The 72089-nt window shown below is 41.3% G+C and overlaps 2 protein-coding genes across 2 annotated transcripts; one reads left to right on the plus strand and one right to left on the minus strand.

Annotated features, from left to right (window-relative positions):
• Positions 1-748: 748 nt before the first annotated feature.
• LOC124270646 lies at positions 749-28067 on the minus strand. The gene is made up of 5 exons (XM_046705684.1): positions 27896-28067; positions 27255-27436; positions 23567-23678; positions 3720-3940; positions 749-2555 (listed from the first exon to the last, which is right to left on the minus strand). Exons 1-5 carry the CDS (start codon positions 28065-28067, stop codon positions 2061-2063), a joined length of 1182 nt encoding a protein of 393 aa, XP_046561640.1. The 3' UTR covers positions 749-2060.
• A 32731-nt stretch (positions 28068-60798) lies between these two features.
• LOC124270649 lies at positions 60799-63441 on the plus strand. Its single transcript, XM_046705687.1, has 2 exons — positions 60799-61048; positions 61142-63441. Exon 2 carries the CDS (start codon positions 61420-61422, stop codon positions 62371-62373), a length of 954 nt encoding a protein of 317 aa, XP_046561643.1. The 5' UTR covers positions 60799-61048; positions 61142-61419; the 3' UTR covers positions 62374-63441.
• The last annotated feature ends 8648 nt before the right edge of the window (positions 63442-72089 follow it).

Below are 72089 nucleotides of genomic sequence, written 5' to 3' on the forward strand. Positions count from 1 at the left end.
GCTTTGAATAATGTTACAAATTTTAACCCATGTAGGGAATCAAACCCAGGCCTTTGGCATGAAGAGAAAATGATTTTGGCACTATACTACCCTACTCTTAGTCTTAAGGCAGAGAGCTGATGCCGCATTAAGTGTCCTCTAAAACAAAACTTTCTGACAAAGTTTAGCTTTGGGTCCACATTTAGCATTGGCATAAGTCCACAACATGGACAAAATGCCATTCATGTCATCATATCAGACAACTTTCACAACCATTTCTAAATAGTTTGTGGTTCTTTCTTAAATTCTGCAGATCCAGTTGGCCTGAGAGATACAAAGAACCTATTCAAGACCATGCAGACTGATTGACTGAGTTTGGTTTTACGCCGCTTTTAGCAATATTCCAGCAACATCACGGCAGGGGACACCGGAAATGGGCTTCACACATTGTACCCATATGGGGCACGACCATGCAGAAAAACCTGACACCTACAGCTGATATTGTGAGACGGCAAGTGAAATATGGTGTTGCTTTCAGGTCAAACCCTAATGCATGGCACAGATAAGCAAGAGATGTAACTAGATTGGTGTGGATCTGAAAAAAACAAAGCTACCACCAACATGATCGATACAACTTGACTAGTAAACTTGGTAACCTGTAATATTCACCAATATCTTCTTTAGTGACCTGGTTTGACATATTCGGTATTGCTGTCTCTTGTATCAACATAGCGTGATATGTTACACTGAGATCAATGTTTCTATGACATTTGTGTAATGTATGACAACACCTGATTTAATTGCTCTATAAGAAATAGCAGTTTAAAAAGTATTTTATCCAGAGAAAAGGTTAAAATACACACTTTCTACACTGTAAAACTTTTTACAATATGGTAGCTCTTGGCCTATTGCATATATTTTGGAGCTTACTTTAAAAGAAATTGATTATCTTGCAAAAGTTGGGAATGACAGCAATAATAATAAGATACCAAATATATATAAATATTATTCATAAACGCATGCGTGCGTTTGTTGTTTACTGCTGCTTACTCAGCTATATTTTAGCCACATGTATATATGATAGTGGCCAGGGAATATAAGAGTCCGGACTATACAATGCACAGTTTTACGTGACACGATAAATGTGGGTCCAGTATGCACAAATGTAGAGAATGGATGCAGGAAAACAATTCACAAATATCATTCACTGTACCCATTAACACATCTGTGACTTTGCTTAGTGTTTGGTTGTTTCTCTTTCAGAGCGTTTACATGCATCAGTTCACCCATCAGTTCACATGATCAATGATTCACTCCAGGCTCTAAAGAAAACATAGAGTTCTCTATTAACAAGCATTTCCACAGGACCCCCTCATATATTGGCTGCAAGGACCCTTAAAACTAATAATTAGGGGCCCCGAGCAGTGTGTGCTAAATAACCACTGGCCCGCTTAGCCTATGGCTAGTAGAAATCCAGTTGGGCTAATAAATCTCCACAGTCACTGGGTCCGACTGGCTAGTGAATTTCCATGGGGTCATTTTGTAGTCGAGGTAAACGCTGCTGCAATGGTTATTGATGTGGTATGTAATGGTCCATACTGTCAGGTCACCATGACCTACAATCAACAACATCGCTCGAAGTTGGACCACCCAATCCATTAAGTCCCTCTTGACCAGTCTAACATACTGAGGAGCTATATTAATACATTACCCCCTGTCATTAAAATTCTATTTCATATTTACCAGTAAGATTCATAGTTGAAAACATTTCAATATCTGTCATAATAAATACAATAATCTTTACAATATAAAAATATTTCTACAGACACAGACCACGTACTACACTACCAAGGCCAGGTTATCAATAGCCTAATCTATCACGATATGTTTAATAAATGCATTCATACATGTTCAACAGCAAGCTAGTTGTTATGCACCATTGGATAATAGTATTACACGTCAACAGAGCACACATCAATCACAGAGTGCACCCACACAAGTAAAAAGATGGACACCTTAATAGCATTAATCTTTACACGGTCATGTTCTGCTTGTTCAGCTCCTCGCAACAAAATCAGCAACTATTCCTTACTCTCCACTTGTTGATTCATTTCTTTAATTAGTTCCTCGGTTTCACCTTTTATATCTTCGAAAGGCGATCCTGAGCTGCCCTCTGACCCTGTGTCAGCAGGGTCCTCCACCTGAAGAGAGCCGGAAAGAGGGGAGGGAACTGCATCGGAAGAAAACCCAGAGTCGGCTAAATTTTTTGCCTCTCCTGCACCAGCTTGCACGGCAGCCATTTTGATTACCTCCCCTTCCTTATCTTCAGTGCTGACTGTGAGATCTGTGGACAGACTTTGGCTAATTTCGCTGAAAGAAGGTTCGCTGTAGGAGATGCTGTCATCTGGGAGGCTTTCAGCTAGACTTGGGTCTTCCAGTTCCGAGGCATCATCCTCAGGACTCGGTTGGTTGTATTCAGCCACATAGAACTCGTCCTGTTTAGCCAAGGGAGCCATGAAGTGGATGTTCTTCCCATCATAAATCTCCAAACATGGATGGGCACATAGTTTGTGTTCCTGAAATATCAAAATGGTTATATGAATCATTTATGACTTAAGAGTCTGTCTCTGAGTAAAATCGAAAGCACAAAAGTGAGTGAGTCTAGTTTTACACTGCTTTTAGCAATATTCCACTAATATCATAGCAGGGGACAGCAGAAATGGGCTTCACATATTGTACCCATGTAGGGAATCGAAACCAGGTCTTCGCGAGACGAGTGAACGACTTAACCACTTAGTTACCCACTGCCCAACTACCACAAGAAGATCAATGGGATCAAGTCTGAGTCACCAATGAATTAGGAATAGTTGAATTTGAAATAGACTTCTTCTTATTTTTATGAACTGTTATGAATAGTAGTGAATTTGAAATACACTTAAATGCTTCACATATGATGTCATCAGTAACTATGTCAGCAACACATGATATCACTCTCTTCCACTGAAGCTGGCTATTCTTGAGTACTTTATATGAAAATGTCAGGAATTTTTAATCATCCATAGTAAATATTTTTTTGGGCTTGTTTGGATTGACTGTTGGCTGTAGCAGTGTTTAGTATATTATGGAGAATAAAACCCAGGTCTTAGGTGTGATGAGTAAATGTTTTAACCACTGGGCCCCCAACAGCCCACATCTGTCAAGTAATTTTCTCAGGTTATTTCAGAAACCATGTTGGTAAACATAAATGATCTCCCAAAGAGCTACAAATTATATCTCTTACAAGTGGTTTTCCATTTTCAAAATAATTCCAGCCCTGGGAAACTCAAACTAAGATTTTAGGACTTTTACAGGATTTATTAACCAGCAGGGACCCAATAATAAATATACTAAATAGAAGGTTGGTTTGTTGTATTAACGCTGCACTCAGCAATATTCCAGCTATATGGCGGGGGTCTGTAAATATTCAAGTTTGGACACAAGATAATGCGTGCATGTGATCACACATCATGTGCATCGATCTACATTTACATTTGGGATAAAAACGTTAGTCGACATGTACATCAAGCCAACTCAGCATGCCAGATTCCACCCGATCCGTTATAGTAAGGCCTCTTATGACAAGCATGGGTTACTCCGAAGACCATTATTTTCTACCCTGGATCTTCATGGGTATAATATAGAGAAGGACTGACATCAGCATGCTTAAAAGCCAATACTGAAACATGGTGAGTATCTGTTACCTGCACATACTCGGCAACCCTGGGATACACCTTGGACATAGCGATGAAGATGGACAGAAGACTGATGTAAGGGAAACTAGTCTTCACAACGTTGGTAACAAATGGCAGGTTGTGAATCTTGTAGCCCTCGTCAGTAAACTTCTTTCGCGATCTCCTCGCTAATGGGAGCTCCTCCTTCGGCCATGGATGGAAGCGACAAAGCCGGAGTTTCCTGAAGCCACCTGCAACACACAACAATATCATCCATAGTGTATTTCTCAAAGAAACTGTTTGTCATGACCTTAAGATTACTGCAGACAAACCTAGAAACAAACTCTTTGTGAATCATGGATTAAGTGAGTGAGTGAGTTGAGTTTTATGAGCACTCAGCAATATTCCAGCTATAGAATCATGGATCACAACCATATGATTATGATCATATACCAAGGAATGCCTCTCTACACAAGATATTGTAGATATGAAGACAAATTGACAATTGTGACTCTTAAAGAGGTTTACAGCTGTTTCATCCAAAAGACACCTGATGGGGTAAAGAGTATAATCCCAAAAGACTTTCTCAACAGTTTCTAATTATTTAACCAAAAATCTAAACAAAAGAAAATAATACCAAGGTCAAGAATTTATGATGTCATTGTCAACTTCATTATTTTGATGGACACAAACATACCATTAAAGCGTGTCCATTAAAATATAAATAAAGAAATTGACATTCATAAATTCTTGCCTTCATGTGTATCACTTCTAAATGCTGTTCAAAGACTCCATTCTCCCTAATATCATGATTATGCCTTTGATGATTAACTATGAGCGGTTTATTATTTTCATCATTATCAATATCAGTACCATCTGTGAAAAGGTCAAAACCGTTTGAGTCTACAGGCCCTAATGCAGATCTTAGCATATTTTTAGTATATCTTTTGTGTTACCATTACAATGGACTATTGTTAGCAAAGCTTACTGGATAAAACTTAACTATAATGGACTTAAGTCACTGGGACTAATGGCTAAAGTCACAGCAAGCGACCGCCTCCGTGGTGTAGTGGTTAGACTTAGAGCCGCTCTGCCCGAGAGCGGAAGGTCGCTGGTTCGATCCCCTGACGGCGTCATACCAAAAGACATTAAAATATGGTACTTGTTGGTCCCTGCCTGGCTTTCGGCATTAATGGGTACAACAAGGACTGGTCGGCTCGGAGTCAGTATAATGTGTCTGAGTGGGGTATTCATGCTTCACTGCGGCATGGTATCTCAGTGGGCTAGCACTATAAAACCAGCTTCAGTCTGGGCTAGTACAAGCAGCCGCTTATAAACAACATGCATATGCGCCGTCATATGAGCTGAAATATTCTCAAGCTACCCACGTAAAACCCAATTTCAACTCAACACAGCAAGCAGTAACTATGGAAACAATGAACTCAAAATAATGGTATTCTTTTATGTTTGGTCATTAAGCTTCAACATTTGTATGTTTGTTTATTGCCCTTTGACCTCCATGTTTCAAAACACAACAATGGTACAATGATAATGACAGTTCATGTTCTGGGAACTCACTGACCTTCACAGCTGACTGCAGTAGATATGACCAATATCAATACATTTACTTTCCACATGTGTCACCTGAGTAGCTACAACAATTGTACAAACGGCAGCTGCTGTCAACAGTGTTGCTATTTATAATCATCATAACAATAGGTACTGGTACATAGTGATGCAGGGCATCAGTATATAATGATAATAATGATTAGTGTTGGGAATTGGTTGAAATCTCACAATTGATAATTTACCAACAAGCAATCATTGAAAAAAAATGGATAGCGCCATTTTTCTACTTCTTTCCTATTTCAGGTTGATATTGCAGATAAGTATGTATATGTAAGTGGTTCTCTGTTGTCTTTTGCTTTATTTCGAAACTGTGCAAATTGCATTTGCAAATTCAAATCCCAATGTAAAATAAAGCAACTTGCTACTTTAAAGTGAAAACTAATATATCATGAACATAAACTTCCTGGAGTCTTCTAAGAAATATTCAGTCATGACTGTGAGTGAGTTTTCTAAGAATTAAACACGTTTTCAGGCCCAGACAGTTTCTAAGATATATTCCACCGTCAAGAGTTTCAAACACTTAAACAGTAGTTCCAAAATCGTTTGTGTTCGATTATGAGAAAATGTGATGGATTGCACACAAAGTCATCCATCTAACTCACTCAGCTGCCACAGTTTCCACATAAAATGAAGTCTGACAACTGGTAGTGTAGATCACATACTTTGAGTACCCCTCTGATGAGTTTACATTGGAACGGTTCCCCTGGTCAAAGGCTATGAATACACTGTGCCATTTAGAATGTCAATGGGAGTTCCAATCTTGGCTAGGACTGAAAACAGTACTACAATCTGTACTTTACTGAGAAAGAGTACTTCCAAATATAACTGATGTTACATATTTGAAAGTACCTTAAAGTTAATATTGCACTGTTATTTTCTAGTAGGTTCATAAATATCCAACTCAAATATCTGTTTAAAGTGAACATTGTGAAAGTTAATGAAATGTATTGGCTAATATCACTCTAACAAAATGCAAAATGCATTCTACAAGTATAGCTTGCAGATTTGTTCAAATCTTCCTTAAGCAATACAGAAAGATCTGTTTAAGCCCAGTTCTCAAGAAAAGTGACTGATCTTATAATGTTTATGAGAGCAATACAGAAAGCGTTAAAATAGAAGTTTGCCACCAGAGATGCTTTGATGCAAACCTTTTTTCAGTTAATACTTCTGTGAAAGTAAAACTAAAAAATGTAAAATTATTGAATATCAAAGGAGCCACCACTTGCTGGTGTGTATACAACAGGACTCCCCATTATGTATACAGGTGGCCATCCAAGACTGACAGATGGCCTGACCCTGGACATGTCACATGTAAATGTGTCTACAAGTATGAAAAATGTGACAAGGTCTGGTTATCAAAATAGATCATAGATTCCCCAGATAACACAAAATCTAAACATTACTAATCTAAACATTTATAGAACAAAATGACACCCATTTCATAGTTTATCACTAAAAGAGATATGATGAACTGGTCTTGAAATAACATGCATATAAAATGTAAAGAGGTACATTACATTACAGTGAAGTTATAAAACTAGAAAACTAAAGAGTCTTTTCAGCCAAGCATGACAGGCCAAAACAAAGGAAACAAACTGTGAGAAGCAAATAAAGGGAACACAGGAAAATCTAACCATTCCTTTAATATTTTCTAAGTTTGCATCGTATAACCGAACTCACTCACGCGACTCCGTTTTTCATCACCAACTTTGAATGGCTGTAGAAGGAAATCTGAGAATAAATAAAGGAACAATGCCATGAAGTGAATTGATTCCCATATTTGTTTCCCTCAGTATATTTCCCCACATGTAAGTACAATGTGTGAAGCCCATTTCTGGAGTGTCCCCGCTTGTGATGTTGCTGGAATATTGGTAAAACTAAAAGCGCGTGAAACAATGCTCAGTCGGTCCCGGTCAGTCAGTATATTTCCAATAACAAGCTACAGGTACATCACATTGACAATTAACTTCAAATCGGTTTTGCTACATGACACTCTTCATATAGCTGGTAGGTTCATATAGTTACGGTGTGTAGATATTCGTGCCAAATGACTCCAATAATGTCGTCAAGTAAGTATTCAGATCTGCTTTGTTTATATGGAGTCATACAGTATACAGCTGATGTATTATTTGGATAATCATAATGCCAATTTCAAGAACGTGAGGTATATGCACTTTACGCTTGGGTCATATATTACTACAACAGAATCTTAATAAAACATAAGCTGCTAGGCCAAAGGTATTTTCCGGATATTCACCATCAATAATTCAATGACGCAGCAGATGTAAACACCATGGGCATAATGCATTTGTGATGTGGCTCGAATGCAAGCACTCATTGCAGCTTTGCAGACCCTAATCCGCTGTCTTCACTGTGAACACGCCATTTTGAAAAAGTCGCTTCCCGATAGTGATGTCATACGGACGTCAACATCGTTATACATACATTTGTATTTGGTATTTTCATTGAGGCGAGGTTATGAATGAAAATACACACGATCAATCCGTCATGCTGCTTACATTTTCTGTTCTTATGCTTCTTCGTATTTTCACAATTTTTTTTCACGTGATTAATATCAGTATTATTATCTTTGGATTTGGGACTAGACAGGAGACCAGTTTAAAATCAAGTGGCACCAATTACGTCATAATCAAAGGGCGGTAACTCTGGCCTGTTTACCTCGGCAAACAAATACCTCATATTGGCATAACATTTCAGCACTTATTTTGAGGGTTATACTTACATTGTATGAAACATGAGTGTATATTTTCAAACATTGGCATTAACTAATTAAAACAGTTCACTTTGATTCACATAAGAATAAATGTGATTTATTCGTGTACACTTCCCCTTTAAGCTGTTTACACATTTGAAAAACACAGGTTGGTTTAATGACTTTGGATGATAATATCAGAATGTCACCCTCGTCTCTTCTAAACTCGGCTAACCTCAGCTATTTCTAACCTTTATCAACTCTTGATATATTTGATCTTGTAAGACACTCGTGTCAGCTTCTATATACATTTCGTACTGAATATAGATGGTCTTTCCATTGACATGCTCGACGGTTTCCTGATCTTTTTGAAACTTTGACCTGATAATTATGATGCAAGTTTATAGTTTCGGTTAACTGTCAATGCATTTTTCAGAGTAAGTTAGAAAGTTGGTATTTTTCTGAGTATAAAATACCATGTCAACAGAAAAAAGTAAAACAAAAATATTGTTCAAACAGTAGGAAATTGATAGCACTGTGGATCTTGTTTTAAAAAAATGGAATATAAAATAATCTCTACATACTCAAAGGCTGTTTGGACAATGAATACACAGTCCCACAGTGTAACTATGTTACTTTTTATAAGGAATATTTTCTTAAAGTCATCTTGTAATCATGTAAGAATATATTGTTTGTTTACATACAGATGTATCACAATATCTGTTTGAATTTAGTAAGTGTGGATGCGTTTCATATCTGATAATATAAGATTGTATGTATGAAAAAACGTAAGAAATGTATCTTTTGTACAGGACACTTGTGCAAAAATTCAAGCAACTGTCAGAATACTCTTCAAAGTAAGAATGTTGATCACAGACGAAAACCCTTGACACATGTTCCAAATACGGTGGTGGCGACCCTCTCGCCAAACACGATCTGCCTTGGGAAGGATCGAATAACTCTTAGCGTATGTAGAAGTACGTTGTAAACCCTATGGCGCACATTGGCCGACCTTTCTTATGGATTATACAGGTAGGTCCCCATATTGACAAACAAGCACGCACGCAAACATTCGTCTCCTCTCGCAGCTTTTATTTGCAAAACCCGTCCCGCATCGCTGGATATTATGAGCGAAAATAACGACAAACCAATCACAATGAGCATAAGGTTTGAGGTGCTGTGATAAATATAACTCAGAGTAATTAAACCTGTTATGGCAGTATGTGAAGAATATATATTGTTATTTTGACATTACAAAGTACATAGATAACTGTATTGTGTTGCATGAATTGAAGTTGTCACTAGAGACAGGATCACGGTGAGACAATCACCAACGACTCTCAACGAACTCGGCGCTGCGCTGCAGGAAGAATGGGATGGAATGAACCAAATTGACAAAGGACGTTTGATTAGGAGCATGCATCTAACAAATCTATGTTCATCTGACATTCAATCCCTTCTGCAAATCTCAGCCAGATGTCCCTGATACAATGTTAAATATTTATCTCATTAAATATATAAAATGTCAATAGCTCTGACAGCTTTTTCTTGAATATTCCCTACTTTTTAAGTTGCCTAGACCAGACAATCCTGTGACAAAAGTATCAATCCACGCAATGGGGATACGATGACATACATCAACGAGGTCAACGAACATGACCACCCGGTACCCTTAGACGCCTCTTTTGACAAGCATGGGTTCCTGGAGACCAGTTCTAACTTGGATCTTCACGGTTCTAGCTGCATCTATATGATTGGTGCATGAATATATGCGATATGGATGTAAGGGATATTGTGTATGAAGAATAATGATACCTTAGCGTATCAATGTTCATGTAATATACATAAATACGTCGGCATATGTAAGTACATCTGTCTATTTGTTTGTCTAACCTAATATCAAACAGCTTTTTGGAGGGCCACAATTTGTATCTTTGGAGAAAAAATATTAGGTTTAAAACAGCCAACAGGGGGAAAATAGTTGTAAGTTAGCAAAAAAAGGATCAAACTGGCACCAAGATATATATTGACTCTGACGGGGCCTCTGACGTTTTACAAAAGGATTCTTTTATATAGTGTTAAGACTCCGTCAGTGACAATAGGTACATTGGTGCCAGTTTTTTTGCGTTACAAGCCCTCTGGGCAGATGGAGGAAGCTCATGCATTTTATCCATTTGTCGCTAATCACTTTAAAGGCATTTTAAGTGAGAAAGTCGGTTTTTAATAATACTCATTTATCTACCCCTCTCGGCTTTATCTTGCAGATGCTGGAGTGAACTGTCCAATAACCAAATAAAATCAAGAATATTGTAATGACTTCACTGGAAGCAGGCTCCAGGATGAAGTGAGGAATGAAGCGTTCATAAAATCTCCCCTGCGCGACTATCGGACAAGTCAAGCGTCGCCAGTCATATACACAGGCTCTTATGTCGTTGCTAAAATGTTTGCAGGTCATTTATATCACAAGTGTCAGAAATGTTATATAGCTTTACACAAGGCCAGAGAGGATGTCATTTGACTGATATTCTCTCTGCTTACCTCACAGTCTGAAGTTTCCAAGTGAAACGATAACCTTCACTTAAAAAAAGCACTGTGACTATGTGTCCCAGTCCACGCAGCTGTGAATAGGTACCTCGAAAGGATGGGAAAGTCACATAAACTTGGTGCGCCTTGTGGCTGCACGAGTTGTATGATCCCCAGGGAGTTGAAATTGAAAAAAATCGATGTGCCGTTGAGATTGACATCCAATGATCGAGGGAAAAACAAAGCGCTTTGAGCATGCATGTACATGGGATGGACTATGGCGCTATATAAAGAGCCATATAATATATATAATAAAAGAAAACCAACTGAAAACCCATCTGGAAGTTATCGACCAATCAGAGAGCTGCTTTCCAACACTCTCCCATTTGGCGCGAGTCTGGACAATCCGGTGATTGGTACCGCGAGCAACAACCCACGCTGGCACGCAATCAGCCAAGTCACCGAACTTGGCCATCGATCTATTCCGTGTCCACTTACAACCCGCTTAGGTTGCCGGGGATGTATTCTAACCCGAAATAGCCACTAGGTGTTGATATCAGAACTAGATCAGACAGACCACTTCCCGAAAGCCTGAGAGATGATCTTCGTCAGGGAAGAATCGGTGGCTGTGTGACAGTAATAAGTGCCATCACGAGCAATACATACTGTTTTCACCGAAATTATTGAGAAAATATTTTGTCAATACTGATAATAGAATTTTAAAATAGGTGTTACATTATGTAGTAAGGTACTCAATATGGGGGGCAACTCTTGTAGGCTTAAGTATGAACCTATTGAGAATGTGTGGGGACTAATGAAGGACAGAATATACCGAAAAGGACTTAGAAATATTGAGGATATGAAGAAAGAAGTGGTCGAATATTGGGATACGCTGTCACACGATTTCCTACAAAATTTTCTCGGTAGTATACCTAGGTCAATTCAGTCGTGTATGCTCAATAATTTCTGGGAATACTATACACACCTGGGTTATCTCCCATTTGACAGACACTGAACTAGAAAGTTAATTAGGATAACACCTATGGGTATAATGGAACAGTCCACTGTCTAGTGAGTAGAGTAGGGTGATCCTGAAACAGGTTCGTTACTGAGAAGTTTGATTGTGTTTATTGATTGCAACATATTTTATTCATTCAAGAATGGACATTCAAGGAAGTAACAAAAATAGTCTCACATCCATGGCCACATTGACATGATGCGTCATTTTAAAAATATTTATTCTAAATAAATCATAATTAAGTGTACTCGTCATATATCTTAAGCTTGTGTGCAAAACATTTAACTTCTTTATTCCATATGAATGACATTTAGGTGCACATTTTCTTTCACGTGAATAGAAGATTTAAATGATGCAACAGAGTTGCAATTCCTAATAGCTGAGGGAATATATTGTTCCACATTTTAACTGCTGATGGAATAAAAGATGATGTTGAGTACCTCAGTCTTGTACATGGTTGGCTAAAATTATCAGAGTTTCTTAACTCATAGATTATTCGGTTGGCTACTTCAGGTGGGAGTAAATCCTGTAGAACAACTGCTGTTCTGTTAAGTAGGAACTTCTAAAAATGTCTGAAATGCTCCAATATTTTAGATGTCTTTTTGACAATGTTTTCAACATGATGATGCCAACTCCCGTTAGACGAGAAGGTTAAACCGAAATGTTTATGAAAATCAACTGTTATTAAATATTACAGCAATCAAAATTCAAATTAATGTCTTTTCGGCCGTCTTTCAAAGTAAATGTTATAGTTTCGGTATATTTCTTGTGTTTTTATTTGGACTATTCCACTATGATGTGTAGGTAACAGGTAGTAGCTAATCTGTTCGCTGAACCGTAAATGTTGTTGTTTTAAAGCGTCTGCGAACTGCCTGTAGCGTTATGGGAGGACACCTACACCTGACAATACTACTCCAACAACAGCAGCAACAACTATACACACTACACTTATCCCTGCTGAATATCGTCCCCAAGCGCAGACAATTAGTTTGAGTTTCTCAGCACCCTGTGAAATATATAACCCACGCTACATGCGAGACGGTAGATGGCTATACATTACCATCTCATATGCACAATTGAGAACAGACAACAAGACATAGTATATACACATCAGCCTGGTTCCCTGGGTCTGTTGCGGCTGCGCTACTCAGTGTCGGAGCGTAGCGCAGGCGCAACAGACCCAGGGAACCAGGCTGTATACACATTTGCTACAGTACTGTAAGACACCATCAGTGGACAAAGTTGTCATTGTACAGTACGCATACCAACAGGCGCATGCCAGAACAAACAACACAGGACATGCACAAGCAACGCACATCATCTGTTGCACGTCAGTACAACATACAGTCCAAGAAATGCACACGAATTGTTGCATGCCTGAACAACAGACAACACAACCTTATACAAGTAGCGGCCACACTATGAGCTTTATGAAGATTAATATGAGATTGCGAGCATGTTGACATGTATTATGCAAATACTTCCAGTGACAACCACCCCCAGTCTCCCCGTGACATCAGTATTCATGGTGACAGTGAAGCCGACAACACAGCATATAGTATTACAGATGCCCTCTTCAACGTAAACAATGTCCCTACAATACAGTGCACCATAACTCACGAAGATGACACGCCCGAGCCTGTCAGCAAACTCAACATATGAACATTCGCATAAAGTAACAAAGCAATCGTTACAAAGACATGCTTTTCTTATCTACGAAACGTAATACCTGTTCAAGTTTTCAAAGGCAGGATTAAGCGATTACCGGACTGCTTTTCAACTACACACGTTTCGTTTTCCTTCTGAGCGTCTCAAGTAGACACGATTTGACCCAATCCGACTTTTTAGATACACCGGAATACCGGGAAGTTGGTATAGATGTTTTTCAGTGTCGTGTTTCATTTCGAAAGTATAATTCAAGCGCGCAGCTCGCCAATTTTTTCGTGTAAGCCCGATAGGTTGCAAAGCTTTCTATTTAGATAGTATTGAAGGTTTGCTCAACCCTTTTAGCAGCAATCATGTGTAAGTCCGGGCTTTTTTTATAATGGAAGCTATGCCCCTGTAATTTCAAACGTGTGTTTTAGTTTTGCATGAGACACATATTGTGACTCAAAGATTTCAAAGGTGGCGTCACACAACCAAGATTGCAAGCTTCATTTAGTTTTACGCCGCATTTAGCAATATTCCAGCAATACCACGACGGGATCACTGGGGATAGGGAGTATTCTGCGTGTATAAATGTGGTCATGTAGATAGTGAAGGACACGTGAATACCGACACACAGTGACTAGCAGTTCTATGATCAGTGGACAACACACGTACACAATCTACTTTGTTCAGACTACGACATTTCAAGGTGCATAATAGCACGACGTTCCGTTTGAAACAACGGTGAGAAATACGACATGGTAGGTCACAACGTCGCCGAGTTCAACCACCTTGGCCTTGCTCTGATAAAATGGCGGACGCAGCTCTGTAAGTTTGAGCAAGGTTGTGTTGAGAACCACAGAGGTGCATCTGCTCATAGCGATATACATTTAGTCGATTATATCACGATAATAATAATAATAAGTGCATTTATAATGCACTGAAATCCATTCACTAGGTGAATGCGCATAGCGTTAACAATCAAAGCGACAGGTGAAGGTCCGGGTTAGAATGACTTTTACTGTCGGGTTAGAATGACAGTAACGAGTCAATTCATATCCATGTAAAGCATGGCACTTTATTTCAATATATATCACTGCACCCGTTATATGGGTTGAAAACCCGAAAAGGGACATGGACGTTTGCAACTTGTGGAAGGTAACATTCAGCTAAGGGACATAACTCTGCACGATGCGTTACAGCGCATGGGATAACTGTACATCTGAATCACTGACGATAGAACACAATAAACAAATGACATGTCATATTTCACATAGTTCATATTATTGCAGGTGTCCGCTATGACGTCACGTGACAGTTCCATACTGAAGGATATGGATCACTTTCACGTGCGAGGCAGCTCCGGGGGTCGTCTCAAACTTAAGATCTCATATGAAGTCCTATTTTGGCAGAAAGTACCCAGCAAATACTGCACGTATTACGATAAAGGCACAAACAACCATGTCTGTATAGCAGTGTAACGAACAATACTGAGCCAAGGTTTACTGGCTTGTCGTAAGAGGCGACTAACGGGATCGGGTGGTCAGGCTCGCTGGCTTGGTTGACACATGTCATCGGTTCCCAATTGCGCAAATCGATGCTCATGCTGTTGATCACTGAATTGTCTGGCCCAGACTCGATTATTTACAGACCGCCGCCATATAGCTGGAATATTGCTGAGTGCGGCGTTAAACTAAACTCCCCTATTCACTCACAACAATCAAAGCACAGCACATGATTATTACCCCGAATAACCCAAGCTGCCTGTGAAGGTGCAAGAAGGTTAATAGTCACATGACTTATCCCATCGGGTATCCATTTTCTGCTGGCTGACCAGAGGCAATTGTGAACAAACCCACCTGCTTATGGAGCAGGACTGAATCCAAGAAACTCTCAGGAGTCAATGATGAATGCTGACCCTGAACGGTCAGTTTCCTGACAGGCCACAGACCAACCACTCACTATTCTGGTTGTGGGAGTGGGGGGAGACTTTGGGGACCAAATAATAATGGGGTAAACATTCATCATGTCGAGTTGGTTGAATTGGAAGATAAATTAGTATTTACTTATAATAACAATCACCAGTTTGTCTGCCACAGATTCGATTGTTAGCTGAAACATGTCTGAGTGAGACAACGTTGACTGATGCTAAGTAAGTAAATATACTACTTCGATAGAAATATGTAACAGTTTAAACCGAAAAGGAGCTCCATTTAGATAGGCGGTAACCTGAGGAAAAGACTAGCCTTCTTATTTAGAACTTTAGCTTACATTACATAACAAGCGGGCAGCAGGGAAACATTGCACGGTTCAGGAGCTGTGAGACAATCAACAACGATAAGAATCAGTTTCAAATTCCGAAAAGAATTTTTGTGATATCTCAACTTAAACTGACGGACAAAAGAAACTATACACCCAAAGATGTCTGAGGGTGGCTGGAGAAGACAGTTGAAATGGTTATTCGATAGTGACATATTTGTTACGGGAATCATTATTGCGTTTTCAACATTAGTTTTGCGGTCAATTAAATCTGATACCGTTTGTAGGGTTTTGGTCAAATCCAATTTTCAAATGTAATCGTTCTTTTATAACTGAGTAAGTGAGTGTAGAAGGAATTTCTGCTCAGTGTTGTAATGTAACGAGTCAATTCATATCCATGTAAAGCATGGCACTTTATTTCAATATATATCACTGCACCCGTTATATGGGTTGAAAACCCGAAAAGGGACATGGACGTTTGCAACTTGTGGAAGGTAACATTCAGCTAAGGGACATAACTCTGCACGATGCGTTACAGCGCATGGGATAACTGTACATCTGAATCACTGACGATAGAACACAATAAACAAATGACATGTCATATTTCACATAGTTCACATTATTGCAGGTGTCCGCTATGACGTCACGTGACAGTTCCATACTGAAGGATATGGATCACTTTCACGTGCGAGGCAGCTCCGGGGGTCGTCTCAAACTTAAGATCTCATATGAAGTCCTATTTTGGCAGAAAGTACCCAGCAAATACTGCACGTATTACGATAAAGGCACAAACAACCATTAGTAGGCTTGAAAGCTATAGTTAAACTTACAATACTATTTTGTGCAACCTTAATGTTAAAAGTCGACTTTGATTTTCAGGCAACCCAGACCTTTACCATTCCGACACGAAATCCCCCACATTGTGAAGTGTTAACTCCGCGTTTCTTTTTCGCCACATTAACATTTAATTCTAATTAAGGTGATATATATGATGTATTTAATATATACGAGGTAATAAAAACGTCGCGCATTCCTCTAGTTTTTGACGGAATATGCAAAGTTGTGTCGTTTTTTTTGCCTTTTCTCTTTATCACTGTTAAATATCTCAGCCCTTCTTTTCAGTCACGGGCCGCATGGTGTGCCACGGTTATTCAAATGCATACTCGAGGGCAGATAAATAATTATTACTGTCACGTTCATAACTAAAACGTGGACTCACGCCTTCTTTAAGTACACCTAATGTCACAAGTGGAACGAGGAGTGTGATATAAATGAAGTTCACCTGTTGAGATTCCAGGTGAGAGACTGACCCAGGTGACGTCGAGCTAGTGGGCGCCGAGAGTCACTGTGTCACGTAGCGGACGAGAGTTCTAGAGCCAACGGTCAAGCCGTGGTCAGGGTTGGGAATGTGGTTGTGTGCAGGTGTTTTAGCGGTGCCCTGTCACTAGTTGACCCCATGTGTCCTATGAGTGCAATATTTTCCCTCTCCCCTATTTTGTAAAGTGTATCTGTCGCTGGAGTGAAGTTGTCCCACCCCACAGATTAAAGTGTATCCGTCCCTATATTCGTAGTTCTCCTGCCTCTATATGGTGCAGCTCCCACCCAAAGAACTCATATACATATTGTCGTTTGTGGATACCCTGTAGTCACATTAAGCATCTGATTATTGGTACTTTGTTCGTCAAATACTGAAGCAGGTATCTCGGATAATATCTGTAGTTTTGTTCATATCTTACGCAGGACAACATGCTCAAAAAAGAACTGACACTAAGTCAGTCAATATATACAATTTAGATAGAAAGAAATGATTCTTTTTAAATTGAAAAGGATCCCTAGTGAAATAGGAGATTCAGAACCCGAGGAAAATGTATACTTGTTTTATTTAGGGCTTTCGCTTTACTGAAAGGGCTGGGCAGAAGGGGAAACTATGTGGTTTAGTGACTGTAAGGCAAAAACATACATAAACATAAACATACTTTAACGGCGTTAAGAATGTACCAACTTTCATTGAGACCATCATCATGACTTTACAGCTTTCCATACTCTGATGGAAGAACGTAGTAAATAGAATATCGTGGAATATTGAACATGGACATCGAGGCAGCAGCACCCTAGATTATTGTCTTCTCTTAGATTGTTTCTCGATATTGGTATTTTTCACGATGCCAATGTTGCTGGTGTTAGTCATTTCGCATTCTGAACATTTATTTTACTTCCGCATGACTAAAGCTAACATTATGTAGTTCTGAAAGATATTTGGAATTTCCGAGTCATCAACTTCTCTAAAGCAGCTTTGTCATGCCCAGGCAGACCGGGAGATGCTAATGGCTGATCAACATGCAAAACACCTAGGTTAGACCTCAGCTGGAAAGTATCAAATTATATACTCTTAAAAAGAGTAGGGGAACCTGAACTTTCAATTTGAATAGGAAGTATAAGCGTTAACAAAGTTTTCGAAGACAGACATCTTATGAACACACCACCATTTCTCTTGATCACCACCCCTAAACACAACACATACACGTGCACAACGCAGTAGCCCCATACACGTGCATGGGGTGTCATTATTGATTTTGACGGTTTTCAGGAAGGTCGATCAATCACTGTAGACCATTAATTTTGACAATCATCTTGCATCACACAGTTGTTAGTGTTTGTTTCCAGCCGTTTTTTTGTTTGAAAATGAAAATCGTACACATGCACATTTCACGTCATACACCGATCATCTTTCAAGAGTGATTACTGTACAAACAACTATGGCCATAAGGAAGTGCAAGTGGTGATGCGCTATCAAAACATTCATTATTATCATATCAACATTGATTGACTCCGATATATCTCCCAATGTTTTCAATCGTAAAGAAAAATAAAGATCCTACTTTCTTTTAAGAGTATATCTAAGACACAAAAAGTTCGATTGTCTCCCCTTGTTTGAGTCGCCATCCAGAATTGCCATATGATCCTTACAAAACTAAATAGTTGTTTGAAAGACAACCCTTCCACGCATACTTGCTGCTGAACACGGCTATCAGATGTTCCCAGGTGCCATGTGGGGTCTGTAACTGGAGCTGACTCCCTAACAGGACACACGTAACACTCGAGTCTTTCATAGAGTCTTTGATAGGCAGTAAGACGTTGGAAGTTGTTTTTTTTTCAAATTCTTTTTATTGTTGCCATCAATACAAATTTCGAGTATATGTGTAGTTATATGCGAGCATACATTGCTGATACGTCAAATATATGTATATATTGCACATGGAATTTCAGCGGTTAACAATGGTCATTCTGGATCAAATAATGGGAATAGAGGAAACCATTATTTTTAGAATTTATCAAAAACATTGTTTCTTTTGGATATAAATTTTTCAACCATGAATATGTCTTTTAAAGTCTAAGACGTTGGAAGTTCCCGAAGACATCAAACGTTTATTGATAAGAACGTCTTTGTTGTGGATAACAACGTTTTACTGTTACTTCTTGCCCGCTTCGGATGAATACAAAGTAAGCGTGTTGAGTTGATATACTCAGACGGGTATTGTTTACGGTCTCAACGCTGTACAAAATAAAACATTAAACAGGAATTTATACATAACAACTGCACAGCGCCACTCATATAAAGTTATGAGACACGATACAAAACTATGTTGTTTATGTCACTAAAACTTTGCTACATGTAAAGTTCAATAAAAATATATCTATTATGAAATTACAAAAATGCTTATTGAGACTTTTCGTTGATCAATGTTAAGGTTACGTTCATGCACGGAGCACAATTTACATTTTTGTGTGTTTATTGGAAGGAAGATACTCACGCGTGTTTTTTAAAATATGAACAGCACACAATGGATGTTTTGATTCAGAAGGTCTGAAAGAGAATGTTGTTTAACCTTGAAAAACGCTTACGCAAGGAAAAATGAAATTTAGCGTACATCTTGTGTATGGTGCGAACAGAAATGACGCGTCGAAACACAAAACCCTCTCTTTGGATGTATTATCTATAACAGGGCAACACAGCTGAAATGCGACGGGCCATCCACTCGTGACCAACAAAGCAATTATATTTGATACCAAAAGCTGCTACATACACAACGCAGCTTCTGCGTTGAGACAAACAAGTGTCAAGACAGTACGTATAACACGGTTAAGGGAGAAGAACATCCAGCACCGACGTCCAAAGATACTCTCAATTTTGCCTCCACGAAAACCGCCACAGAACCAGCAACTCCTGCATCAGATGGAGCCCAGAGAAGAGGCTGTTCCTTCTCAGACACGTGGAGGAAGATTCAAAAACCTAGAAGGATGATATTCTAAAACAATACCATGACTTCAGTAAACACTGGATTGTGATTGGTTAATTAAAGTCATTCAGAGGTATATAATCACGTTATACAGGTCTCTGTTTCTTTGCGCAATCATACATGGTTTACGGTAATGCACTATTTTTGTCTGCCCACCAACATGGCGGACACCAAACAACCTTCCGATGCATCGATAAATTACGGCGATTTTGCTGTCGGAAATTACACATGTCTTTAAAGATGGATTTAGCGATGACGGGCTCGACTCACTACTTGCGTAAATCACAGCAATAGGTGTTTATACATACAAAAGTACTTCGAAAGCATGGAAACAAATATTCAGTCGAACAAGATCAAAACATCGTCTGCTTTCCGAATAAAAATTCAGCAAAAAACAAATATGTTTACGTGGATTCTATGTTATGTCAGACTGCTAATTTCCGTGTTAAATTAATTATCAGCTTTCATCAACGATATCGCCACTGATCTTGATCCGGTACCGGAGGATGCATTAACATCCAACGCCGAAGAAAATTTAATGCTTTCCGTCCACATAAATAAACAGTTGGGTTATCAATTCAAACAAAATGATATTTTGAAATTTGTACTGTTTCAAATTTAGCGGTAGTAAAACACAATTACAGAATCTGCAAACCGTTCTGTTTAGCCCAACATATTTTTTTTCTGAAAGTATAATATCGTTGAAAAAGTTATTTAGCTTAGTCATGATCCCTCTTATCCATTACACTGCTTGATCCAAAGTAGTCTATTAAAGTATAATTAATTACCTTACCGTGTGTTTGCCAGAGGTACACCCTCATGTCCTGATCCATCCTTTCGGAAATATCACCACAAATCTGGCTCTTTGTCAACAGACTCGCGAACATGCCAGCGAATCCGATTCAATTTGAATTCACTACACTTTGAAGCCACTAGGTCACAAAACACTTTCCAAAATGTAGAAAATAATATCCGTAGAATCGAATTTGAGCACAAAGTACACACATGAGTGTAAGAGTCACCACAGCTGTCGCACGCAGACGTAGAGGTGCGTGAAATCGTCAAGTTGACTGGGCGCAAAATTCAACAGTATCTAAATTCGGTACAACACGGACTTCTCGTTACAGCAAAAGCGCCTCTACTCTTAAATTTTGTACCAGTACCAGTAATTAGATATCAAAGACTATCTCAGTCATACAATCAGGTTAACCTTGCGCAAACTGTCAGAGGCTCTCCTGTAGCATCTTTCCAAATTTGCCCGTAAATGTAAACAATGACTTCCGAGAAAAAGGTCAAGGCCATGAGGTTGCTGCCATTATTCTGGTGGGGAAAGGGTCTACGGTGGAATTTTCAAATGTGAACCAAGCTGTTTAAACTTATTTGATATATGTTTTCCAACTTATCAGTTAATGATTGGTGATTGATGCATTGAAAAACAAAACGTGATCTGTTATTACTGAATCTGGAGTTTGTTAGTCATTGACGGTTTGCCGCCAATCACCCCGTTTCGGGCGATGCTACTTGAGATTGGAATGTGAGGCCGCTTCACGCATTGACTCGTAACCAAAGAAAGAGCTCCACCTGAAATTGTTCATAAAATTGCCATGGTAGAATGGAGATAAACCCACTGTGTGGGAAAATCAGAGGTATATAACGAAATTATAATAGCTCTAAATTGTTCATTTAAAACCTCACGCTACGCGTTCGGTTTTAAATGAAATTTAGAGCTATTATAATTTCGTTATATACCTCTGATTCCCACAATAGGTTTATCTCCTAAATAACCCAAGTCAATATCGTAATTTATCAGAAAACTCAAGTCAATATCGTGTTTTGTAGTCAATCATGTGACGGTCTTTTTGACCAATCGTGGTACAGGAAAAATACTACCTATATAATATAATATAATATAAATATAATATAATATAATATAATATAATATAATATAATATAATATAATATAATATAATATAATATAATATAATATAATATAATATAATATAATAAATAGCATATGTAATACCTCATAGTTCACAAATGTAAATCACCAAGCACATAATGCAGTTTAGCCCTGAACTTGGTGATGTTGACGTTGGTAGTGTCAGAAGGATGATTGTTACAATCGGTTCTTCCATATTCAGGTTGGTGTGGAGAACGCCTGGACAAATCAAACGCCGATCTATTTGAACACTGCCACCTAGTACCCATCTAGCGCTAGCTTGACGCCACCTTTATTGTTCCTAATAACCTCCATGATGCAGTGGGATATACTGGTCGTGGACGTTCAAGTGTGTGTGTGTGTGTGTCTGTGTGTGTGTGTGTTTATTTAGCAATTTCCGTACTCCAAATAATTACATGTGAAAGGCAGTTTGAAAATTCTGAAACATTCTACAGCATAGTTTCTCAGTAAGTTGGTGTTAAGAATACGTGATGTGTGGTGGCAAATGTTTTCCTTACCACGTGACTGGATATGATTATTTTGTTTACAGTATAAACAATGCGCTCTCTCAGCTTTGTATCATAGACATTGGACCCCACGCAAACCATAGACGACAGTGTCAACCCATTTAATCTACTTTTCTATGGCAATGAAGCACAATTAGACGATGCGGGCTGTTCTCAGGTGAGCGGCGCCCACTTTTAGCTTGTGCAGGTACCGCGGACAATGTTGAGTGGTCCATAGTTAAATGATGCGAAATCTGTACGGTAGTGGGGAAGGGTGCTGCTGGTTATCACCAACATCAACAGCATCAACAGCAATATGTAGTGCAGTGGCTTAGGTTCGAGTTTGAGGTTGATCGTTACATGCCGGACTAAAGCATGAAACTTTGCAAAGTGCTGGTGAATATCATGATAAAACATATTTTTGGGGGGTGCCCGATTTTATGGGCCCACTTTCAGAAAGATTCAAGATGGCGTCTAAGATGGCTGCCAAAATCAAGGATTTCCAATTTTAACACTATATGACTTACCCCCGCTGGATTAAAGCAGAACACTGAACACCTTGCACAGTGCTGAGGAATATCATAATAAAACATATTTTTGGTGTGTGCCCGATTTTTTGTACCCATCTTGCGAAAAATCCAAGATGGCGTCCACGATGGCGACCAGAAATCAAGGATTTTCAATTCTAACACTATTGTGACCTTCCCCTGCTGGATTAAAGCAGAATACCTTGCACAGTGCCAGGGAACATCATGAAAAAACATATTTTTGGGGTGTGCTCGATTTTTTGGGCTTATTTTCCCCAAAATTCCTAGAAGAACGCCAAAAGTTGCACCCAGAATGAAGTCCACCCAGAATGGATTCCGACTATAAAAAATCTTGAATGGTTGCAATATGTGAGATATATTCGCCGTTCAAAGGGCTATTTCTAATACTTTTGAGAAACATAACAAACATAGAAAAATATACAATTCATCATCCAATTAATTAAAAAGTTAATGTTTTGACCAGTCACGTGACATCATCTTTTGTCAAACATCGATCTCTGTGATTCTGAAGTCTCCTTTAACAGTTCCCATTGCAGTTACAGAGCGATGTGCGTAGAAGTTGAGAAGATTTACAAATGCACTTCATTGTAGATCTGTACATAATAATAAATAACAAATATGTGCTTAACCTAGCAATGTCTACCCTACCCAGTAAATTAGAAAGTAATATATCTGTACAGCCTCTTCGCTTAACATTGCAGTACCGGTGATGTGGGTCATGATCGAGAATTAAAATACTAACCTATTGATAACTTTCTCTAAGATGACCACCAGGTGTTGAATCTTAATCTACATGCCTGGGAAGGAAAGCATCTCCTCTGGGCTCCATCTGATGCAGGAGTTGTTGGCTCTGTGGAGGTTTTCTCGGAGCTCATTCAGGTTCTGTAGCTCACCTTCATTCTTCGGGAGCTGGAAAACGGGCTTTGTTTTGAAAGCTAGTACTTGTTGTTTACCCACCTTCGCTCGGCATGTAGGGGCGGTGGGGTAGCCTAATGGTTAAAGTGTTGGCTCGTCACGCCGAAGACCCGGGTTCGAATCCCCACATGGGTACAATGTGTGAAGCCCATTTCTGGTGTCCCCCGCCGTGATATTGCTGGAATATTGCTAAAAGCGGCGCAAAACCAAGCTCAGTCAGCCAGGCAGTCAGCCGCTCGGCATGTTTAGGCTAAAACAAGGTTCAGTCGTCTCGGAGTAAGCGTACTGTGTGCCGAGTTAAGCTGCGGCGTGGTGTCTCAGTGAGATGGCCACACAGAACAGGTATATTAGTTCGGGTTAGTACGAGCGCACATACACTTACCTCATTACTCAAAACGGATCTCTCTCAAATTGATTGATTTCAGATATGAAAACTGCCTGAATAGAACACATGATTTCTATCGCTGGATTATTTGGTTCAGACTCGATTATTTACATACTACTGCCATCCATAAAGCTGGAATATTGCCGAGTTAGGCATGAAATAAGTTAAAAAAACAAGCAAACAATTTTTTCACTAAATCGGTGTCAATGTTCTAAAAGTATTCCGGTTTGAGCAGGTGCATGGTGACATGGACGTCAACGCTTATCGTTTCTGCACAATAAATCCAGTAGGTTTTTCTCCTCTCCAAACCAGCGTTATTTATTCACCCTTCCATGCATACAACTGAAATATACCAATTTTCTATAAGGTGGTCTATTAAACTGGTTCCACTGCTGTTTCTCTTGTCGTACATTTGACTCGTTAAGGTAGACAGCGCCCAGTCAAATGGCCCATAGGATTCTTTTCAATGTACGCACGGCGACACGGGGCCAAGTCCCCATAAGCATGTGCACTATTAATACATCACAATATGAAGTATTTTATGGCCCATTAGTAAAAGAGTTCCCCATTAAACAGTAAATGGGCCCATGGGTACTTTGTGCCTGTGGAGTGGGTGTACATTGTCACTGAAGTCACTGGGATGACGCTTTATGAGGAATATGTTAAGCATTCTCGGGATCGGGATGAAGATGTTTTCGAGGAACACATTTTTCCATTGTCCGAATGCGTTTAAGTCAGGCGTACATGCGTTTCGCAGAATGTCTAAAATTCTTAACGTGGAGGTGAAAGGACACTTATAATACATCAAGCGAAAAAAAAAGATACATATAGTGATACTTAGAAAGAATATGGCAGACATACTGATGTATTTTTTTCTGTATTAAATCCGGAATAATCCTCGACAGTCACTACACAGAGACTGGTTGAAATGTTTGTGAAAATATATTTGAAACGTAATGTTTCAAACTAATTACAAAATGGAGGTTTCCATGAGGGGTTCTAAAAAAAACCCCAACCCACCACCACCCCTTGTGTGTGAGAGTTTGAGAGAATTTGTCCATTTTGTGATTGTGAGGAAGGAAGAAGAGGTGCGTTTCTTTTGAACTGTTATTTTTATCAGAATCTTAGATATGAGCTCATGGATGAAGTTTTTACTTACGACAATAACAATGTGCAATTATGAAATATTCTAATGTCGTCAGACCCGCTAGTTTTATCATCTACTGTGAACAACACGTTTAGAAGATGACTTATATTTTTGTAAAAACCGTTTATTCTTTCTCATTTTAACTATTTATGATATCTTATTTTAAACCAAAATGTACACTAAAGAGATTATAGTGTCTCAAAAGCCTTATTGGCTGGATGGATGAGTATCTTATTCCTTTCGTTGTGTATTGTATTTCATGTAATCGTTCACGTGACACTTTGAATATATCTATCTATCATCTATCTTATTATCGAATTGAATATACAAGTCGAAATCTTCCAAGAGCGCAATGGTCTTTTTCTAGAAACATATGTACATGTTTATTATCACATACGCGGTAAGCCATCTCGTGTCTTGTGTCCTGGGGAAATATTTAAAGATATAAGAGATAGCCAAAAATCACTTCCAACTGCACGTATTTTGTTTGACAGATCTTAGTCCAATTTAGAAATGAGAGGATCATGCAACCCATGCAACTATCTATTGCCAGGTAGACATCCGACGCTGCCTTCCTATACGTAAACCGATAAACGAATTATGGATAATGTAGGCGAGACTGTCACTGTCTTGTGGTCCAAGATGAAGCTTCATGAGTTCATGAGTTCATGAGTTCATGAGTGAGTTCATGAGTTCATGAGTGAGTGAGTGAGCGATCGTATAATGTCGGAAATATACCAGCAAGATACGTAAGTGTGTCTGCATAATCTGGGAGTGATTTTTTAATCGGCCCAAGTTTTTGAACAGGTTCAAAAACATGAACCGATTGAAAAGCATCGTAAGTTATGCGTGACTGATCGGGGTAGTCGCCAGTGTGTCGGGAGTTAATCGGGAATGCATCGACAAGCATCATGAGCAATCGGCCTAACCGTAGATGAAGCCTGAACGAGTCATACGATTATTGAGTGGCAGAAACGACCACGTGTCATCCCCGTAATGCCACGCTTCACACTCGATCAACCACGATTACCTCCCGACAGATCCCCAACATGGAGACCGCCTCCGTGGTGTAGTGGTTAGAGCGTCCGCCCGGATAGCGGAAGGTCGCGGGTTCGATCCCCGACCGCGTCATACCAAAAGACGTTAAAATATGGTACTTGTTGGTCCCTGCCTGGCGCTCGACATTAATGGGTACAACAAGGACTGGTCGGCTTGGAGTCAGTATAATGTGTCTGAGTGGGGTATTCATGCTTCACTGCGGAATGGTATCTCAGTGGGCTAGCACTATAAAACCGGCTTCTGTCTGGGTTAGTACAAGCAGCCGCACATACACATACACACGCATGCACGTCGTCATATGAGCGAAATATTCTCAATCACGACGTTAAACCCAATTTCACCTCACCCAACATGGAACCAACAAGCTAATTGCCTAACAAAGCAGAGCTGTGAAAGCCACGCATCAGAACGATTCCTCCCAAATACGACACGATCCACTTACGTAATGATCACGTTTTATTCACGATTTGCACGATTCACATCCGACTGATAGAAAAGGTATAAAAGCACCGTCGATCGAAGTCAACATCACTCCAATTTCAACTGCTGTAATGGAAACATCGAAACATGGCAACAACAAAGAGAACAGCCAACAGGAAGAGGGTGAGATCACCTACCCCACCACCAGAAGACAGCCAGGGTGCGCTCTCTACCGTCCCTCAGGACGAGAAACACTACGGCACTGCCCAGAGATGAGGTTGTGTTCAGCATCCTCCTTATCCACCATGGTTTCTTGCAACCCTGTGGGGGCGGTGGGGTAGTCTAGTGGTTAAAGCGTTGGCTCGTCACGCCGAAGACCCGGGTTCGAATCCCCACATGGGTACAATGAGTGAAGCCCATTTCTGGTGTCCCCCGCCTTGATATTGCTGGAATAGTGCTAAAAGCGGCGTAAAACCGAACTCAGTCAGTCTTGCAACCCTGTGTACCTCATTCGCACTATGTTATGGAGACACACGGCAGCTTCAACCATAATCCTAACCACATCTGGACCATGTTGCGAAGTGTTGAGAAGAAATTGCCATCGGTTTGCAAGAATACCAAAGTCATTCTCCATGACTCTTCTTGCTCTGGAGATCCTGTAGTTGGCAATCAGGTCAGCTTCTGACAGACCTCTTCTTGAGTAGGGTTTCATTAGGTATTGACGAAGGGCAAATGCATCATCTGCAGGCATGAAGTAACTCATAACCAGATCATCATTTGGCAATGGTTCAGGTTCGGGCAAGGATATGCTGACATCTTCTATACACTCTTTCAACTCTGAGGCATTGGAGATTTATGCATCTGACATATGACCCAGGCCCCCGACGTCCACCCATAGAAATCTGTAATTAGCATCTATAAGGGCCAACAGGACAATGGATAAGAAACCTTGTAGTTGTGGTAGAGGCTTCCACTACCATGTGGCTTACGAATCACGATGTGCTTTCGATCGAGGGCACCAACAGAATGAGGACTTTCAATCCCCTTGAGTGACAGGACATGCAATCACTGTATCCTTGTAGTGGTCTATGGTGGTTTGGCACACTCCTGGGAGAAAGATGGCTATGGTGTGTCTTGACACTCTGCAGTGGTAGGAGAGGGAGGGGTACTTGTCTCCAGAGGCTAGATGCCTTATGGTACCTGCTAACTTCAGACCAGGATGCAGAGCTTTCCTGAAGTTGGTGTCTTTTTTGGTAAGTCTGAGAGACAGGGAATTAAACAGTTCATCAAACATATCAGAAGGCATTAGCAGATAGTTGAAGAAAGAAGACGTGTCTTCGAATGTCTTCGAGTTCAGATAGGAGATTGTCATAGTTTCCAAAGTTCAATCTTCCTTCCAACCTCAAATTCGGACGTACCCAAAATCGTTTCTGTTTTCTTCTGCCTTTTGGTTCCTGGTTTCTTTTGTATTGATAGATATCTATCTCCAATCCCATATACTAATGCAGCAGAAGAAGTAGTTGTGCAGCTGTGAGCATGTTGCTAGATAATAAGAATCGGCTGTCTTCGTCAGCTTTTATAGCCCAGAATCGGGTCCATTTTGTGGTTTAGAGGCCGATTGGACGTTCTTACTCGGCAATTATACATACTTTACTCGGCGTCGATCGGTAATTTTCGCATGTAACCGGTAATTACGGCAATGAGTCTTCGATATCGTAAGCCCTACATCACTGTGTCGGCGAGCATCGTGAGGAATCGGGAGTGAATCGTAGATATATCGCCGCAGAAACGTGAGTTACACGTAGCCAATCGGCCAATAGTAGGTGCAATCGTATCAACAACGGGTGCTCAATCGCAGTGTTATCGTCTACAGTCTCTTCATCGTCTATTACGTAGATTTACCGTAGATACTGCGTAGAAAAGGAAAATATAAACCAAAACTGGCCGATTGAGAACGATAACATCGTAGGCAACGAATCGGCACTAGTCGGGCATAGTCTTGATAGGTCATAGCCCAGTGAAATGGTGTGTGAGTGTGTGTGTGTGTGTGTGTGTGTGTGTGTGTGCGTGCGTGCGTGCGTGCGTGCGTGCGTGCGTGCGTGCGTGCGTGCGTGCGTGCGTGTGTGTGTGTGTTAGGAAGAGGGCGCTATGATCCAAGTCTACGATAGTTAACACTACAGCCAAACCTACGATATGGTGCTGAAGACCGATGTAACATGTAACATAACCGGTACAAATCTTGGAATTGCTTCCACGATTACAGGTTTCTGGCGAGCCTCAGGATGAAACCTTGCATTGTGAACACGATGTCCAGGCCTCCTGTGCACCAGGATACAATGTTTTTGCGTATGCGTTTGTTGTTTAACGTCGCATGTACCCGTGAAGATCCGGGTTAGAACTGATCTTCAGCAACCCATGCTTGTCGTAAGAGCGACTAACGGGATCAGGTGGTCAGGCTCGCTGACATGGTTGACACATTCCGTCGTATTCCAGTTGCCAAGATCGATGCTCATGCTGTTGATCATTGGACTGTCTGGTCAAGACTCGCCGTACAGACCGCCGCCATATGGCTGGAATATTGCTGAGTGCGGTTAAACAACAAGCCATCTAACCCTAACGTCGCACTGAGCAATATTCCAGCTATTTGACCGCAACTGTATCGGTCGGGACCAGACAGTCCAGTGATGAGTGAAGAAGACGGATTAGATGGGGAGGGAAGCACAGAGCCACAGGGGGATTAGACGAATAGCACAGGAATGACCCAGCTTCTGGTCGAAGAACACTTTTATAATTTCCGAGGAGCTCCACCGTGGTTCTCACAGACAGGTAGGGACTGACTAGGTTTAAAACACACGAATAACCTCTCCTGTCTCTACTAAGGGACGCAACTCTGCATGGTGAGTATCGACGTGCTGGCTGAACAAAGGAACGGGTTTGCTTTCCCGCCAATCTCTATCTTTATCTACAGACGACAAGGACACAGAACATGAATGGGAATGAATTGAGATCCGTGTCGACATTATCCCTTGATCAGCCCCATGTTTGTCTTGGCGAACTACCAGAACTGGTTCTGTGGTCACATTCCGCACTTATTCATTCCGCTCCACATCACTTTCATTATAGTGTTACAATGTACGGAAGCCCAATGGGGTCGTGTTCGTCACAACAATAATATCGCATTTCTTTTGACACTATTTTTTGTGTCTTCCGAAGTCATTTGCTATGTTCACAAGACACGTGTTATACAATTATAGAGATGAAATTATTTATTGAGATCGACGACAAAAGCATATTCATCGGTTATTTGTTTTGGTGAAGACGTTAAAATATATGACCGCTTCTTGGTCTAATGATGCGCTTCTCGTCTCCCACTTACACCTCGGATACACCTCGAAGTATTCCAGCTCCGAATCGTGACTAAAGTCTGAAGCTTGACGTAAGAATGACCACAAATGACCTCACCTGGACGACGTTGATCGTTGCTCATTCCATCAGCCACTGGCCTACCAAATTCTGGCACGTTTATTTACAGGCCAATGGAATATTGCTGATGGTGGCGTAAAAATCCATTCACTCACCCACTCAATGTTCCTTAAGAAGAGAATTATATGGATATGAAATGAGTCGTTCGATCCATGGAATCAAACTCAAGTCTTTGAACGCTCATCCCATTAGACCATCTTACCCCTCCTGCAAGTCCTACAATTCAACAATCAATTCACAAATTTTGCATCATATATTTAACCATTACTATTTCATTTGATCTTAGTGACTCCGTATTGGAGTGTTGCTCATAATATTAACCACCGGTTTGTATAAACCGGACACGGTTATCTGTAGGCCGCCATGACAATTACAGATTACTGCTGATAAGGGAGAGTGTAGGGTATTTATCCCGTAAGATTAATGCCGATTTGGAAATTGGTTATATTGGTTAGAGTGCTGAAAGTGTATATATCTAATATCCCGTCGTTTGTTACTGTAAGGCTTTCAGTTTTCCTAGACGGCACGGGTGGGAATCCATAGTAAAGATGAATAGGCAACTTCAGCACAGGAGCCCCGGTGATTACCTGGCTTCATCTTCCATGACGGCTTCTGACACGGTGACATCGTCACACGCGGCGATCTCGGCGGGGCCGTCTCTCTTGTCGGACGGCCCGGTTTGTTTATGTCGTCAAATGAAGGCCTGGAAACATCGGAGAGCAGACGACAATGGGAAACACGTGGACAGGAGCACTGTTTAGATGGTTAATGGTCCTTAATGTGGTACATGTACATTATGTAGGGGTCAATGTACATACATGATACAGTACATTCGGTCATTTAGAAACTGCAGGGGTAAATATACATTATGGGGCCAATATATCCTGTCATGAGATATCTAAAGTGGTAAATATATCTTTAGTGGTCAATATATCCAGTCATGAAATATCTAAAGGGGTAAATATATCTTTAGTGGCCAATACATCCAGTCATGAAATATCTAAAGGGGTAAATACATCTTTAGTGGCCAATACATCCAGTCATGAAATATCTAAAGGGGTAAACATATCTTTAGGGGCCAATACATCCGGTCATGAAATATCTAAAGGGATAAATATATCTTTAGTGGCCAATACATCCGGTCATGAAATATCTAAAGGGGTAAATATATCTTTAGGGGCCAATACATCCAGTCATGAAATATCTAAAGGCGTAAATATCTTTAGGGGCCAATATATCCAGTCATGAAATATCTGAAGGGGTAAATATATCTTTAGGGGCCAATATAGCCAGTCATGAAATATCTAAAGGGGTAAATATCTTTAGGGGCCAATACATCCAGTCATGAAATATCTGAAGTGGTAAATATATCTTTAGTGGCCAATACATCCAGTCATGAAATATCTAAAGGCGTAAATATCTTTAGGGGCCAATATATCCAGTCATGAAATATCTGAAGGGGTAAATATACCTTTAGGGGCCAATATAGCCAGTCATGAAATATCTAAAGGGGTAAATATCTTTAGGGGCCAATACATCCAGTCATGAAATATCTGAAGTGGTAAATATATCTTTAGGGGCGAATACATCCAGTCATGAAATATCTAAAGGGGTAAATATCTTAAGGGGTCAATACATCCGGTCATGAGGTGAGGTGAAATTGGGTTAAACGTCGCGCGGGAGAATATTTTGCTCATATGACGACGTGAATGCGAGTGTATTTGCGGCTGCTTTGCGGCTGCTTGTACTAAAAGTGGCGTAAAACTAAACTCAGTCAGTCAGTCAGTACTAGCTGGTTTTATAGTGCTAGCCCACTGAGATACCATGCCGCAGGGAAGCATGAATACCCCACTCAGACACATTATACTGACTCCGAGCCGACCAGTCCTTGTTGTACCCATTAATGCCGAGCGCCAGGCAGGGACCAACAAGTACCATATTTTAACGTCTTTGGTATGACGCGTTCGGGGATCGAACCCGCGACCTTCCGCTCTCCGGGCGGACACTCTAACCACTACACCACGGAGGCGGTCCTCCGGTCATGAAATATCTAAAGGGGTAAATATACCTTAAGAGCAAGTATATTCGGTCATGAAAGATCTGCAGGGGTAATATACATTAAGGGAGTTGTACATTTGGCCATTAAAGATCTGCAGAGGTAATTATATATTCAAAGACTTCTACATCTGACCATGAAACTTCCGCAGGGGTAATGATACATTCAGGGGCCAGTATATATTGTCATTTAAAGCTCTGAATGGGACATGTACAATAGATGGCCCAGTATTTCTTCAAAAGTAAATATACACTCGATGCTTAATATGTCCGATCACATAAGGTCTGCACATAAAAATGTACATTAAATTCCCCAATACCTTATGTAAGATCTTCACGGATAAATATATATAAACAGATAAATATATATAAACAAAAGTCCAAGCCACCCGGCCATGTAAGATGGACAATATAGAACAAACTTTATGGATAACAACTTCTCTTTATTCGTGAGTGCGACGTTTCGATACAGATTCTTGTACCGTTGTCAAGCATAATGGAACATGAAGAAGGGGGAAGTATATATATACTGGATGTAACAATGTAATAAAGAAAACAACATAATTAACATAATTGGCTAGGCAGAAAGCTGATGGAGCTTGTTCTATATTGTACTTCCCAACTTCTAAAATGCCACTCAAAGAAGTCATGTAAGATGGATACAAATTGTACATGCGTGTCCCCAAACTACCAATTATTTAAAGCATCCTTTCGTAATTGCACATTTGTGCCCCAAACTACCCATTATTACCCATTCACGGCCCAACACTAAATACATAGAGCAGGCATGAGTAAATGTACATTAAATAGCCCATTACTACCAATTGTATAAGGTATGCTTGGGTTAATGTACATAAAATGGTTCAAATGCACAGAGGTGGGAAGTAATATATTGAATTAGAGTGAGTGAGTTTAGTTTTTACGCCGCACGCAGCAATATTTCAGCTATATGCCGGCGATCTGTAAATAATCGAGTCTGGATCAGACAATCCAGTGATCAACAGCAAGAGCATCGATCTACGTAACTGGTATACGATGACATGTGTCAACCAATTGCAAGTCAGCAAGCCTGACCACTCGATCCCGACAAGAATGGGTTGCTGAAGACCAATTCTACCCCGGTTCTTCAAGGGGCATTGAATTAGAAGGTAAAGGTGATAGATACAATTAAAAGTCAACCCAATAAGTATTTGACCCACCGGGCAGTTGGCCAGTAGTGTGTTCAGTGGTTTGCTTGGTGATCTACACGATGACATGCATCAACCAAGCCCACCCTGACCACCCGGTCCCGTTGGTTAGCTCTTACCCACATGGGTTGCCGAATGCCAATTCTAACCCGAATCTTCACATGCTATTTTCAGCGGTAAGTTGGCCAGAAAATACCGAAATGTTTTCATATAATTAAAAAGTCATTTAAACATATGGAAACTGATTGCATCCATTTACGAGAGTACATGCGATGTAAAATAGAAGAATTGAATGAGGTATGGGGACACGGAAGGCCCTGTCTTCTAAGGTGTCTCCTGTCGTGCTATGGCTAGAATAGCGCTAAAAGCGGCCTAAAACAAAACCCAATCCCCCTTTCTTGAACGCTGACATAAACGAAGACTCTGGATAGATATCATGGGCGGATCAAGGCGGGGGTTCAAGGTGTTCGAACCCCCTGAACCCCCCATTGGCTCCGCCAACGCAAAAAAAAATCTTCAATGTGATCTTAAGTCATTTTCAAAAAGGGGGTCGAACAACAAACAAACCCCCCCCCCCCCCTCCCTAGATCCGCCAATGGATATGTGAACCTCTCTGACAGCTGCTGACAACTATACTACGAGTAGAACAGTGTCAGTCGTTACAGCGATTTAACATGCCAGCGGTAACCCCTTTAAAGCAGAGCTAACCCCATAAAACAAGGAATGACCTTTGAGCAATTAATGAATTATCATGAAGCACAATTTTCCGAGCGTTTGTCAACACGCGCGGCCTTTTAAACTTTACAAGCACTCATTGCAAGATTGTTGCTCTTTGAATTAGGTAGACTCGGTCAGAAAGATCAACTTCGGAATGCGGTCTACTGTTTACACCTGTCGGTCAGTTTGGCGTCCACGTGTCTGGTCAAGACGATAATCCTTCTCACACTGGAGGGATAATCTCTGACAATTCTGGGCGTTAGTTGTTGCTGATCCCTCTCCGTTCCACCTTAAGCTGTGTGTCCGGGTGATTAGTTCCCGATCTCCTTGAGTGTGTTCCGAATGTAAACGGCGGAAAGTTGTAGCGGATAATTACGGCAAACAATCCGAGAGCCGCAAAGACATTGACACGATCCGAATGAAATGAAAGTGAACTGGTTTCCTCTGTGAACAAACAACACGCCCAATCTCAGCCTATCCGTAATCAAGCGTGAAACCGTTGAAATAATATGTAGATCAATCACTCCCGCATTTGATTGATTTGGACGTGTTTATTTTAGTGTTTTGTTGTGTTGAAAACATAAAGCTCATAGTTTTTTAACTGAAGGAATTACACTTTCACACAACAGTGATTTGTTTACAAAGGTTGGTAATCTCATATACAACTCTCTCATTCGCACTTCTACTAACCCTCCCCTATTCTCCCCCCATCTCTATATCTCCCTCTCCTCTCTCTTTCTCCACCCTCTCTCCTCTGTGCCTCTCCTCCCTCTCTCTATCTCCCGTTCTCTCTCTCTCTCCCTCTCTTTCCTTCTCCCTCTCTCTCTCCCTCTCCCTCTCACGAAATGATTGACGAATCCCTGGGAATCCAACAAATTATGTAAAGGCGAACATCTCCATCCCACCACCAACTGTGAGTTAAGGAAGTACTTTTCCTATCTCCTCCATCCGGCCAGCTGCTTGTACAACCCAGTCACATCACACAACTACAATCATGTCTCTGTTTTCTTAACACCCAGTCGCCAATCTCAGTGTACTATCGCGATACCCCCAAGTGTCCTTGACAAGTAGATAACAGTGTTGAATTTCTTGCCCTTGGAATAATTATCACCTTTCTGATTCTATGGAAGCTTTGTGAGAACACTAATCTTTGTTGCAAATCCTACAATCGACCAGTCCTACATGATATATCCTTTCTTTGTGTGGCATTCTAGAAGTTGGGTAGATGAAGAATGAGGACTATATTTATGGATATACAACTTCTTTATTCTATACACGCGACGTTTCACCACTTGCTTGATAACGACATTAGAATCTATGTCGAAACGTCGCCTCTATAGAATAAAGAAGTTGTATATCCATAAAAATAGTCCTCATTCTTCATGATATATCCCGATGTAAGCGGAACTAACCGCCCCAATGTTCTCGGTAGTGTATTAGCCTTGTGGGTAGTGCGTTTCTCCATTCCCCACACTGCCTAGGTCGAATCCCAGTCGTGTTCTCTTTACCACCATGTCTGCATGACACCACAATACGCCCGGAAACACGATAATACAGATTCACATTAGCATGTGAAAAAAATGCAAATGAATATATCAGCTCCAGAGTTGCGCAGCAGGTCTGTAGTGTTTTACACATGCCCAGTACTCCTAATAACCAACCTCTCTGGTGTTGAAATGAAATTATGATTTCTGAGAAAAAGGTGGAGCGCAGGCAATGAAATACGCCACCCCGAATACCCGAACTCATTGTTGAATGAAAGAGCCCTGACGATATCGGGTGCATGTATCTGTTTTCTTTTGTCTGGCTGTCAGCGACAGTTCATCTCACCTCAGGGAGCGTCGCCACGCCTTCCGGCTGACAATGGAGGGCGGGGAATGAAAACGTTCTGTAAGCATGAGTCGACATGCTTGTGTAAGCCGAACAACAGTTGCTCTAATAAAGTATGCACATGCTCTCGCTTGAATATAATCTGCACTGGGTATAGCTCAGCATGCCGGGGTATTTGTGTGGGGATATCCAGGTATAAAGAGCATCTGAGATGTTTTGTCCTCAATTTCAGAGAATGATATGTAAAAAGTGAATGGCGGTGGGATTGGTTGAAATGCCTGTTGAACAACGCTTCTGTTACAAAACGAACTGTCGGCTTATGTCGGAAACCGCTTTGTTTAAGCACATAAACACAGGCATGGTGCTGTCACAGAAACACAGGCATGGTGCTGTCACACAAACACGGGCATGGTGCTGTCACACAAACACGGGCATGGTGCTGTCACATAAACACAGGCATGGTGCTGTCACATAAACACAGGCATGGTGCTGTCACATAAACACAGGCATGGTGCTGTCACATAACCATAGGCATGGTGCTGTCACACAAACACAGGCATGGTGCTGTCACACAAGAACAGGCATGGTGCTGTCACATAAACACAGGCATGGTGCTGTCACACAAGAACAGGCATGGTGCTGTCACATAAACACAGGCATGGTGCTGTCACACAAGAACAGGCATGGTGCTGTCACACAAACACAGGCATGGTGCTGTCACATAAACACAGGCATGGTGCTGTCACACAAGAACAGGCATGGTGCTGTCACACAAGAACAGGCATGGTGCTGTCACACAAGAACAGGCATGGTGCTGTCACATAAACACAGGCATGGTGCTGTCACATAAACACAGGCATGGTGCTGTAAACACAGGCATGGTGCTGTCACACAAACACAGGCATGGTGCTGTCACACAAGAACAGGCATGGTGCTGTCACATAAACACAGGCATGGTGCTGTCACACAAACACAGGCATGGTGCTGTCACATAAACACAGGCATGGTGCTGTCACACAAGAACAGGCATGGTGCTGTCATGGTGCTGTCACATAAACACAGGCATGGTGAACAGGCAGGTATGGTGCTGTCACATAAACACAGGCATGGTGCTGTCAGGCATGGTGCTGTCACACAAACACAGGCATGGTGCTGTCACACAAACACAGGCATGGTGCTGTCACACATAAACACAGGCATGGTGCTGTCACACAAACACAGGCATGGTGCTGTCACACAAACACAGGCATGGTGCTGTCACATAAACACAGGCATGGTGCTGTCACATAAACACAGGCATGGTGCTGTCACATAAACACAGGCATGGTGCTGTCACACAAACACAGGCATGGTGCTGTCACACAAACACAGGCATGGTGCTGTCACATAAACACAGGCATGGTGCTGTCACACAAACACAGGCATGGTGCTGTCACACAAACACAGGCATGGTGCTGTCACATAAACACAGGCATGGTGCTGTCACACAAGAACAGGCATGGTGCTGTCACACAAACACAGGCATGGTGCTGTCACACAAGAACAGGCATGGTGCTGTCACACAAGAACAGGTTCATATTACACAATGAATGACCTGAAGTGATGATATAGTGTCACTCATATTACATGACCTGAAGTGATGATGTAGTGTCACTCATATCTCATGACCTGAAGTGATTTTTTTACTTTCACTCATATTACACAATGACTGACCTGAAGTGATGATATGGCCTCACTCAAATCACATGACATGAAGTGATTATAAATAACGTCGCGTGTATGTGAAACACGACCTATATTCAAAAAGATTATAGGATTCACAAGACAAAAGTGTGAAAGATTACGCACGGAATCCTACCTATACCAGGAATATCCTAACACGACCCCTGTACACAAGATGCAAGGGGCGCCCTGTGGGTGGAGCTCGTGGCATGCCTTCTAGCCCTGTCATGTCGGAGATGTTAAAGCTGTGACGGGAATAGACACACATCCAGGGTTGGAAAAGGTCGGATGTGAGGGGCGCGACATTTAAAGGTGTTTGGGGCAGTGGCTTGATCCACTTATGTTATCTGTCACCCACCCTACTGACCCACAACTGACCAGATGTGACGACTCATTGTGCCAGAACTGTACAGCGTGGTATTGGAGCAGAACAGACACTGGTATTGTGGATGTTAATGATGATGATCCCCTATTCGGTATTGGAGCCCAACAGACATTGGTATTGCGGATGTTAATGATGATGATGATCATCATCATCACCACCACCACCGTCACCGTCAACGTAGTCGTTATCATCAGACCACCATCACCATCGCCATCATCATCATCGTCGTCGTCATCAATGAGTCGTCATCATCAGACCCCCACCACATCATCATCATCGTCGTCGTCGTCATCAATGAGTCGTCATCATCAGACCCCCACCACATCATCATCATCATCATCATCATCATCACCATCATCGTCGTCGTCATCAATGAGTCGTCATCATCAGACCCCCACCACATCATCATCATCATCATCATCATCATCATCATCACCATCATCATCACCATCAAACTGAATAACAAAATAAGCAACATTATACACAATGCTGGTATCATTTAATAACATCATTACCATGCCTTTGCTTACAAAATACGCAGCATTAATACAAACATCATCAACCTGATCGACATCAACGCCCCCGTACTCGAGGTGGTTGTCCGCATTATGTAACCGTTTAGTTAATGAAAACACATTTCCACCTTACTAGTTTCCCCGTTCTACATACAAACACTTATCGAATTAAACAGATACTAACAGAACCAGTTACTCCCGCCCACTTCGGCGACTGTTTTCAGCCAAATAAAGCCTATATATAAAATTTCTTTAAGTCTTTAAGTTGTTTAAGTCCACTTTTTATAAGTACACTTTCTTTGGACCGGCTGTTTACAACGAGGCAAACTGTGGTGGTGAGCGGATTGTCAAGTATTCTCACTACGACTTACTATTTACTTGTAGCAACCACTTCCTGTTTAAATATAATCGAAACTGTTTGCTATAACTCAAATAGTTGAAAAGCAATCGATGTTCTGAACAGGGGTGAATGTGCAGATGAAGTGAGGAGTTGTTGAGCTCGGAACATGTTGTTGATAAACACACGTCACACGTAAATACCAACCATTTAAGGAAATATTTCCAACCTTGTCAGTAATCCGCTGCTTTTTCAGAGATTTGTCATAATTATATTCTTACACATGTTCTTTCATTTTTTTCATATTTTCACATCGATATTTCAATTTCAACAGATTTTTCAATTTCCTGGTATATCTACAATAGCATCTAACGACTGAATAACACATTACATATCTACTTTTATTGCTTACCCTTCGAAATAACACGCAGTTGGTAGTTCAGTAGGCAAAGCGTTATTTTATAACACCTAAGATCGATGGTCTATTCATAACATGGATGTTATGCATGAACACCATTTAGTATATCCCAGGGCGTGATTTGCTGGGATGTTTCTGCAAAATTCCGTAAAATTGAACCCTTTCACGCCGACGGTCAGAAAACTACGTTTGTAACGAACATGCTTATACCGAACTTGCTTATATTTCAGTCAAAATGCGGACAACGAACTACAATTAGTGGTCTCTTTGGGTTCGGTATAAGTATAGTTTACTTGACACAGTTACATTAAGTGTGAGTTATGTTATATTTGTCAAATATATACATCGCCACGTATTTGCCATGCCTAACATATCTCGACGCTTATACACACTTCATAAATCAATTTAACGTTCTTTCAATAGGCTCTCAAAACAGACATATGCCCACATAGATTCATAAACCTACATCCGCAATAAATTAAGTGACGGTTTCAGTATTTGTTTGAAGAGTTGTACACTTTCTCTTTAAGTACCAGTACACCCATAGTTGATTTATATAGAATTCTTTAGTCCTACTTTCATAGTGAGCTGGTCCACATAGCGTGTAGTAGGCTGAATGTTGGGTCTTCAGTTGACATTATTCTACTACTGTACAGGACGTATTTGTATAGTAAATGTGTACATGATCTATTGAATGTACGCGGGCGGAGGATGGGGAATTCTCATCTCATATGATAATTTTTTTTCTGGGAGTGGATACACACAATGTATTTCGGTATTCTTACAATTCTCATACGTGATCTCTGAATTGAGACATTACTTCAGTATAATTAAAGACAGTCATCGAGTCTTACCAAGAGGCTTGCAGACTTGATGTAACACATGACCTTACCATCTTATTTACACTGTACAGTAGTACAGCAGTTCCATTATCAAACAAAACAGACAGAATCTAGAGGTGAGGTGAAATTGGGTTTAACGTCGCGCTTGAGAATATTTCGCTCATATGACGACGTGCATGCGTGTGTATGTGTATGTGCGGCTGCTTGTACTAGCCCAGGCTTAAGCTGGTTTTATAGTGCTAGCCCACTGAGATACCATGCCGCAGTGAAGCATGAATACCCCACTCAGACACATTATACTGACTCCGAGCTGACCAGTCCTTGTTGTACCCATTAATGCCGAGCGCCAGGCAAGGACCAACAAGTACCATATTTTAACGTCTTTTGGTATGATGGGGTCGGGGAACGAACCCGCGACCTTCCGCTCTCCGGGCGGACGCTCTAGCCACAACACCACGGAGGCGGTCCAGAATCTAGAGTAACCATTGTTCAAGTCTATACTATGGTGGGGTAGCCTAGTGGTTAAAGCGTTCGCTCGTTACGCCGAAGACCCGGATTCGATTCCCAACATGGGTACAATGTGTGAAGGCCATTTTTGGTGTCCTCCGCCGCGATACTGCTGGAATATTGCTAAAAGCGGCGTAAAACCATACTCACTCACTATTGTCAAAAATTGAATTGGATGGTTTATCTAAACCAAAGACCAGAAAAACACAGCTTATAGTCAGCGTACCATTAGCTATTACTGGGAAAGCATCATTCTTGAGAAGACAATTTATAGGTTTGTAAGCCTGATAATAAGACGACAAGATTGACGCGTTAGTGTGTTTTTTAGTGATGTGTGTGTGTGTGTGTGCGTGCGTGCGTGCATGCGTCAGAGAGTGATGTTGGTTTAACGTCGTTTTCGACGGTATTTCAGTTCTATAATGACGTGTCAGTGTGTGGAGCTCGACCTGATATAGGTCTCAGATGATTATATTGTGTTTAACCCACGAGCCTGGTGTAGTCTGTCATACAGTGAGTGAGTGAGTATGGTTTTACAACGCTTTTAGCAATATTCCAGCAATATCACGACAGGGGACACCAGAAATGGGCTTCCCACATTATACTGTCATACAGACCCTGAAACAAATATACCCAATACAGCCCATGCAAATCTAGAATATGAATAGTCTAGATTACCAGTTTCACGAAAATAAAGAAAGTCTCTGGTCGCCTTTTTTCCCAACTTTTGGAGACAATTTAGGAACTGTAATATCTAAAATGTGTTTAATTCAGACAAGATGTCAGTTTTGGTTTGGTGCTAACAAACCTATATGCAGGACGAATCCAGGATCCGAACCCACTGCTGTGTTTAGTTTTCACGGCTAAGGGAGGTAACTCTGTACGGCGATTCAGGCACCTTAGACAACATTGCATCCTTGACCCCCGAAATGTCTACCTGATACTGAAATAAACCTACAGGTGTGGTAATCCGCCAGGTGTGATCTGTCGTCAAGGTATGTCATTAATACGCATTCCAGGATTTAGCCACACTCAAAAGAAATGCTAAATTATTCTTGTCACATGAATATAGATTGAGTTTTCAGAGCGATGAGGAGGAAGACGGTTAATCGAACAAACCGGAAACAGATCTCAGCACGTGCCGTTAACAAAAAAATAGACACCCACGAGCAAGAGGCAAGGTCACAAAAGGTCACGACCCCGCGTAAAAAACGTGAGTATGGAACAGACCGTTCCCAAGAACGACGCACTTACAAACTGGGTTAAGTCTACAAGAGGAGGGGCGGATAGGGAAGAGTCACACGGACATGTTACATTGTGGCGCAGGCGTCACAAACAGGCGTACACTAGGTATATACATGATCGGGGCGTGAAGACAGGGCGTAAGGGCCCGAAATAAGAGTTGACGGTTAAATGCGTGGTCAGTGTCAGGGATGACATCTACTTGAAGCCATGTCAAAATGGCAGATTTTCACGATTACATGTAACAGAGACTTTACAGAACACCTACAAATTGTATTTTAAAACGTATTTTCAAAATGTACTTCCACGGTCAAGCCATATGACGCATGACGCACGGGGGTAATATTTGTTAGGTACTTCAGTTATTACATATTCTGCATTATTAGGAAACGGAACTTAAGGACACGTGATGGTTTGTTTGTGAAATTCAAAATTCAGTTTTCTGTTAATTCCTTCTAAAAGGAAGATAACTATTTTTGACATAATATAGAAATACTGCGAAATCATGCGAGTATTGAAAACTCCTTTGTCCACCTGCCGGTAATTACTTTTTAAATACAGTAAATAAACAACATTCTTTATTCAAAAGAACCTTCGGTGTTTTGAACAATGGCAGTATGGCTGTACAATTCCAAGTGGGGGAGTATGGTTAACGTTTTACGCGCTTGTAGCAATATTCCATCAATATCACAGCTTCAAAACGTTGTAACCATTTGAGGAATCGAACAACTACATAGCTGTTCTCAGTGACGAACGGACGCTTTAACCACTGGGCTACCCTACGCCTCCATGTGATTCTGGGACCCCTCTTTTATGTAATAATTGTACTCGCTAACTGCTAGTCTTATACGATATCAACGCTGTCGGACAGACGAACAAGACATGATTACAATCACCGGAAACAAACGTGATTGCCTCTATCCTGAGTCTACTTCCCCCTTTAAAATAAAGGCGATTGAAAATTCACTAAATGGGTACAAATTTCGCTCATCACTGATCTGGTCTTCAAAAAATAAATATTAAATATTAACTTTTACATTTACTGAGCGTATGTTGTCACGTTTCTAAACTGATACCAATCTGCTTTAACTGACAATGCACAAGATAAAGATATTTGGATTCATAACTACTATATGAATATTAAATATATATAGAAAAATATCATTGGTCTATTCATGGTAAGTATATACTTATACTGGAGTAACGCTGAGCACCTGTGCGGCAAACTCTATACAAAACTGTTAGGGATTGGTGCTCGTTCCACCGTGCCTGAGCGGCGAGATGAAAGGCTTGTGGCGGGCAGGTGTACACACAAGCTCTGAACGCGCCAGGTGGAAGGCCGCTCCACAGAGCATCTTACTAGTGTCACAGCACGTGGATTTACCTGAACTGGATACATAACACATATATACTGTCACTGTCAATCAGGTAAGCGAAATGTTTGTGTCACCAACTGTCAGTGTACCACGGAGTATCTTCCTACTGTTGTCGATATTCAGTATTTAAATCAAAGTCGCCTACGCGGGTGTACTGGTGCATATCTACAGCATGTCCCTTGGGGCATAGCAACAATATATGTACAGGTGTGTGTTTACCTATGCAGATGTGATTGCAAGACACAAGGTAATATATCTGTAAACATATGTGATATGTGTAAATATGAAACTTGACACAATCGTATTGTGTTTTAAGCCCCGTGGTAGATCCATAGCCGAAACACTTGACTTTACCATGGGATATTTTGCATTAGCAATTCGTACACTCAAATGAAAAGTTATATTCCAGAATTCATCTCAGAGATACCACTTGGCAGATGTTCAAGTGAATATAAAATCATCGTTAAAAACAAAATCTTAGTTTTGGCATATTTCTGTAAAACATCTTTGGTTAGCAGTACCTTGTAATACCGAAGCCGATGCCTTCATATTGTTTAGTTGTTGTTGACCACGTTCCAAGGATTTTACACATGGCGATGATGATATTGAGGTGTATATTTAACACGGTCGTTTAACCGGTCTGTATTGCGTGACGACCAGGGGGGCGATACATATCTACTGTGTTAACAGCTAGCACTTGTTCCATTAATATAAGGACAATCTGACAGTAATCAGAAACCCATATACACAGTAGACTTATCTGCCCGATAAATATTAAAGGGGTTAAATAAGAGACGTGATTTGGTTTGTTTAGCAAGTGTGCCACCGTGCTTGCTTCAGTCCACTGAGTTTAGGGTTGTCGTACAGTTGATGCTACACTCGACTGGGTCTGCTGCAGTGTCTCGCTGACTCTCTCGTGGTGGGTCTGTCGCTGTGTTGGATTAAGTCTTAGGTTGTAGTGTTTGTTAACGTGTTTGAATTACTATTTGGTTGTGGGTCTGTTGTGGGTGTTTGACCCACCCTCGGTCGTCGGTCTGTGGCAATGTTTAACACACTTTCTGATTGTGGGTCTGTTGTAGTGTTAGACCCACTTTCTGATTGTGAGTCTGTTGCAGTGTTAGGCCCACTTTCTGATTGTGGGTCTGTTGCAATGGTTGACCCACACTCTCATTGGTCGGTCTGTTGCAATGGTTGACCAACACTCTCATTGGTGGGTCTGTTGCAATGGTTGACCCACACTCTCATTGGTGGGTCTGTTGCAATGGTTCACCCACACTCTCGTTGGTGGGTCTGTTGCAATGGTTCACCCACACTCCCTGATTGTGGGTCTGTTGCAATGTTTCACCCACTTTTGATTATGGGTCTGTTGCAATATTCGCCCTCTCTCTGGTTGGTGGGTCTGTTGCAATATTCACCCTTCTCTCTGGTTGGTGGGTCTGTTGCAATGTTTATCCCACTGACACGTCTTTTGGAGTCTTGACTAGTCAGTGTCAGAGTCAGAGAAGAACGTTGAAACGTTTTTTTAATGCTTGAATTCAGAACTTACCTAGAATGCAAATCCACAACACAAACATGGCGAGCTTGTCACCTCGCCAGCAGTTGCAGTCTCCATATCTGCGTATTGTGTTCAGGGATCTAATCTTACTCCGCCTTTAGAGGCAGCACACACTGAATCACATGGAATGACTTTGGTAGCTAACTATGTGAATCTACTTTAGGAAGACAATAGGCTTCCCTGGAAGGGTAACTCTGTACTTTGTTTTGTCCCCGCCGCGAGGAGGTGAGAGGTAGATAGGCGACACTACACCTACAAAACAAACACGATATGCGTTGTTCAGACGTTTGAGAAATTCCACGAAACAATTCGGTGAGGGACCGCTCGGTATTCGACAATGGGTAGCTTGGCTTATCTGTCAGTACGTTTCTGACTGCTCTTGGTTCGAGTCAATCTGCATTTAATCAGGTCATTCGTATTCTAAGACGGGTTATGTTCTTGTGGACTAACTTCTACTCTCTGAAATGAACATATTTTACAGAAAAAACGGTAAAGTAATTAAAAAAGGCGACCAGAGACCTTCATTTTCAGCCTAAAACTTTGGTAATCTGGATGTGCTACATATTCAAGACTTGCATGGGCTTCCTTGGATGTGTTTGTTCCAGGGTCTGTATGGCAGACTAATAATCTAGATACTAGTGTTGGGAATTGGTTGAAATCTCACAATTGATGATTGCTTCATTACCAACGGACAATCATCGAAAAAAATTGTTTAGCGTCATTTTTCAGATTTTCCTACCAAGGTTGTTATTGCAGATACGTATAACATGATGCAACCTGCTACTTTAAAGTGCTAAGTAATATATCATGAACATAAACTTTCTGGAGTCTTCAAGAAATATTCAGTTATGACTTTTCAGTTAGTGAAGTGTTTTCTAAGAATTAAACAAGTTTTCAGGCCCTGACAACTTCGAAGATATGTTCCATCGTCAAGTGTTTCAAACACTAAAACAGCAGTTCCAAAATCGTTTGTGTTCGATAATGAGAAAATGTGATCGATTGCTTGGTCGTTTGGTCACTTCGACCAATCTTCGATTATTTCAATTAATCGGAACACCACTACTAGATACACCTGGGAAATGGGTAATTATCTCGTTTACGGGAAGACATTGTGCAGTTTCACACTGGGTATATATTACTGAACCCAGGGTCCAGTTCAACAGAACGAGCTCACGGATACGACTGTCGTAAGCCTGTCTTAAGATGATAGTTACGATCATGTTAGCATGACTTGTGCATCTGCACAAGTTCCTTTTAATGCACATCACTCATGACAAACCTATCGATACTTGCATCACTTTATCTAGACTAACGCTCTGAATATATATAATTTTGATAGTAACAAATAAACCCATTTAAAGGAGCCCCTGTCAGATGGGAAATTCAGAGCCTGAAACTGAGGAAACCTCGACTTGCTTCATTTAGGGCTTAAGCATTGCAGGGAGGGCTGGGCAGTAGGAAAGCATGTGGTTCAGGGACTGTGAGACATACTGCACACTCCTGTATGTTAGAGCCAGGAGATAGATGAATGGATGGATGGATGGATGGATGGATGGATGGAGGTAGGGTGGGTGGTTGGGTCGGTGGATGGATGGATAGATGAATGGATGGATGGATGGGTAGAATGTTCCATACAAACGTCATTAGCGTCACAACAATATACTCTGTTAGAAGTAATTCACACTTTTTTACCTCCCCAAAACAACAATATATATCTCATAGATCCGCTGACATAGATCCAGCTGTATTCCGGTACACAGAAGATACAAATAAACACGCATCGGGGCGTCTGAGGTAGAATCGGTTCCCGGTAACATGAGTTATCGACTAGTATGTATCATGGTCTGACTGGTCTACTGGGACTGTTGGCGTGTCGGCTCGCCCTGGTAGTCCAGCTGCTACTGATGTATTTGAAACTGGCTTGTCTGGTCTTGACCGACATATATACCTTGTATGATGGTGACAACTTCCACTGACCGACTTTACAAAATATTGCAATAAACGCCAGTTAACATCAGATCTCAGTCTCGTCCGACATCACTGAGTGAAAAAGAGGCAGGTGTACGTCTAATCAGTTCCAATGAACGAAGAGGCAAATAGATCTAATACTAGGAAAGTATATTCTCTTGATATTTGTTTTCTGATTAGTCTAAATGTTGTCGAGTGGATCTTTCAGGAGCTATTAACTGTCTATCTCTCAGTAGACATAAATAGACATCACCTATTAGGATTTGTCATAAACTGCCAGGAAATTAGAATAAAATATTTAACTTTGGCAAAATTACATCGCAAACATTACCAAAAAATTACGTGCCTGAAAATATTAGATGAAACACTGCACACGTAAGGTCCAAATTATATGAAACCCGATTCAAATAGATTACGATATAATAACCATTTATTGTTCCTTTAATTTTAGCCATCAGTAGGTTAGTATGCCTTCTTTTGCCCGGCAATGTAGCTTATGTTGAAAGCGTACATTTTACACGTATTTAATCTCAATGCATTAATATACCCTAATTTGAAACAGGCCGTAAATGCCGCTTAAGACAATATTTACCCAAACTGAAAGTATTCCGCGAACAAAACATAAAATGACTAAGCCTTAACTAAGGTAAAGTCTTCGTAATCCTAGTCTGTGTCACTACTAAATGAAACTGAATACAAACCAAATGTTTACGACGTAATTGAATACACCCGTAGAGAACCAGCACGTGTTGTCCTCTCAATAAATTACAGCCGAACAAAGGGGTTATTTCATACGCTACTTGCGTTAAATATGACAGAAAGTCAATGAATCAATAAACACACGTGCAAGATACGATAAACACAAAATGAGGAAATATAATTTATCAATATTGAAAAGCATGCGTTCCAATCAATGAAATGAATTACTGAAAAGACCTTTATCTAAACTGTTAATGAATTGGGAGAAACGGACAATGTGTCACAAGTACAAGCTTTGTTTAGTTCACGTAAACGACCTTCATTTGTTTATCGACTTAACAGTCGGCATTTGCCTGTGAGTACCGAAAACGTGATTGCTTGTGTTGCATCTTAATCAAGGTTTGTTCCATGGTGTATCTGACATGGAGTGTTTCACATTGTGTTTGCGAGCGGCATGACCTCGTGGGTCAGTCGGGTGGTTGTGGACGAAGTATGCCTATATACACTGGGAAAGCACTGACCTGACAGTCTTACACTGGGCACTGGTCAGTGGTCTCGTTACTATCAAGGCGATGTTACAATTGTGACGTGATATTGTGTAGTTAATTGTCCTTACTATTGATGTCATTATTAGTGAATATTGTTTAAAGACGTCAGTGAATTGATAGTGACGTCACTGCAATGTTGGTGACGCTATAATGACGTCAGTACATTTTTAATGACGTCAGTGTATTGCTAGTGATGTCACTATATTGTTAGTGATCACAGTGCGTTGTTAGTGACGTCAGTGCATTGTTAGTGATGGTAGTGCATTGTTAGTGATGCTAGTGCATGGTTAGTAATGACAGTGCATTGTTAGTGATGGTAGTGCATTGTTAGTGATGCTAGTGCATTGTTAGTAATGGCAATGTCTTGTTATTGACGTCAATGCATTGCTAGTGACGTCAGTGCATTGTTAGTGATGTCAGTGTATTGTCAGTGATGTCATTTCATTGTTGGCGACAGGACATAGTAGTAAGAGATTTAATTTGATTACAATAATTGCATTGAAGATTTGTCATTGCATTGCAAGTGATATCAGTGTGATAACACTGCACGACATGTGTGTGAGGAAAGCAGACGTAATGCAGGTCTAAGGTACTTTCCACTTGAGTTAACAAGGTTAATCTGGAATTAGAACGCAGATCTTTAGATTCTGACACCATTAAGGGACGTAACTCTGCACAGATAATGGCGTGCCCCAACAAGACTAATACATCTAATCCACATCCCATACATTAATCGTTAAATTCCTACACTTTGCCACACTCACCACTTTTTCAAGCTAGATGACGGCGGTCTGTAAATAATCGAGTCAGGGCTAGACAATCCAGTGATTGATGTGATGCGCATCTACGCAATCGGAATAGGATGGGATGCATCAACCACGTCAGCGATCTTGACCACCCGATGACGTTAGCCGCCTCTTACGACAGGCAGGGTTTGCTGAAAACAAATTCTTATCCATATCTTCACGGTCTGACGCAAAGTAGTTGCTGTACTTCCAACATCACGTGTTCCAAATACCGAACGCATTTAGATTTAATAAATGACATATCGAATTTAACTCAAGTTCAAAGGACGTGCAAATTACTTCCACCAGTATATGGCTTTAAGAGCAGTAAAATAGGATCGTCCCATTCTTGATGTCTACAACATATGCTTCACAAATACATTCTCTACACCTCCCACTCTTTGATGTCTCCGGTACCCACAAAGCAAGGAGTTTATCAACAGACGCTGTAGAGAGGTTGCACTCACCAAATTCCACGTAATACTGCCACGAAACACATACATTGTTGTATCCGTTTTGGCTGAGATCATTGACTTTTAGAAGCAAATTTTTCTTTCCCGCATATTGAAACAATTCCAGTGCAGTGACACCGTCCGGAGATGCAAAATATATAATTCGTTATCAACGTTATGGATAGACTTTACCTGTCAATGGTCTCATAGATAGATGCCATATTTTGTTGAAACATCACCACCACCACTTACAAAAACAATAATAATCCATCCATAATGCAACAGAGTGAATAATCATGGCGCTACATTAATATTTGGATATTTGGGTCAGTGTGCACTCAAACGTAATTCTCAGCTCCCTGGGGAGTAAACAAGTTCCATCACATTACCAAGTCAACCTACCGGGTATCCATTCACTCTCGGTTTACACAGCCTCCTGCCTAAAGATACACCATATGTAATGTACGTAACAACCCAATGAAGGAACCGTGGTAGCCTAGTGGTTAAAGCGTTCGCTCATCGCGCCCCAAACCTGGGTTCGATTCCCCACATGGGTACAATGTGTGAACCCCATTTGTGGTGTCCCCCACCGTGGCATTGTTGGAATATTGCTAAAAGCGGCGTAAAAATAAACTCACTCACTGACTCACTCAGGAGCCAATCCAATTTGCCTAATTCGCCTGTTTTGTCAACTGTGCATTTTGCTACCACTCCACAGGTGTTGGTTCGGTTTCGTTATTCAACCGTCTAAAGCAGCGCCTGGTTTGAAGGGGTGTCCATATACACTATATATTAACATCATTCGCTGGACCCACTCGAAATACTGGGCGATCTATTGTACATTTCCCATTCAGGGCTTTAAATGACACATATATACTGGCCCCTGAATGTATAATTACCCCTGCGGAATTTACATGGCCAGATGTACAAGTCTCTGAATATATAGTTACCTCTGCAGATCTTTAATGGCCAAATATACTTGCTCTTAAGGTATATTTACCCCTTTAGATATTTCATGACCGGAGGACCGCCCCCGTGGTGTAGTGGTTAGAGCGTCCGCCCGGAGAGCGGAAGGTCGCGGGTTCGATCCCCGACCGCGTCATACCAAAAGACGTTAAAATATGGTACTTGTTGGTCCCTGTCTGGCGCTCGACATTAATGGGTACAACAAGGACTGGTCGGCACGGAGACAGTATAATGTGTCTGAGTGGGGTATTCATGCTTCACTGCGGCATGGTATCTCAGTGAGCTAGCACTATAAAACCAGCTTAAGCCTGGGCTAGTACAAGCAGTTGCACCTACACACGCATGCACGTCGTCATATGAGCGAAATATTCTCCAGCGCGACGTTAAACCCAATTTCACCTCACCTCACCTCACCTCATTCGCTGGACTGACGTTAAGCCACCGTTTAAAATTATTTTGTGTATCTTATGAGACGGCCCCCTGAAATAGTCATTCGTCTCTTCAGCGTATCCCAATGTCTTCGTAACAAAGTCATCAAATATCTTTTTCATGACCAGTTTCGCCCAAGTCTCGCAACATAACCAGGTTGCTGTGTCATTCATTGCTCAGTCACGCAATAAACGATGATATCAGCTATCTCGGTGCTTGATACTCTCTCTTTAAGGAGGATTATGATGTCTCTGCGTAGCATTTAAGTCGTTCATTTACTTGGATTAATGGCGGCTGTCAACTCTCGCGTGACCTTAATGAATTCTCGGACATGCCGAGACCCCACCCTCAGAGTAGCTGACAGTTGTTTCCGCTGGAGAAAAAAAATGGGCGATAAAAACATCATAGCTGGCATAACTGGGTGTGCGACCCCGTGATGACCAGTATGTCACGTGGTATGGTCCCAGTTGCCATGGCAACCGAGGTGGTATGTTCAAAAGTATTCTCGCAATGGTATTGCTGCATTAAAAACATATATAAAACAGTGTATGGCCTGCAATAGGGCTTAACATCACCGCAGACGCAATATGTTGACTTTGAGGTGACCAGTCCACTCATGTAGAACGACAGGCAAGAGAACAACAACTACAATTCGTTCTTTAATTATGTAATAGGCTTCTCTGCCCAGTGACAGTTGAAGTTGGCTATAGTAGGGTTTAGGACCTTGCGTTGTGTACTTTTTTTATGTGGTGATGGTAAAGTAGCCAACTTCAAATAGGCTCTATGAATCAGGCCTCAATGCTGGTAAAAACATAACAAATAGAAAGAGAAACTCAATAATTTATTTGTAAAAACCTGAACCTATCCTAACCTAACAACCTAACCTAATCTACACCTAACAATCTAACCTTACCCCAAACCCTATCGAGACATGGCTCTGATTTCAGAGCCTATGTCCAAAACAAATAATTATATTAATTTCCTATGTAACCAAAAAGCCTATATACTTGGTCTGGATTACCAGGACTCAAGCAACTGAAATATACTATTCACACTTTGCTAAGGATCAAATCATGAATTCAGCAGAAAACTATCATGTGGGGTCAAATTTGGTTTAAATATCTAATCTTATTGTAAGCATGGATCCTAGGTTTCAGTATGTCATTCCATCTTGTGGATCTTATACTTACTATTGACAAGTGTTGTGTACTTGTCAATGACCCATGCCATGATATACAAAGTGGTTGATTGGTGCCATGAAAACCATTTTTATTGTCAGTCATGTATCAAGTGCATCAGGTTACATTAAAGTGACTGTTTGCCTAAAGAGGGGTTACCATAATATTATTTATCCAGTTTTAAATGGATTGAATTTCAAATCATAACATTACGTTTAAGCAAAGTTGTGAATTGTTGTGATCCTTAGCAAAGTGTGAGTAGTATACATGTCCACACCTCTGGTGAACCAGTGGCCTAAGAACAAGGAGTGCTGTGAAGCTATTCCCTTTATAGGGCTAGAGGCGTAATCAGCATAGCCGAGAATACACTAATAACCCATGTTATATTAACCCAACCCCAAATAGAACTCAAACTTTTCCCGAAATATCCTAAACTACCACAATTACAAAAGTTGCGGAAATGATCAATATTATTCATGTGACAATATCCATTCACATTTAGTACAGAGTGTACGTATGTGCTGAAACGATTGCAAAACATTTAGCAGCTCATCTGTAACTTAACAACACCCCTTATAACATATACATTTGGATATGAGTCAAGCTATTGTTTCTAACTGTGAACGGCATATCTACAAAATGTTTAGTATCGTTAACGAAACGGGAATCAGGTTACATAACTGTTCATCACGACACAACAGCCCCGTGAAGATCTGGGTTAGGAATGGTCTTAGAAATGTCGTAATAGGCCACTACGGTTTCCTTGGTCAGAATCTGTGACTTGCTAAATGAATGTCATCGTAGCCCAGTTGCGTGGTCTGATGGTCATGATGTCGATCACTGGATCGTCTGGACCAGACTAGAGTATTTCCTGACAGTAGTCATATATCTGGAATATTGCTGAGTACAGCGTTAAACCAAAGACATAAGCTGACGTACAAAAGAAAGTACACACCCGGTGCTTTTGGATTACTTTCCAAAACGCGACGTAAATGTTTTCAAAAGAGTTTTTACAGTGATATATAAGTCACAGACTTTCCTAATATGTTGCCAAAACACCACAGATATAGTGCCAAGTTGCGACATTGCCAGTCAAAATCACAACACTTTTCAAATAATCCCAAGACACAAGGTGTGTACATTCTTTTGAACGTCAGTTTAGCAGAGATGTTTTCGTTTTTGCGGCGTAAATGCTGGAATTATTTAGGTTTAACAAAAATGATCTTTCCAACTTAAATATGTTCTTATAAACTGTCTAACATTTAGTCGATATATAAAATTTACAAATATTAATCTTTAACATCTTTATTTGAATAAAAATAAATCATAAAGAGGAATATTCTGTGTTTAAATCTTGAACTAAGCGGACGAAATATGAATACATATCAAAGGTGACTGTTTGCAGACCACATGCTGAGGGAGTTGCAATAGGTTGGAATGTCAAGTAACTTACCATTACAGTGATACATTACTGGTAAACACTGACATTCGCCCCACCTGCCCCCTGTAGTGCTATCCAGTTCTATCATAGTATTATTTTATACCTTGATAAATGAGAAACAGCAGCCACGATATGCAGGTACAGGTTGTCAGTCACAATAAATTAGGTGAGTGAGTGAGTTTAGTTTTACGCCGCACTCAGCAATATTCCAGCTTATGGCGGCAAATAAATTAGGAAACAGTTTCCTTGTCCGCAAACATAAAGACGCAATAGTTAAGCACCTGAACATAAAAAAAGGGAATCTGATCTTCCACTGAAAATGAAATAGTTTCTACCTAAGTTGTGATACTGTACTTCTTTACACAACCTGCACTGAAACGTCAAACCAAAAAACACCCTCCACATATATACTAAGCAGCAAAAGAAACGTCAGTTTGGAATTTTCCTTCGCAGAAACGGATAACTGTAAACTCATTTTATGTTTTGATTGTATATTTTTGACAACATCTCCAACTTTACCTGAGCAAAGACATTCCTTCCCAAACTGAGAATGGAACCCAGGAAATGGTCTCAAAAACGCAAACTGATCTCGGAGATGGTACGGTGTTCTCCATGATTTTCATGCAACTCATGCTGCACGTGCTGTTCACAAGGACACGCCCTATAAAATGCACCCCCAAAGCTGGTTGAAACATTCGCATTACAACGTCAGCAGGATGCGCGACTCACGACAGCTCAGAGGAACCAGTCGCTAGGAAGACTTGAAGCCTGCCACACTGCACAAGCCGTTGGCAATCACTTCCAGCTCAACGTTCGGACCATCTACAGGCTGCAGCAACGTTTCCGGAACACCAACTCCACAAATGATCGCCAACGTACTGGCAGACCAGGGGTGACCACATGACGACAAGACCGCCATGAGTGCGACAGCATGTACAGAATCCTTTCATGCAGGCATCCGAAACAGCACGCCAGACAGTGGGAACACACGGAAGACCAATCAGTACTGACACAGTACGCCGACGTCTTAACAGCGGGAACCTCCACTGCCGTAGACCTTACCGTGGACCTGTCCTCACCCCTCGTCATCGGCGTGAACGTCTACAGTTTGCCCTACAACACCAAAACTGGCGATACAGGCTATGGAGAACTGTTCTGTTCACAGATGAGAGTCGGTACTGCGTATCAACTGCAGATGGCAGAACAAGAAAATGGCGACGGCGTGTCCAGCGTTACTTAGACCAATGTGCTATTGAAAGAGACTCATGGGGAGGTGCAAGCATCATGGTATGGGGTGGGATAGGCCTGAACCAGAGAGTGGGTACTGTGGTGTTCCAGAACCTTGGTCCAGGGAGAGGAGGCGGCATCACAGCGGGGCGCTACATCGACCAAGTTCTCAGACCCCCACGTCATATCACATTTCGCACGTCACCGGAACATTTTCCAGCATGATAACGCCCGGGCCCATACTGCCAGAGCTACACGGGACTTCCTACAGCAGAACGGTGTCAAAATTATGCAGTGGCCAGCCGTTAGTCCTGATTTAAACCCAATTGAACATCTTTGGGATGAAATTCAGAGGAGACTGAATAATGTCATACCAAGGCCGAGCATAGCCGATTTATTGCACCAGGCCTTTCTCAGAGTGTGGTTCCAGGTGCCAATGGCCTTCATCAATCGATTGGTGCACTCCATGCACAGACGCTGTGCTGCAGTTATTGCCGCTCGTGGTGGTCACACTAGATACTGAAGTCAAGAGTCTGAATGGACTGCAAACGTTCACGTAATGTCTGGAGTTATTCATTGATGTGTCAAGATATTGTATACAAAAAATGTTTTTGATCTGCTTATTATGTCAATTTCTGTAATGATTTGATTACAGTGTCTATCTAATTTAGAATTTGTACTGACGTTTCTTTTTGCTGATGAGTATATATATCTGGGTGCTTTGTGGTCTTATGTATGTGTGACCACCTCCGCGGTGTAGTGGTTAGAGCGTCCGCCCGGAGAGCGGAAGGTCGCGGGTTCGATCCCCGACCGCGCCATACCAAAAGACTTTAAAATATGGTACTTGTTGGTCCCTGCCTGGCGCTCGGCATTAATGGGTACAACAAGGACTGGTCGGCTCGGAGTCAGTATAATGTGTCTGAGTGGGGTATTCATGCTTCACTGCGGCATGGTATCTCAGTGGGCTAGCACAATAAAACCAGCTTCAGTCTGGGCTAGTACAAGCAGCCGCACATACACATACACACGCATGCACGTCGTAATATGAGCGAAATATTCTCCAGCGCGACGTTAAACCCAATTTCACCCCACCCCACCTCACCTCACCTCACCTCACCTTATGTATGTGTATCTTTTGTTGTATTGTATGTGTTTTCAATGTTAATATGCAACCGTGTACGACAAATTTTCTTCGGGATAATAAAGCATTATCTTATCTTATCTTATCTTATCATATCTTATTTTATCTTAGCTGGAATATTGCTGACTGCGGCCTTTACAACAAACACTTCTTATTATGGTAACGACTCAAGCGCAAGTTCAGTGCAAAATCGAATAAATACATCGTCGTCAAAAATCAAACACATGGGCCCCAACAAATAGACATTCCTTGACTTAAATACTCACAAGTCAAATTACACAAGAATTAAGTCATCTCAATAAACATTCCTCCTGAATCCCACAAACAGTAGCTTCCAGAGAGTAAACATCTTTACAGACATACCAGGTCTGTTAGTAAGTCGTTTTGACTGCGTGAAGACAAATACCTGTATTGTAGGCTGGAGATCTGACCCGCAGTCTTTGTATTGTGCACCCATTGTGAACCAGTAACTCGGAACACCAGATGCGTACGGGTCATTGTGTAGACATTCCAGTCCACGTCGTGACGTCATCCAGCGTTAAACAGGCCCTGTTCCAGTCGTCACAACGTAGTCACGTTTCTCACGCCAAGAAGCGAGACTAACTAATTACACGATACGCGTCTCAAGGCAATTTGTGCTTTTCACTCCATTATGCTCCAGTTAACAAAGACATTTAAAAAAAATCTGCTTGTGGTGTATGTGTTACATAATTGAATTTAAAGTGAAACGATACAGCAATGTCACGATATTTCAGAGCAGGTTCCACAGACAGAGCAAGCTATTGACGCACGTTCGCAGCGGCTATTAATACCATTCATTATGACTAGGGGTGGGTATTGCAAGGAATTTCTTATTGCGATAAATTGCGATGCGAAAGCATGTATTGCGATATGTATTGCAATATATTGCAAGAAGTTTTCTTTAACAAAAAAATACGTATAATCGAGTTCATGCTTGATTTATAAAGTAGAAACACAACAAAATCACAATGCTTGATTAGGCGTTAATAAAAACTTTTTATCATGACAAAATAAAAATGTAAATAATGTTTGGCACAAATGAAACAAGGAAATAAGGAACAATTTAAAAAAACGGAAAGATTTCCGAGTGTTACGAAGTTTTCCGAATGCATGTCAAAATACCGGTTTTCGATCAGCATATCGCAATACGTATCGTTTTCATGTCTGAACCGGTAAATCGGTTATATTGCGCAACCCTAATTATGACACACAAAAAGGCTGGGGTAAGGGCGAGTTTTGAGTAATTTAGTTGAAGTCTTGTATTGAAAAAGAAAATATGCATGTATGTATGTGTGTGCGTGTGTGCGTGCGTATGCACGTGTGTATATGTGTATGGATGTAGCCTTCGTATTACCAGGGAGTATTTGACCTACAATTGGTTGCCTCTTTTGACTGTTTTCCTTTAGCGTCCCGTGAAGATCCGGGTTAGAATTGGTCTTCAGCAACCAATACTTGTCGTGACAAGCGGCTAACGGCATTGGGTGGTCAGACTCGCTGACATAGTTGACTCTTGTCATCGAATCCCATCCTTGCGATGTCGCAGCCTAGAGACTAAATCGTGGCTCCTCACGCCGAAGGTCCCTTTTCGATTCCCCGCATGAGTGAAATATGAAGAGTCATCTTCTTGCTTCAGTTGTCATGATATTTGTCGAATGTTGCAAAACAAAAAAACGGCGTTAAACCCAACTCACTTACTCTTCCGTTTCCATATTTCTTACCGTCAGTGTATGACAAACAGGAGTGTCTATTATGACCTATGATGTCTCCCAGTTGAATGACACCCAACGCGTTTCGTGTTTCGAACTAAGTCCTAACTAACCACACGTATCAGCGGTATTATATTCACAAATTGTTTGGTATTTCACTTGGCAAGGAATGACACTTTGAATCTATTCAGCGTGTAATGGAGATTCAGATAGGGCCCGTAAGCAGGCCACGGTACTTCGGGAGACCTTGCGTTGTTTAGTACTTCTGGTGACAAACAACGTTTCATACTTTTTCGAATGGCCTCATCGTTGTCAGTTGACTGAGGAACCGATAATCCTTGCAGGAATAACAAATTCCGATCTAACCATCCCTAAATTAAGCCAACTATTACGACTGTCAACAGATGTGTCAGCCAAGCATGGTTGTACACTTCATATTTGGCGGTCGCGCAATTTGGAACCAGAACTGGTTCTTGAATATACGCTTGTCACCGGAAATCTGGAAAGGAGGTAAGCTGGGCCCCGTCTCGCATATCACAAGTTGGCGCGCGCAAAAGGAGCAGAGAACCAGCTTAGTACCGGAAGTAGCGCATCGCGAGACTTACGGGCCCTACAAGATGGTGTCAGACCTGTAATTTACGTTCACATTATGCCAGTCAGTCATCCTTGGAATATCAAACAAAATACACGACATGGATATCGATTCATATACCACGCCCGATAGTTAATATAATACCTATTAAAAGTTTAGACTCACTTAAAGCACTCACTATATGTCATGTATATATATGTGTAGTTACATCGAAGATGAAGTTCTCCCTTAACTTGGGGGAGCCAACTGCAAACTTGATGCAGATGAATTGCATGAGGATCATGCATCAAATTGCTGAAAAGCGCGTGCAAATATCGTGCATGTGAACAGCTGCGTTTGGGTGTAAAGTTTTGTTAAGAATTCTCCAATTCTCACTGAGTTTCATAATTTATTGAACTCATGACAATAATCTTTTCAATATTACGAATTTGTCTTACAATACATCAGTTCATGTGTAAACAGTACCTATAAACTGTATGGAATATTTTGCAAAATCTAGTTAAGAACAGTTGACTGAAGTAAGTGGCTACATTTACACTTGTGAGTCTAAACTTTTGATGGGTAGTATACTTGTTTGGAACAATACAACTCATGGTTGACCTTGACCTCCTATTTTCAGTACACACCCAATGCTGTAGATTTACATCACGTGTGGGTCGATGAGCCAATCCTCATTGTCCACAGAAAATATGACAAAATATTGAATTTCTAATTTTAACTTTTTTATCAAAGTCATCAAAATCAAAATGACTTTGTGAAACGTTCATTCAATGCGTACATGTCCTTACACATGTGCAGACGTACCGCGTGTTATTTCAATATATTGACGTCCCTCGGTACTGCTTCCAGTATTCAGCTCCACATAAACACGAGATGATGGTGGCTTTGTGTTAAGTTGGCTGGTTGGATGGTTTGTTACATTGACGTTTGACGCCGCACTCAGCAATATTCCAGCTATATGGCGGCGGTCTGTAAATAATCGAGTCTGGACCAGACAATCCAGTGATCAACAGCATGAGCATCTATCGACGCAACTGGGATACGATTACATGTGTGAACCAAGTCAGCAAGCCTGACCACCCGATCCCGTTAGTCGCCTCTTACGACAAGGGTTGGGTGAAAGTATACTGTGGCAGCTAAATGTATGTGAAATAAAACGTATAAACAATTTTTGGAAAATATTAAAGTACATACGTCCCTGGACATCAGAAATTGGTAGAAACTAGCTTTATACAAAAACATTTACCTGATCGTGGTCAATAACCGACTCTTTGATAATAAGTTTGAGAAAATTCTGCCACAAAAATGACAATTGTGCAGGTGTAGCAAAATATTCAGCATTCTTTTTTAAATAGTCTGTTTATGAAACTGTTTATTAAAAATATAGTTTCCAGACTCCAAACCCCTGCGTGAAGCCAATTTCTGGTATATAATGATATTGCTGGAATATTGTTAAAAGCGGTGTGACAAAGTTCTCTAGAGCGAGATAAATTATGGTACCAGACGTTACCATGCTGGTAACATCCCGTACCAATGATAATGTTAATACCACGTCCAAGTTCTGAGCGGTGCCAGAAAGTATTTGTAATTCGAGACAAGCGTAGTTTTTATTTGGAAATCGTAATGTGGTTTAAATATTGCTGAAGGCAAAGTTTGTTGTTAATTGTTTGTTGTTGATTGTTTGTTGTTGTTGAAAGCAGAGTCTGTTGTTGTTTGTTTGTTGTCCTTTGTTGGTGAACGCCACACACAACATTTTCCCGGCTATATGACATGAATAAAAGAGGTTGAACAAGACAATCCAGTGATTGCCATCATGCATGAGCTTCGATCTACGCAAATGAGATACGATGACATGTACCAACGAAGTCAGTGAGCCTGACCACCCGTTTTCCCTCTCACGACAAGTATGGGTTGCTGACTTTTAACAACCAGTCTGCATACCACAGAAGGGACAGTACCGTTAAGGCAAATAGTAATTGTAACTATTGAAACGTCACCAATATTCGCGTATATCCCCCACTGGGCTGGTATGTATTGATATTCGTAGACACACAGTGAAACAAAACAACCGATATCATCTCTTACAGTTGCATATCATGGCATACCATTGCTTAGCACTGCATATCAAGATATCAATGATTAGTAGTTCCACCATTAGCCTGTCTCACAGTCCCTGAACCACATTATTTTCCCTACTGCCAAGCCCTCTCTGCAGTGCTCAAGCCCTAAATAAAGAAAGTCTAGATTTCCTAAGGTTCTCTGGTCCTTCTAGGGCTCCTTTTCAATTTAAATGGGCTTGTTTGTTACTATCAAAATTATATATATTCAGAGACTAAGCATTAGTCTATTCCACCAACTACTGTTCTGAGTATTATAATTGCAAACTACAGATTATTGTATCTGTTTCAGAATCACCATGAACGGCGACTACAACTCCTACGGCAACGTCAATTCTCCCGAGGACACCACCTCGGTGTGGGTTGGCGACAACACGCCCGCCGTCAGCATGGAACCCCTCGTCGACCAATTTGGTAATCTCAGATTTGGCAATCAGGTGATCCCACTAACGACACCAGTCGCCCCCTTCCTCAATCAAACACCAGGCCTGCCAAACCTCACCGCTTCCTCATTCCCGAATCTCAACACGGTCCAGCTTCCCCTAAACCCCCCCTTGCTGACGTCACAGCAGACGGGGCAGTTTTACGTCGTCAACGTGCCAACGTCATCAGACATCGCCTCTGGTCACCTGAATAGTGTTCCAACACAGAACTATGTACAGGTACCGAGTCCATCGTCAGCTCAGACGCCAAGTCCCGGGGACGTATTCAACGTCAGTCCTCTTCGACATGTTCCAACACAGAACTATGTACAGGTACCGAGTCCATCGTCAGCTCAGACGCCAAGTCCCGGTGACGTATTCAACGTCAGTCCTCTTCGACATGTTCCAACACAGAACTATGTACAGGTACCGAGTCAATCGTCAGCTCAGACGCCAAGTCCCGGTGACGTATTCAACGTCAGTCCTCTTCGACATGTTCCAACACAGAACTATGTACAGGTACCGAGTCCATCGACAGCTCAGACGCCAAGTCCCGGTGACGTATTCAACGTCAGTCCTCTTCGACATGTTCCAACTCAGAGCTCGAGCGTCAACCCTTATGCTCCCACCTCGACTCAGGTGAATAATCCAAGTGAGATATTCGGCGTGCACTCTCTGCGACATGTACAAACCCACAAAAATTACATCGAAAACGAATCAAACGGAGTGAATAGACCAACTCATTTCACTAATGGGGCGAATACAAGATCGACACACGTGAGCAGTCCTGAGGCACCGCAGGTAGTTTACCAAACACAGAGACTTTCAAGTGACCAGGAATCTCCGTTTCGCGGGCAACCATACATGAAGAAGTTGTCTATAGATAGCTCCAATGGAGAAGTCATACGATCACCAGAAGGTATGGTCCCCCCGCTTGTGTCGTCTGCAACCTTCACAACACAACTTCCGGTGGGTGATAATTATGTAAATGAGCGGGAAAATGGCACAAAGTTGGTTTTGAGGACAAACAGTGGCCAGGATGGAACAAATACCTCCAGTATGACGTCATCGGCGTCTGTCAGTCCATACAGCTCCGTTCCCTCATCTCCTAGGCATGACCCAGGGGCTCCATTAACCGGCCTTGAAGCAGACAATAAAGCCGTGTACGATCCTGTATCTCCTCGTTACGCCAAACCCACGGCCAAGTCTCGCTGCCTTGTATGCGACAAGACAGTGTACGCTATGGAGAAACGTGGACCTTTCAAAGATGACGTGCTGTTTCATAAAGGCTGTTTTAGGTGCGCTGTTTGCAGCATGATGCTTGACCTGAAGAACTTCTGCCAGAATCCAAATGACTTGGCGGACCTGAACATTTATTGCAAGTCTCACAAACCCTCCGAAAAATTTGGGAAACTTGACGCTGGTGCCTTGTCCATAACACGGGCCTTACATGCCCCGAGGCTGGGTCAGATGAACGAACAGATTAGAGGAGGGCCAGAAGCAATGAAGGGAGGAAAGATGGACGCTGGAGCGCTCAATATAAGAAGTGCACTGAACGTTCCAAAGGCCCAGGTGACGACACACGAAACTGTAAAAAACACAGCACATTCCTACCAAATAGACAACCAAACAGTTGCCATGGTGCATGCGAGAAGCGTCCCAGCAACCGAACTTCAAGTATCGAATAAACTACGAACCCAAGCGTGGTCACGTTCCAATAGGAAAGCGGAAGGTGTTCCGCCTCCCGATGTCATCCGACACGATACGCACCTTTCCGACTATAGCGTGGACCACTACAACCACGACCCGCCGTCATAAACCAGAAAAAAAGCCTTGAAAGGTTCTATGGTCCATGGCAGAAAGATGACCCTTACCTATTTCCTGGAATCATTGTGTGGTGAGAAATAGTTGGATCAGGAAAAGATAACTTTCTTCGGAAGGATATTCATGACCATTAAGCATGAAGAGTTATCCGCCCCTGCCATTGTAACACGCAAGAATGGATAACACCCAATACTCATTTCAGCCGACTCTTGATATTCTGCAGTTCGTGTTTACATGTTATCATCAATTTAATGGTGCACTGTGAGACTGTGGAAGCCTTGACTGAAGGTACAAATGATGAAGAACGATGGTATTACTATCTAACAAACCTCAAAACAACACGAGGGCAGTAGTTTATTTTTATCGGGATACTGCGTCATCTTCAGTAAATACTCACAGAGGAGTATGCGTTAGTTCCAGTACTGCCTAAACATTATTCGGAGAGGTCTACGGTAATGCTTGGGGTAGTACGTGAACATTCACTTGAGCTGGATCTTCGTTGTAGTATTGAGGCTTGTTAAAATAATTTTCTTGTTCCTCTTGACCTACCCATCTCTAAACTTGCCCCGACTCACATATTTCTTGTATCATCAAGCACTGTTCCAAAATGATCTTTTCAGTTCAACTTTCGTGTTTGCAATGGGTTTCGGCGTTTTCGGAAACGCAAAGCCTTTCATACTGTGTCACATTCACCATGATTACAAGACCTTGTTCCCATAGGTTGAAATACCAGTCGTGGTAAAACATCGTATGGTATATTATACCGAACGTTTATAGAATTATATCCTACAGAAAAATATTATCAAACAAAAAAACATAATATTTCTTGATGACCAGTCTTTTTCTGAAAATGTGAGAAACAAGAATATTTTGTTAATTAACCTGACCAAGACCGTGTATTTCAAAACTAAAGGGTTCACGTAGTCAACAAGCGTCATCTCTAACCACTGTCTTTCATCCTAACAAGCAGCCGGAACCCATTCAACAGCACGTCGCAGACGATGTTGCATTTGCAGGATTGACCAGGATGATGTCGCATCGGTTGAAGTTGCAAGAATTGTCTTGCGGAGTGTTTATGTGTGAACTGATTGCCTTGTTTGTCAATCACGGCCATTCTCCACACAGCAGACGTAGTTTGGCAGATGTCGTAAAATACACTTCCGGTAGTCGTAATGCCGAGATCCGACAGCATTCTCCACTCAAGACTGAATGCTGATTGCACGGACCATTTCTCCAATGATGATTAACATCAGCCATCTATACTCGACCCAATATGTGTGACATGGCAAAATGTGAAAACACTGCAGGTATACGAGACATTGTCAACATGTGAGACATTGTATACGAGGCGTTGCAATATATGAGGCATGTTTAATATGTGAGACTCGTGAGATACATTGTGCATATCAAGCCAAGATAGGAGACACGGTTTATATATGAGACACTATATGAGACTTCCTCAGATCAACGAATGACACGTCATATGATTCTTCAGTGAGGGGTCTGATGGTGGAGTTCCCCAACTAAAATGTTGCCGCTCTGGCTACAGATGAAGCTGATGTTGTTGACGAAGCTGGCGGTAGGTTGACCTCCGCCACCTGTACAGAAACGATGTATGTTATATACACAATTAAGTTATACCAATAGAAGGGAGGTAACCATTCTTTATATCCTTCACCTCTACGAGAATTGACACTCCATGGATTCAGTTTATGAAGCCCATCATATCATCACAGGGCCCCGTAATACTGATTCTATATTGCTGAAAACGTAGGAAAACAATACTCACTGCCTCTAGCAATTATACGACACTGAAATCGGAACTTAATAAAGTTCAATCTAAACAAGTTAAAGTAAATTTATTAGCCCCTTGTACGTAACCTAATTATCTAGTACTAACCATGTCAAAGCAACATAACCCTGCGGGCAATGAGTATTGTTTTATGCCGCTATTAGAAATATTCTAGCAATAACAAGGGAACATGGGACGTAGTAAAGGCGATAATATGTCTCAAATATATTCGTTCAAGAGCATAACCATTATAACCTCAACACAAAGTCGTTCTCTAAGCAATGATTACTCGGTAAATCGAACCTATTCGACTTGAAAAGTTTAAAGTGTTGATTTTGTGCAAAAACATGTTTATCAATGTTTATCGATAATCGACTATCGATTATTCGCGTCTTGATCAGAACTGATGTTCAGAAACCAATGCTTGTCTTGTCTGGTTCGCTTAGCTGGTTGATGCACGTCATTGTATAAGCAATTGCTTAAATTGATGCTGATGCAGACTCGATTAATTACAGATTGTCTTCATATAACCTTAATATTGATTAATGCGGTGTTAAACAACAAAGCAAAAACAAATTATCGTTGTCTCGAACTAGTAATTCCGGTGACACCCGGGACTTCGACTTAACGACCTTTTTTGCAGGGTGTCTGAAGATGAAGAGTCATCTTGAGGTAACACGTGAGAGTATAAAGAATGGTTAAACCCTGTCTGGAGAGCTATATGTAACTGACACATCTGCCATTTACCAATATCTATATACATATATGTTATCTGTTGATCCCTGCTGACAAGTGCTGTAACCAGAGGGGGCATTATATTACCTGGTAATGCAGGTTATGTTGTTCATAGTGCTATGTATGTTTACTATATGTTAAGTTATTTTACGTTTACCCTATTCAATGCAATAACACCCATTAAAGATATTATTCAAGTTTTGATACCTGCGAAATGTTATCTAATAGGGACCGACCATTTATCTTCTGAAGGGTGTTCACGTTTTCGGCGACCAAAGTATAGTTGTTCATTTTAGCAAATTAAATGACATTTCATTTTTTTATTCTTTAATGTGTTCATACTCAGATGACAGTGAACGCCATATGAAATAATGAATCGTCCAAACCATGATCCACAGTTTATTCGTGGACACCCATCCTCACCACCCTACAGAAATAATGGTCGATTCCTTAGAAGAATGTTCCTTTACATTGATTTTACAAGTGAAAAGAAATCAGTTGGAAAACTATAATTATTGCTTTAAACCGAAAACATCAGTTTTGATGTATTTATAAAATGACGGTTTTAAATAACTGTTTAGGCATATATTTTCAATAACGTTCTTAAACTAAATATGTACTCAGTTACTTCTGCACTCAAGTTCTGACATAATGTTGTCACGCTCCGTGTGTAAACTGGTACAAGAATAAACAGAATACCGAGGTATTGTTGTTATGTATTGAATCTTGTAAACCGGGTATTGCTTCAACAGTCAGACATGTACACAGGTGTCAACCATTCGTAACTATCCGTGGCCTACAAGAAGACTCGTACCTGTGTAGTACGCTATTACTGCCAAGAATCGTGGCAAACCAATCAAATCGCGCGTAGTAAAATGTGAATGAAGGCAAATAGTTTCTTTGCGATTATCGATTTTCATTATTATTTCCATGATTATAAAATTATCTTGTGACTGATATTTGTTAACGACATAAGAAACTTACGTAAAGTGACTTTCGTGTTGTATTATAAATTTCTAGTAGTTGCCATTTTTTGGAAATTCAGAGTTATCTTTCCTTGGAAAGAGACCAAGACTATTTTCATCTCCCTGTCCGTTTGCACTTAGACAAGGCCCAGTCGTTAACATGGCCACGAGATGGGTACGAGTTGCCATCCGGCTTGCCGGAATGACACGAGTATTTACAAATGAGATATCAACGAGAGGCTCATATACCGTCATGCCATGCGACACTGTTCCAACATCCGGGCTTCTCGCAGACCATTCCTCTCTACTGATTCATAAGTTCAGTTTACAAATTGGATCATACTATATTTGCTGCGTCTCCAAAAATGAAAATGACACCTTGATGGCCTGATAATTGTCGTGATTGTTGTCGGACCTGTTCCACACTAACCTATTTGTTCAGGGTGGTTATTATTTTGCCGACATGAATAGAAATTTATACAATCGCACGGGAGGCACAACTGGTCATTGTAGATTAACAGGGCAGAAAGATCACGGTATACTTGATACCAGGCTCAAGAAAGCAGGGCAATGGGCAATGCCACTCGGTGCTTTATGACCAATGAATATCTAGACCCAGGAAAATTAAAGGGAGTCTTGGCTCATTCACCAGCATTAGCCCGCCCATGATTGCCATTTAGTTGCTGATAGAACCGGAATGTCTGACACAACGCTGGGAATTTAATAGAGGCTCGCTTGGCCATGGAGAGTAAGCCAAATGCCGTATGTGCTCACGTTACGGTGCGATGGGGTTGCCTAATGGGTATAGCTCCGAAGACCCGGGTACAGTGGGTACACGGTGTGAAGCCCATTTCTGGTGTCCCCCGCCGTGATGTTGGCATATTGCTAAAACCGGCCTAAAGCATACTCACTCACCCTAGGTAGGCGTGCGTGCGTGCGTGCGTGTTTGAGACTCAATCTGATTCAGTTAGCATTTCAACACGTTAATAAAAGAATACAGCATCATCAGAACGATATTTTATTTGTTAAACCTTTTAATTATCCTAATTACACCTACGCGAAGTCTGTGTTCACACTTGTAATAATTGTCTACACTGGAACTCTGCACAATGCTAAGGAATGTTGACAAAATGACTTCACATGATAACATTCAACGCACGTTTTATTCATGGTAAATCACAAAGGCTTTTGAACTTCTGCAAACAATTGCAAGCACGTTAATCACTGTTAAATTTAGTTAAGTCACTCCTTAGATGCCCATATCATCACTGACCCTCCTACACACGTGGAAACAACACCCAAAACTGCATTTGAAGTTTAATTTTAAAATAGAACACAACTTCTACAAGAGTTATTTTAGAATTCTACCCTGATCTCAATAAACCCGGATATCCAAAAAGCATATTTTTATAATGTCAGTTACAACGGGGTGAGACAGTGCATAGAATGAATAACTATATGCCCTGGTAGGTCTCATCTTTGATTTATCCCAGCCCGGAACATGGATGTGATAAGGATACCACGAGCTCATCACGGGTGTAATGGACCGACCTCTCTCAGTCCCCAGCGGCAATTGAGCACGATCAGGGTGGGAGCGCTGGGTAACTACCCGTAATACAATCCTGAACAAGGGGAACAGGATGAACACTTTGATTGTTATCAGTTTCTTGTGCAGTGCGTGTGTTTTAGTGTGCGTCCAGTATGTCGCTGTAGGGAGTTGGAGCTTAGATGGCGATTATTGTACGCTTGCAAAACTGCCCTTATTAAATAAATGTATATCCTGTTTTTATTCGAAATAACGAAAGATGTAAAAGGCAGATGTTCTTTGGTTGTTCCGACATGCTTTAAGAATACAAATATTGAACGATACATACATTCAGTTGACGTTCAAGTTAAAGAGGGAGTGAGAATGGTTTTATGCCGCTTTTAGCGATATTTCGGCAACATGATACCGAGGTTCCAAGAAATGGGCTTCACACATCGTACCAATGTGGGGATTCAAACCCGGGTCGTCGGTGTGATGAGCGAACGCAGGCAACCCAACCGCAGTTGAATTAATGAAATGAAGTATGTTAAACAGTTGATAACAGTTGTTACAGAGTGTACATATCCAAATGTCTTCATCCACGTGTAACTTCGACCGCCGCCATTGCTTGGGACCCGTGAAGGTCCGGGTTAGACTGAACCTTCAGTAACCCATGCTTGTCGTAAGAGGCGACTAACCGGATCGGGTGGTCAGGCTCGCTGGCTTGGTTGACACATGTCATCGGTTCCCAATTGCGCAGATCGATGCTCATGCTGTTGATCACTGGATTGTCTGGTTCAGACTCGATTATTTACAGACCGCGGCCATATAGCTGGAATACTGCTGAGTGCGGCGTAAAACTAAATTCACACACTCACTCACTCCATTGCTTGGTGGATACAACGTCTATCCAAACAGCGGAAGGTAACCTGTTCGAACCACGGTTTCACCATCCCAAAATACATTAAACGATGGTATTTGTTGTTACCCTGCCTGGCGCTTGGAGTTAAGGGTATAAAACAAGAACTGATCGGTTCTGGGTCAGTACTCTGTCTTTGAGTGGGGTACCTCAGTGGGCTAGCACTGTAAACCCGGCATACATCGTCATACCTGTATAAGCAGACACAGTCATACGCGCGCGTGCACTTACGCACTTATGGGCATGTACGTCGTTGTTCAATAATCTTGAACACTTTCACCTCACCTGGGCCCACTTGCACAGAACAATCATAGTTACAATCACTCTACAATCAACTTCACAATTACCATACAACCGCCCTACGCACAGATCTTAGCGCGATTATAGACCTCTTGGAATTCCACTCAAAACAAACTTTTAACCATCTATTCTAAAGTAATAACACATCATATTTTTCATATTTATTTTAAAAAATAATTTCTAGTTAAAGAGAAAAAAGTAACAGAGACGCCAATCTGACGCTCTTCTGTCATTCCGTGGAGGCGGCCATGTTTCGGTCTCGCAAGGCAACGAGAGCGTGAGATCGCGAGATTATGACGTACCTCAGCTGGTTTATACTACCGTGCACATACGTCACGGACGTTACAGTCACCTTTTGTAGATTTGTAGAACAGGTTAATTATCAAAATGTTTCCTTCAGATCGCTTTCTATCACTTGTACCGCCAAGATAAGGACAGGTCATTTTGCTCTGCTTTGAAATTTCAATACATTTACATTCCGGGTGGCCAAGTTGGCACCGACGTTTGAGCAGAGTTGCATCCCTTGGGCGTGTCAAAATCACTTAATACCCTTCTTTTTGTGCCAGAACCATCTCCATGGAAACAGACAAAATACTGTTCAACCTAACACGAAACACACACACATATATAATTTCACCTAAATGGCCCATGTATCCATGTGGGGAATCGAACCATGTCTTTGGCCGGACGAGCGAACGCTTTAACCACTAGGCTACCCCACCGGCCCAGGTATTTGTGAGCAATGTGATTTTAATGTGATAGAAGTTTAAGTTTTGTTAGTTTGTCCAAAATACGACTACCTAAGAAGTAAATACTTGGAACTGACTTCCTCTGTACATCCCACTCAACAATTATTTCCAAAGTTGATGTCTACAAATGATAACTATCCATGCATTTTAAGGCATGCTATAGTTAGAATGTGAATTCTTAAACATATATATATGTGTAACCATCCGGGCAATGTCATTGAACTATCGGCTTTTCAGAGTGTAATAAACCTTTTCTTCTCTCCTACTCTAAACAACAAACACAGTTAACCACAAAACTGTATACAAAGTCACCTTAAAGATCACTTTCCACACCTTTAGTGTGTCACGTTTCAATTCGGTCTTAAAACTGTTTACTTTTTAGAGTAAAAAATAGCATCTGTTTAAAACCAGTTAAACAGGTAAATATTCCCCGTCGTAACTAAATCCCCAGGAATCCTTGAAGTATTATAGCCATATCATTCACCTAAACTACACTTTGGCAGGGGGCATACTTAGACCATTGATAACTCGAGACGACAAACCCGTATTCTGTTCGGTTTCCTTGTCGTAATCACAATAAGAAAATATTTATAGACATGCCATAGCGAATGTTGGTAATGTCGTTGAATAAAAGACTCAATGTCAATTCTCTTTTTGTGTCATACGCGTAGGTGTTTCTGAGTCTCACATTTCAAGGCGACAGTGATATGTTTCTTATCTCGGACCTGTTCACATCTAGTCAGTGAAGGTGGCTGTTCCGGTTTGAATAAGGGGCGCAGAAACCCATGCTGGTCAAAAATGGCGAGCCCGTGACGATCCGGGTTAGAATTGGTCTTCAGCAACTAAGAACGTCCTGTCAGGTTCGCTGACTTGGTAGACACATGTCATCGTGGCCCATTGGCGAAGATCGTTGTTCATGCTGTTGATCACTGGATTGTCTGGTCCAGACTCGATTATTTGGTTAAAGCGTTCGCTCGTCACGCCAAGGACTCGGGTTTAATTCCTCAAATGGGTACAATGTGTGAAGCCCATTTCTGGTGTCCCTCGGCGTGATATTGCTGAAATATTGCTAAAGCGGCGTAAAACTAAACTCACTCACTCACTGCTTTTGTAATGGTGTTGACAGGCAAGACAGGAAATCAATCATACAATATACGCAGACACTCATCAATAGTAGCCTACACGCAGATTTTGACGCAACAAGACACTCTCACACATCCGGACGGACATGCGCAGACCAGTACACAGTTGCATACTGAATGACCAATGCCTGAACTGGACTGACTGCAGCTGGTCAATGGGGGTCAGCGGACCCGTGATGCAGGATTCACACCACTACGTCATGGCTTGTACTTGGCGTGAGAGGGATATTGGTATGCAGCACTGTCAGTGACTTCAAGTGTAAATGTTGACAAGTCCTTACACACTGAATCTTCTCATCCCCGCGTCTAAGTGTTTACAGAGGGAGGTCAATAGACTGAAGGAAGTCAGCAGTTTGCACCGGGTAGTATAATAGGTCAGAAAATTATACATTGAAGCGAAAAAAGAAAAAAAAACAAAAAGGGAGAAATAAAAGATATATATTTCCTGACGTTATAACTATAACAAATTGATTGATCAATGGATCATGATTCAGCAAAATATGTATTTTTTGGTGAGTGAGTGAGTGAGTTTAGTTTTACGCCGCTTTTAGTTATATTCCAGCAATATCACGGCGGGGGACACCAGAAATGGGCTTCACACATTGTACCCATGTGGGGAATCGAACCTGGGTCTTCGGCGTGAAGAGCGAACGCTTTAACCATTAAGCTACCCCACCGCCCCTTTTTTTTGTGGCTACAAGTAACGTTTCAAAGGACAAGACATTTATTCAACAGCAATCGTGTTCTTGTAAGTCAACAGCAACCCATGCTTGTCGTAAAAGGAGACAGAGTTGACCAGGGCCTCCTTTCACAAAGCACCTAGGTGCAATGTTAAATAGTGAGTGAGTGAGTTGGCCGCTTTTAGCAATATTCCAGCAATATCATGGGGGGGACACCAGAAATGGGCTTCACACATTGTACCCATGTGGGGACTCGAACCCGGGTCTTCGGCGTGACGAGCGAACGCTTTAACCACTAGGCTACCCCACCGCCCCCCAATGTTAAAGAATGGGTGTTAAGGTTAACTTTACTAAAGGCTGTCCCGGGTTGTCAGGCTCACTGATTCCGTGTTGTCCTACCCCCAGGTCGTGGATCTTTGCTCACACTATCAATCACTGGTTTGTATGGTTGGCACACGACACACAAGCGTGATTACACAGTTTCTCCCCAAACCCCAAAACGCTCCCTCCCACCCATACATGCCCTTTGTTCCTACCGGGTGTGGTTCAGATGGACGGCGGTGGTTGAAGCGTCAGCTCGTCACGCTGAAGACCTGGGTTCGATTCCCCGCATGGGTACAATGTGTGAAACCCATTTCTGGTGTCCCCCGTTGGGATATTGCTGGAATAAGCGGCGTAAAACAACACTGTCTCACTCCCTCAGTGCGGTTCTTAACGGCGTACACCCTTGCTCTATCTAGTACTCTCTTTACTTAACCCACGACACCGCTGACAGAACCAGGAAGACGGAAAGTAAGAACCGTTAGAAACAGGTCGCCAGAGAACGCTGATTATGTTTTATGTATTAACTTACAGATGCACGGGGGACCATCTTCACGTACACACAGTCACTAGTCAACCATT

This window comes from Haliotis rubra, unplaced genomic scaffold, assembly GCF_003918875.1.
Source record: "Haliotis rubra isolate DU_JTF1 unplaced genomic scaffold, ASM391887v1 Scf1532, whole genome shotgun sequence".
NCBI classification, from domain to species: domain Eukaryota; kingdom Metazoa; phylum Mollusca; class Gastropoda; order Lepetellida; family Haliotidae; genus Haliotis; species Haliotis rubra.

Excerpts from the sequence above, each read along its gene's own strand:
- LOC124270646 (XM_046705684.1), bottom strand. The coding sequence starts at position 28,067 with ATGACAATCTCCTATCTGAACTCGAAGACATTCGAAGACACGTCTTCT. Across the intron at positions 23,679-27,254 it reads CGCAACATGGTCCAGATGTG|CTCCCGAAGAATGAAGGTGA; the intron begins GTTAGGATTATG and ends CCCGTTTTCCAG. Across the intron at positions 2,556-3,719 it reads GGGTTGCCGAGTATGTGCAG|GAACACAAACTATGTGCCCA; the intron begins GTAACAGATACT and ends TTGATATTTCAG.
- LOC124270649 (XM_046705687.1), top strand. The coding sequence starts at position 61,420 with ATGAAGAAGTTGTCTATAGATAGCTCCAATGGAGAAGTCATACGATCA.